Raw genomic sequence first — 61,039 nt, 5'->3', positions numbered from 1 at the left:
CCCAGACGCAGTCCTCAGGAGAGGACCCTAAGAAGGAAAAGCCTGAGCCTCAGACCACAGGAGAGGACCCTAAGAAGGAAAAGCCCGAGCCTCAGACCACCGGAGAGGACCCTAACAAGAAGAAAACCCAGACACAGCCCACAGGAGAGGACCCTAACACTGAAAAGTCTGAGCCGCAGTCCACAGGAGATGGCCCTAAAGAGGAGAAGCCTGAGCCACAGTCCAAAGGAGACAGCCCTGATAAGCTGGTCTCTAACCCATCCTCTGCTAACAAGGAGCCTACCAAGCTTGACCTAAACATACCAGCTGGCAAAGATACCTCTCTGCATGCTTTTAGAAGTGAATCTGGGGAGAGAGAATTACTAGACTCTGACTCCACTTCTCCACAGCAGGAGAAAGATGGCAAGTCTTCAGAGCTTACAGATGTGGAGGCCAAGAAGGCTGAGGAAGGGGAGACAGAACCTGAAAATTCACCACCCGAAGGAGAGAAAGAAATGCCTGGCCTTGCCTCCAGTGAGAACCATGAGGGGACACTTTCAGATTCCATGAATAGGGAGAATGATGACCTTTTTAAGGACAATCTTGGAAGTGCTAGTGCAGAGAGCAGCCACTTCTTTGCCTATCTGGTGACTGCAGCCATTCTTGTTGCTGTGCTCTACATTGCCTATCACAACAAACGGAAGGTAAGTCAAGAATTGCCTTAAGAAGAGGAATGGGATTTCCTCCATCCTGAATTCTTGGTGCGTGCGCAAATATCTATCACTCATCAGCCTGTGAGCACTGGGGGTTTTAAGACAAACTGCAGTTTTTCCTCAGATTCTCCTAGGGCGTTTACTCTCATTTTATAGATCATCTTCTTTCATGTCAGATTCCTTTGAGTACCCTCTGCTGCTGTCCTAGGTGCCAAGTGAGGACCTTAATTGGGTTCTCCTCCCGAAATTGTAAACTTAGATCGTTTACTGCCTCAGAGAACCTGAGTACCTGACAGTCTGTAAGTAGAGTACTTACTTTCCTGTTTCCACTCTGAAGATGGTGCATCGTTTCTGGTTTCCTTACCCGAGCTTTTATCTTCCATCTGCAGTCGCAGAAAGAGTGGTTACCTAGTCTTTGACAGCCACAGCAGAGAGCCCAGGACTATCTTCTACAGTCAGTTGAATTTCTGATTAGAAGAATGGCCAGAAATTGCATGGTTACACTCGTCTTCTACTGTGATAGCAGGGTTTGGTGTGGAGTAATATCTGTTGTTTAGCAACCACTCTGATGACGAAATGACGGCATTTCTCATTGAGCCCTAAGAACTCAGTAGTTTCTATAGCCTGGTTGAAATTGGAGAGTTCAGTTCATGATGTCAGTTTGCCTGTGGGTGTGAGGAATGAGGAAAGACGTTTAATAATATGGTGTGTTTCTTAGGCTACATCCAAATGCTTATCACACAGAAACCTCAGATGTGAAAATGGTAAGGTTAAAATGAAACAAGGAGAAAAAGCAGATAAGAAATAATTATTGCTTGTGGGGAAAAAAGGAATGTCTTATCCTAGAGCTGTCTGGGGCACAGTTGGCAGATCTTTGTGCTTTTGAGTAAATCATACAGACTCCCACAAGCTAAAGCCCAGCACAGTCTTCCTTCATCTGTCATTTCCTGTTTGACAGTATAATAGATTCTGATGTAACTGGAGGCCCTGTCCTCCTGAAAACTTATAATTTAAAGAGGCCTCTTTGTGGTTGTACTGCTCTTTCACTGTCAGGGTCATTAACAAATGTACTACCAGGTGATGACCTCTGATTTTAGAGACTGAAATATGCCATTGTAGAGTCACCTGTTAATTTCTTTTTCCTTTCCCCAGATTATTGCTTTTGTCCTAGAAGGAAAAAGATCTAAAGTCACTCGGCGCCCAAAGGCCAGTGATTACCAGCGTTTGGACCAGAAGGTAAGGGAAGGGAGCCCCAAGCGTGTGGGAGGCAAATGCAGCCTCAGATAGGCCCAGCAGTGCACTTGCGTTTGACATGGAGGCAGCAGCTGATTCTGGGGTGCTGCCGCCATTGCCTGTCCCTTTGCAGACCACAGAGCAGGGACATCCATTATATACATGTCTGCAACATGAGAGCTAGATATGTTTTACATCAGCTCCCTCCCTCTTATGTTCTACATCAGCCTCCTCCCTCAACAGATGAGGAAAGTCAGGCCCAGAAACATGATTTTTCCCCCCAAAGTTCATACTGCAAGTTTGTGGCAAAATTAACATTTGATGGCAAGTCTGTAGACACCTGTCCTGTGCTTTTGGCACTGAATCAGCACTTCGCAGATTTTAACCACCTTGGGAATTATGATGGAAAAGCAAAATCTGAATCCTTACCTATTGGGTGGAAGCTATGTTTTTACATTTCTAGGAGTTTCTAGGTGATGCCAAATGCTGGGGAACCATGCATTAGGTAGCAAAGCATTAGACTACACTCCCTGAATACAAATGGGTCCAGAAACAAAAAGACCTGCAACTCCCCAGATCAGCCCTACTAAGCACCGTGGACTAGGTTTCCTGAGTGTGGCCATCCCAGGCCTGTCAGAAAACAGGCTTCCTTCCACCCCACAATGCAGGAGCTGAGCAATACTCTCCCCAGAGGCAGCCTGTCTGAGTGGGAGCAGGATACTTCCACTGCCTTTTGCTGCCAGCACTCACCCTTCCTTTCCCCTTTTGTGTAGGGACAGTCGGGACATTGGTAAAAAGTGGTTGGTGGCCTGACTTCCTAAAGGAAACACAGTTTACATGTATGGCTCATACCAGCACCAGAATAAGCCACTCAGCTCAGAACACCTTTAAACTAGCCTAGTAGGTCAGCTTCAATTTAGCCCTGGCCTAGTACTGTTCCAGATAATTGACTTTAAGAATTTATTTCCCTTTCATTTTTTTCTAACTAAAAAAATGCACATATAAACAATTCAGAACAACACAGAATGGCACAAAGCAGAAGCCAGGATTCCCATATTCCTTCCACCAAATGTGCATCTTTCTGGTATATGTTTGATTTCAAACTGACTTCTAAGGTTTTATTTATTTGAGAGAGCATGAGCAGGGGGAAGGGGACAAAGGGAGAAGCAAGCTTCCCACTGAGCAGGGAGTCTGATGCTGGACTTAGTCCCAGGGCCCTGGGATCATGACCTGAGCCAAAGGCAGATGTTTGACTGAGCCACCCAGGTTCCCCAATAAGATCTTTTTCCCCCTAAAATCATAGTGAGGTATATTCCTTCTGGAAAGAGATTAATGTTACCAATGAATTGTGTTGCTCTTGTTTCAGATTTGATTTTCCATTCTTGAGAACTTTGTCCTCCCTGCTGATTTGTTTTTAAATGGAGAGAAATGAAGAAAAAAGTACTGTGACCTAAGAGACACCCCCTCCTCTAGGATTTGGTGGCAAGTCTGGGCTGGCAGAGGCAAGGGGATTGCTTTGATTTTTGCACCTGCACTTTGGTGACCTTGTACTCCTGTGTCCCCATTATCTCTGCTCGTGTCTTCCATCCTTTCCTCCTCTGAGTTTGAGTAGAGGGAGTATGTGGGAAGCCAACTGTGACCAAAGGGAGCTCAGCCCCAGGCAGGCTACTGCTGCTGACTGCGTTCCCTTGGGTCTTGGCCATTTAGTAGTTATCCCTTGAAAATAGCATTGTGCCCACTACTATCTTTGTAGACCTAGGAAAACTCTCTGCAGGATGAGATGCTCTTGTACCAAGGCCACTTACTTGGGGGGGTTGTGCCCTTTACAAAAGATGAAGAGGTGAATGATGACAGGCAAAGGGCGACTTTAACACATAACTCTCTTGAGAGGCTCCAGCAGCAAACCAAAACAGCTTTTAAAAAGTGCTTTATTGCCTGTTAAGTCCAACATGTCTAGAGTAAGTTCTTCACGTTTTTCCAATATTTTCGTATTAAGACAAAGTCAACTTCCATTTGGTTGTACTGACTGAACTTGGGGATTCTGGAAGTAAGGCTGTAAAGCCATGGTTCCCGTTATAGATTTTTAAAAATATAGTTATGATTATTGAAATGCTTTGTTCTTCTATACTCACAATAGTAACAAATTTTTTAAAATAGGGTGAGCTCAGGCTTTGCATAAGAAGATGTGCAGGAGGGTTTCGGTTTTGATCTGCATTATTTCAAAGGGCTTTTATGAAAGGTTTCCCATAAACTCTGCTTTGCCTTTGTTGCCTAAACTAGACAAAACAGACCTGTAATCAGAAACTAACTGTACTGTCTTTTACCTTAATCTAGTTAATGGTTCTCTGATTGATACAAAATGCCAAGGGTAATTCGTAAAATTTCTCCTTCTAGCCCATATCAGACATTACTAAAATTTAAGAAATTCAGGGGTAACTGAGGTAGTGTCTTGGATCCTGCTGTGGTTTGAAGTTTTCCTTAAATCTGCTCTAGTTGTGCTACCCCATAGTAGCCTAGAGAGAGTTGTTTCTGCAGAGAAAAATTGGAAATAGAATAGCTGATCTCAGGGAAATACAAAGAATGTGGAAAGTGATGGCAGTAGGATGAATTCTATGCTGTCGAGGAAGCCGGTCTGCAGAAGGGACCAGCCTGTTGTCACATTATCTTGCACCTTGCTTAAAACAGAGCATGGCTTTGACTTGAGATTTATGGAGATAAGGAAGGAATGAATGCTCTTGCATCATTCTCTCTGCCTGTGCACCAACCTTAAAATGCTTTCCTCTCTCTAGGGAATCTTCTGTCAGGTTCTCCTAGCATTCCATAAAACCATGGATCCCCCTGTCTACCTCTCATGGCTTAGAGAAGCAAGCTTTTATGACTCTGGTGTTCAGGACTGTGTAGATCTGCATACTCTCCAGGCCAAAGGCTCCTCTGGGAAGTCCCATGTAGGCTTCTGTGCCTTTTTGTTCTTGCTGTGTCCTCCATTCCCTGGCTTCCCCTGGCTGTTCTTTGCTTAGGGTGCACTCCCTTCTATTCTTCCGCTTGTCTCCCCCAACTCTTCCTTCAGGGCCCAGGTCAGATTTTCCCACGCACCTTCCTCACTGCCCCCACTACAGAGGATTGGCTCTTTCCATTCTACTCTAAGAACTCTTAATAATGCCAGTCACAAATTTTGCAACTCCGACAAAAAAGGGCAGACATTATCTGATGTCTCTATCTGGTCTCTTCCCCCCAAAACTAAGCTGTTTGCAGGAGTGCTTGTGGCACCGTCTGCATATCTGCCTACAGGATAATGACGTTCCCTGGTATTTCAGTTCAGTGTCTCCTTGCAAAGGACACATTTTCTTTGTTTAGGACATATGAATGTAACTTAAGTAAGGTCTCACACAGCTCTTCCTGGCTACTGGTTGCTGTCCCTTTTTGATGGATTTTGCTTGTAAGGAGAACAGAAAGGTTGGTTTCAGGAACCAAGAGGGTTGGCACCAAGTGGATGCAAAATAAGTATTCTGTGGAGTCTTCATAGTTCCATTTTTTGAGCATCCAAGAAGTATTGTTTCTCGTGCTAAGAGTACGATTGAATTTAAGTTTCACTTTAGAAATTACACTGAAGGAACTCTCTCACCCCGGTGGAAAACTTGTTTCCTCAGGAGTTGTCCTTTTGAAGATGAACTCTTGGAAGCATGTTTTTCTAGGGATGATGTGGAGGAGGATGAACTGGCTAAGGCAGGTCTTTCAAGCTGGTGAGGGGAGGGGAGGCACATGGAGCCTTGAGAGGCACCCCTATCCAGACAGCTACGTGCTTGCTATCCTGCCCCAGGTTTTGGTTGCAGGGTGATTTCTATGAGGAGGAGTCTATGCTTTAGTCATGGATGTCAATAGACGGATTTGTTTTCCTGCTACAGATTACTGAGAGGAATTAAAGAATCCACTTCCGGACTCGGGGGGAGTGAAGGCCTGTCCATGTAGAAAGGCTGTAACAACTCGGAAAGACTGGACAACTAGCTATATAAATGCTGACATTTCTTTTCCCGTGATGGCTTTTAATGAAACATTTGGTGATAGAATTATAAACCTCTTTAATTCCCCTGATGGTGATTCTTATATTTTTCCTCTACTTCATGTCATTTAAATCAAAAAAAGGAAGCCTGCTCCTTGTTTTTACAGGGTAACTTGATATATAATGCTGTTATGTGTATGTGATGAAAGCTAGCACGCTTTGCACATGTTCTGAATCATTTGAACAGGGAGGAGAGTATTTTAGACACCAGACACCAGACCCTTTAGTTCTACCAGCTGTTTTCTGAAAACTCTTGCTGGGAAGGTTGTCTTTGACACTGCCTTGCTAAAGGAAGAATCCTGGGAAGAGATTTTTCAGGTTTCATTTAACTGCTTATCCAGAGAAAGACTGAATCTTAGCTCAGCTAGTCCCACAAGTAACTGTGTGAATTTCCTAAATGTCCCTGTTGAGAAACTCCTCTGTAAAGGTGTTAGATCTGAGCTGTGTAGTTTCAAGCTGCCAAAAAGCCAGCTTCCTCACATTCATAGATACTCCTTTAGTTCAGAATTTTCTCATGTTAAATAAATGACTGAAGTTGTTTCCCTTTTTGTTTACCTGATTAGTACAGTGCCACTGTTTTTGCAATGTTTTATATTTTCAGCTTTAACTTAACTATATAATTACTTTTATTTTTTTAAAAGCTTATTTGGTCTAATGATAAGTATTTTTCAGTACATAATGTTTTACTGAGCTCCTCTGAATGCCATTTCAATGTAGCTTTGTATCATTGCACAGAAACCAAAATAAACTTCAAATATTAAAGCTATAAAATCATTACATTTATTAAAATGGTAATAAAATTGACAGAAATAAGGCTAATATAAGTGAAAGGTAATTTTTTTTTAAAGCCTTGTTAATCTTCCTATCTAATCCCCATGTGTGTACCAGTAAACAGGAACACCATCCCAGGCCTTTGCACACATTCTGTAGCTTTCCACATTCTGATCCTGACTGATTTCCAGCCGCACTGCTCCCTAACAGGCAGCCCATGTTCTGGGTCTAGTAGGTAGCTGGCTAATGTGTCTTACAGTTACCTCTGTGATTGTCCTCTGCTATATGCTCGGCGGGAATGCTCTTTCAGCCTGCTTCAACCCCGGTAAAGTCATCTTTCCACTCCTCTGCCCCCACTGCTAATGTTACCCTTTGCTGTGGATTTTTGGAAGATAAACCTTAAGGCTCAGGTACTGAGCTCCGTAAACATATCTTGGTGCAGACCCAATGAAGACCCAGTGTCACCTTGGAAGTAAGACGAACCTAGGGCCTGTTGTGTACGAATTGGATATGCTAACATATACCTTGCTGACAAATGTCTTTACCTCCACACCCACACCGAGCCCATCATAGGCATTTCCTCGACCCTCTGAAAGAGCCATTGGAACCAATAAAAATGGGGTCTGGGGGCCTCTGAACCTATGGAACTACAACCAAAACCATGCCCAGGTTTGGACAAAAGCCTGTTCAGGCCCTCTTTACCCTCAGTTGTGTGGAGCTCCTGCAGCGCAGCGTGGAGAATGGGAGAGGAGAAGCCTCGGGACAGCTGGCCCAAGCTGCTTCAGCTGGCCCATGCTTTTGAAGGTTCTCTCCACCTGACCAAAAGAATACTTGACTCTTGACAGCTTGGAGCTGGGAGGTATGAGAGTGTGGTATGCAAAGCACTGCTTGACAAGAGGAGCTCTGCAAGGCACTGACCCACCCACACCAGGTGTTTCAGCAGGGACATGTTGGAGGCATGAGAGCTCATCATTGGCCAACTGGAAGAGCCGCAGCTTGAGAACTATGATCTAAGGACTGTGACCTGTGTGTCAGACCTCTAGTCAGAAATAAAACAAATTAGAGTGCTTTATGTGAGGAAGGAACAGGACAGAAGGACACCATGGCTAATCAAGGGCTGAGCCATAGCGCTGGTGGGACTCCTCAGACCCACTGCTTACTGAACTAATGCTGCTTCTTCTGTGCGTGGATCCTTGAGTGAAGCTTCTTAAGGTCTAAGTACAAGTTCCGCTTCAGGATGGCACTGCAGCACAGCAGAGCCCCTTGCAAGGCCCCCATCAACCCACAGGTGAAGATATCCTGGCCTAGGGGACAAGAGCAAAGGCCCATGAGCACCTTCCCACAAGGAGGATGGGGAGCAAGGGCTGTCATGGTCATCCCTCCCAGCTAGGCCACCCCAGGTCCACAGCCTGCTGGGGCAGCCCATCCACGTGTGGAAGGCTGTAGGGAACAGTAGGACCTAAGGACAGAACAAAGTACTTGGGGTGACAGGGACGCCCAGGGTCTCAGGCCCTGGAGAAATGGGGCAGTCCACGTACCTGTCAGGTAGAGGTTGGGAATGGGGGTTTGGGCCCTCATGGAAGCTATCACGTGAGGATGTAGGCGATCCAGGTCACGGTCCGCCCCGTAGCAGGCACCTCGGGGAGCAGCCAGATAGAACTGGTAGGTCAGTGGGGACCCTCCGGCCACACTGTCCACCTGAGGAGACAAAAAAGGTGGGAGCGGGGCCTAATAAGGCCCTCCCCTCCTCCCTTTTCTGCTCTCCCTGACAGAGCTGTCTGTCGGCGTGGGTTCCCTTCCCTTCCCCGAGCTTGGCTGTCTCCGGGCTTTACTGCCCTCCCCAAAAGAAAAGGCAGAATTGTCACCAATTTGTTGCCATGAGCATACAGTATACCGTCCTACCTTCCCCTCTAGCTGTGGGAACAGCCTCATGACAACCGACAGGGAGGCTTCGACAAAGGAGTTTTTGAGGGTCTCATAGTCACTGCTCCGCCGACCCTTTGCTTCCTCCCGCCATTCTTCAAACCACTCATAGCAGGTGGGCATCAGCACGATCATCGTGGACCGTTCTGGGGACACAGAGCCGGGCTTATTAACCCCAGGCCCCTTCCCTGTTCCAGCCCCCACCCCCACCCCCAGGGCCCAAAGCCCCACCTGGGAACCGGTCCTCCCAAGTGGGGTCCTTGGCTGACGAGGAAGAGATGAAGAAGATGGGCACGTGTGCCGCAGCCTTTTCCCTGGGCGCCGAGAGGTAGTGCTCCATTCTGCAGGGGAGGAGTGTGGCTGCCAATCCCCAGGCCTCGCTCACTGCCACTGCACTGCCCAGAGGGTACGTCACCCCCAAGGACACCCCTCCCCAGGGACGAAGCTGAGTCTTAGTCCACATCCTGTTGCGGATTCTCCCAGCATGAAGGGGAGGAAGCAAGAGCCCTGTGGGCCACAGGCCCCTGCTGACCCCCTCTCCCCCCATGTGCACACACGCCTTACGCCTTGTCGAGATCTGTGTCGAAGCAGACAAAGTAGTTGGTGGACTGTAGCCCTAAGTCCTCCTTGGTGCCTCGAAGGCTGATGAAAACAGAGAAGGCACCCAAGCCAGGCCGCACCATTTCCAGCTGCTGCTTCACACCTGCCAAAGTGTCAGGGCTGCGTGACCTGGGGCTGTGGTGGCCGCTTCCTGCCCTGACCTTGCAGATGCCTGCTCACTTTACCCGCGGCCACCAGCCTAGCACCTGGGCCATTTTCACAGCTGTTACTTCAACACTGACTTGGCGGGGGGAGGGAGCTGCTCTTTCGTCTCCTGCCTGTAAAGAGCCCAACCCCAGGCTCCCACTCTTCTGCCTTCTCCCACCTCTGCTCGAAACACCCCTAGAAGCCCAGGAGGCTCAGCTTCCCTAAGCTGGCCCAGGGTCACAGGACAGTCTCAGGCCTACTGCCTCCAGCCTCCCCCTGATGGCTTTAAGTCATGAGCGGACTACTGTGCTCCACACTATACAGACCACACATATGCACAGCACTTTGTTACAAGCCTTGATTTCCATATAACATTTAATACAAGCCATCTAATGAATGACTATGCATAATTCCTCATGATCCGTTCAGGCAGTACGAGACCTCAACGTGGTAAGCGATGCATGTGAACAAATGCAAACAGCATTACTGACACCTAATGTTTAGAATTCAGGTAGGGGAGGAGGGAAGAGCACCCTGGAGGAGGGTGACAGACTCTTCTGAGGGCCATCTGATGTCCCCTGGACCTAAGCAGCTGGGCTTCCCCACCTCTCAACAAATGACCCCAGACCAATTTTCTGGAAGTGGCTCCCACAAAGTCTTCTTCGTTCCCATTCCCAGGACCATCACCTGCCTGAAGGGTAACTCGCCCACTGGCTGCTCTGCTTAACTTGTTGAACAAGTATTTGTTGAGGACCTAAAATGTGCCAGGTCCTCTCCTAGGCCTTGGGGATGCTACAGGGTATCAGATACAATGCCTGTCTACTGGAACAGCAACTGTTCCTGAAAGAAGTTGGCTTTTCCCACAGAGGCCACAAAGAACTGAGCAATCTGTGTAGGGTGCACATAGAAAAACAGGCCACTTCTGAGCCTATGGCATGCTAACGAAGGCAGCGGGACTGTAGGTGCACGCTGATGGGGGAAGGGGAACGCGGGCTTCCAGAGCCACAGGAGGGCGCCTGGGGCTGCTCTGGAGCTGCAGGGGCACCGGTGACCTGCATCCCAGCATCTAGGGCTGACTGCACTGCCAGCTCCCCCCTCACCAGGTGCAGTGGGGATGGTCATGGGGAAAATGGGGGGCCCAGGGAATGAGACAGTCTAGGTCTCATAGGCCCTTAAGAATAGCCACCACCTCCAGCCAGACCCTCCTTTCCTTTTTCTCCAACTAGAAGGATGTGATCCACGAACCACATACCTGGCAGAAAACAAGATCCTAGAGTTCCAAATCAGGCACACAAGGATGACATCAAGGCTGTTTTTCCCAGGCCAGCCTCCCTACTGGTACTGTCAGACCAGTCTTCCCCACTCAGACAACTTCCCCTCCAAACCATCCCCAGAAACCTCCTCAAGGCTCAGCAGTGGAATTAAGAAAAGTGCTCCCATTTACACAGGCTCCCTCTGCCTAACCGCCCCTCCTCCACACTTGATGGCAACTGGCACTTCCTGCCCCAGAGGAAGACAGACCCATGAGAATCCCCAGCCCAGAGCAGCTGGAAACAAAGGAGTCCCAGCACCTGGGGTGTGCTGAGTTAGGCATCCTCACTGCCACTGCCTGAAATGTTCTCAGACTGGATTCATCTGAGGCCGCATTTAACTCCCCACCCAAGTAGGACAATTGGTTTTTTTTTGCCAGGTGGGCCTGGTGCCATTAGATAAGACACATAAAGCAGCAAATGTTGTAACTGTAACCAGATAGTGAAGGGAGAGCAACATGGCTGCTAGGGGAGGAGGTGTGGGAGAGAGGGGAGGGTACAGGGACCCATCTGAGGACAGGGCCAGGGTTCAGAGTTTCTGAGAGACTGCCAGGCAGCAAGTACCAAAGGCAAAGTCCATCAGTCCACAGAGCCCTGCCCAGCTGCCCTGCCACTGGCCAGTCTGCCTCAGCCCACTCAGCCCATGTGGTGTGAGGGAAGGGAGGCCTTTGCTGGCACAGATGCTGGCTGAAGCCCAGCTAAGTGAGGCCAAGAGATGAGAAGGCTGGATTTTGGTCATACACATCTCATGCCTCAGAGACCATCATGGCTGCCACCTGTCCTCTCCCCTGGAAGGACCCAGAACATCACTTTTCTACTGAACCCACTGTGCTGCCCACCTTCCCTGGCTCCTCCAGAGCAGCCACAGGCCCACCCTCTGGAGGGGAGAGCTCCTTCCCACTGCTCTCTGGGCACCCCCATGTACCAGTGAAGGCCATGGTTTCCACCCCAACCACATCTGGAGCTCTTCCTCACTCTCACCTCCCACCCCAGCCAGAGGCCTTTATCTAGGACTGTCTCTTACCCTCCTGGACTACAGATCCCCTCCCCGCCAACTGGCCTCCTATCCTCAGATCATACCAGTAGCTTTTAGTTACGTGACATTCTAAAGTCCAATTCAAAATCATAACATCTCACTCAACTCTGGCTTGGCTACTCTGTTCCCTGTAGGCTGGCTGCTCTCCTGCCCCTTTCCTTTTGTCTGGAAGCTCCACATTCCTTGGTCCAGAGTGGGCCAAGAGCCAGTCAGACACACCAGTGTTCTCATCTCAACTTGGCTACTTTCACCTGGGTGGCCTCAGGAAGTCACTTCACCTCACTTCTCCACATGCTGCGTAAACATTAGGATGATGACATCTCCCAGGTGGCAATGAGGATCATGTCATGTCAATGACAAAGGGAAAGCCTCTCACACAGACTTACCAAAGGAGGGCTCACCTGTGGCTATGCCTATTGACCCCTCGCCCCTAAAATCAGGCTTCTTGATTTTTGGACACAGTCTATCAGAAGAGATGATCACATTGAGTATTATTTCTGTCTGGGTCCCAGATTTCAAGCACAAGCCCAGAGCTCAAGGGACAGAAGAAAGCCAGAAGGATACTCCTCCTGCAGCCTCAGCCCCAATAAGAAGCTGGTTCCTGGAAGAGGCAAAAAATATAACTTTGGATCCCCAATAAAACACACAATAGTTATAGCAAGACCTTCTTCTCCATGCCGGCCTTAGCTTCCCTTACTGATACTGTCAGACGAGGCTTTCCCATTCAAAATAAGTGAGAAATTAAGGAGAAAAGTAGGATTCATACCACAAACTTACTGAAAACCCAAGAAATGTTCCTTTAGGATGCCACCCACCCTCACCAACTGTGAGAGAGATGATTTAAGATCTGGAGAAGTTAGAAATGGGCAATCTGGAATGGAGCCTTGAAAGAGGAGAGGGCAAAGTAAGTGAGGTTATAAGGGAGAGAGGGTAAATATGCCAAGAATGGAATGAGAGAGAAGGACCAAGGGCTCTTTAGGGGGTGACACAATACAAGGGAAGCTGCTTCCCAACCCCTACGCACAGTGGCCATGCTGGGAAGAGATGCTGGAGACGGCATGCTCGTGCTCACCTGTTCTGCTCAAGGACGGTCACAGGGCAGTCAGGAAGAGCAAGAGCACCAGCCGGGCTGGGCAGGCTAGCCCCAGAGGGGTGCTGGTGGGAGCTCGGAAGAGCAACGCAGCCCAGTCTTTACCTGGCAGGCAGCGGGCGTTCTCAGGTAGCAGGTACTTATAGGTATTGAAGAGTCCTGCGTCGGAGATCACGATGGGGCAACAGATGTTCACCAGCTCCTGACCATTCTTCACAGTGACGCCTACAGGCACAAGAGCTTGGCTGAGGTTCTGCGCACTCCAAGAAAGGTCCAGATCTTGCACACATCTCTCCCAGCCTACATTGCATGTTCTCAGACCTGGGCATCCAGCCCACCCAGGTCCAGGTGGGCAGGCTCTGGGCCAAACTGCAAAGTGAGTACATCTTCACCTAGCCCAAGTCACTCCTGCCCTTACTTTCCCTGGCTCTCTCCCCATGTAGGTACCCTTTTCTTTAGCCAAACCCAACCACCTGCACACTGACCCCAACAAAGCTCATGCGCTGAAGTTCTTCCACTGGAATCCCAGGCCCTTCTTCACTGCTACCAGAGTTCTATCTCCAAAATACTCTGAAAACCTCTGGTGTCACCACAACCTCTGTAAGATAAACTCCAAAGTCTTATACTGGCCTTCCAAGGTCTGGGCGCTTCTATGTCTCCAGTCCCATCTCTGGCCGTACGCACTAACCTATTGGGGACAGCATATGAAGCAGCTGATATTCAACCATATTTGACCTATAAAAATGGCAGTTTCTGGGGCACCTGGGTGGCTTAGTTGGTTAAGCATCTATTGGATCTTGATCTCAGGATTGTGAGTTCGAACCCCACGTTGGGCTCCACTCTGGGCATGGAGCCTACTTAAAAAATAAAAGGCAGTTTCTTAGGGTTCAAGCTACTACGTCCAGATGTCTAAAAATACTCAGCTCTTTCATACATCTGTTCTTTTGCACATGCTGTTCCCCTTGCCTGGAATAACATCCCAAAACCTCGGGCTAGCTTCTTCTCACACTTTACAAGCTGGCTCAGGCACCGTTCCACTCCTTCCTCCATCCTTAGTATGTGTCTCTATCTGACACTTTAAGTTATGTCTCAGTGATCTCCCCTATGAGGCTGGAAACTTCTTGAGTTACAGATTTTCTTTATAGCCATCTTATGTTTTTATCTCCATCTTTTATCACCTTGTACCTGAAAAATACAAGTAATATTCTGAACCGAATCTAATTAAACCCATCAACCCTTGCTTCATGAACCTCTTTCGGCTGGAAGAACTTGCTCTGGACATCAGAGAAAATCTCACACAGCTGACAGCCACCTCTTCTTTATCCCGGCAATTCCTGGTCTCTTCTACACATGTGTTCCCAGAGACTGCTCATGGCTTTTTCTCCCTGATGTATGTGGGGTGTGTGTGTGTGTGTGTGTGTGTGTGTGTGTGTGTGTATGTATGTATGTATGTATGTATGTATGTACTAGGCCATCCACTCCCCTACTCCTCCTTGCAAGATTCCTCTGGTGAGTTCACTGTCACATCAGCCCTATTCTCTCAGGCCTCTCTCTGTCTCCTTCCCAGCTGCTTCAGGCAGCCCCTAGTCAGGGATGGCCTGTTCGTTCTCTGAGTCCTTCCCTGCATACACCCTCCCCTCACAGAATTAATCCACAGTGCAATTTTGACTCTCTGTGCAGGCACCAGGAAAGACCTGAGCCAGGCTAACGAGATTCTTGGCTCTACCTGCCATTTACAGACCGAGGCCAGGGCATCTGGCTGGCCTCCACACTGCCCTTTGGAGTGCACACGTTACTTATTCATTCCGTCACTGAATAGGAACCTGTTGAGCCTCCATTATGTGCTAAGATCTACAAAGATAACAGAGATACAGCCCCTATATTCAAGGAGGTTATGGATTACCAGATAACTATTTTACCTATTGAATAAATGATTATATACTGTCCTTTGGGGGAACAGTCAACCCTTTATTCTTCCTGCCTCCTTTTTTCACCTCCAGACTAATCCCTCTCCTCAAGCCCCTGCTCTGGGCAGTTTCAGCCTTGAACTCCCCTTGTGATCAGTTCTTCTCCACCTTGTGACCACAGTTTTGATTCTCTCAGGACCCCAGTCCTGTCCCACCCTAGCCCGGGGACCAGGAAGCAGGATGTAGGGCTCTCACCACAGGCTTTCCCAGCTGAGTCCAGCAACACGCTCTGCACAGTGGCATGGGTCAGGACAGCGCCCCCGGCCCGCTGAATAACAGGGATGGTGTGGAAAGCGATCTCACTGGTACCCCCTCGGGGATAAAAGGCTCCTTCTATGTAGTGGTCAACCACCAGAGCATGCATGGAAAAGGCACTGTGGTTGGGGGTCACACCTACAGAAGCAAGGAAGGGGTGATGAAGTGAGAGCCGGCGGCAGCACCATTTAGAAAGGAACACAGTTTCCTGTCAAAAATCACATAGCCTGAGTCGACCCATCCCAGGATCCAAATGATTCCCAGGGTTAGGGCAGGCAGACAGCCTATTTCCATCCAAATAGAGGGCAACTGACAGATCCTGGGGCTGGTGGGAATGTCCTCCCTGCAAAGTGCCATGTTGTCAAGACGAGGGAGGACATCGTCGGTTGGAAAGGAAAACCATCCAGGGCACGGATGACAGAATCTTTTACCAGGGAGTCCAGAAGGTAGGTGGCCAGACTTGTTATCTGGAAGCTCCAGAGGGCCTTGGGTATATACTGCTCCATCTCAGTTAGTCAAGCAGGCTCAGGAAGAAAGACTGAGAGCCAAGAGGGCAGCACCTCCTCCTCCAGGAGCTGCCCAGGACCCAAGGCCAATACCCACCATAAGTGGGGAAGATATAGCTCAGCACCGCCCGGAGCTCCGGGGAGGCAGGCAGCTGCCACAGGACGTCAGCCAGGCTCTGGGTGGACGCACGAAGGAATGGAAAGAAACGGGTGAGCGGCCCACATTTGCTGATGAGCTGAGCTAAGCGCAAGGGGAGCATCTTCAACAGGACGGCATGGATAGCTCCACGGGACACCACCTGAGGGAAAACATGAGCCCTGAGAACAGGTCCCATATCTAGAACACTGTCAGGAAGTCACCATTCCAAGCAGGGCCCAGCACCACTTAGACCTGGCTGAACTTGGGTTTTTTAAATTCTGTCCTCCGTGAATTGTTCCCATTCCACATTCAGATAAGACCTTCTCTGCTTTTCAGGTTTCTGACCAAATTTCTTTTGAAAAATCCCATCTAATCTCAGAGGAAGTAAAAAAGCCTGTGATCTGACCAAGTAGAAGCTAGCCTTGTCAAAAAGGAGACCAGGGTGCCCCCCAGAGGCAAGAGTGAGAATGGCAGCCGCCAAGCCCAGAGTCCAGAGACTGGACCCAACTGGGCACTGAGGCCAACTAGGGATAGTGGCTGAGTTCAGGGCAGACTTGACTGTTTCTCCCTTCTTGCCAGGGAGTCGCTCCACTCATGAAGAAGGTCAGCCTTGTCAGGAATAAACAGGGGTCCTCATTATGGCCATGTTACCTTAACCAGCTTTACATATTTGTCAATGGCAGCTTCTTCCTGGGGAAACTTCTCCTTGAGGCCCTGAATGTAAGCTTTCTCCCCACTGTACATGGGGAACTCCTTTCGGCCATTGGGCCCTTCTAGTACCAGGATGTCAAAGGGAGAGGACAAGGCAGCCCAGTCCAGCTGCCCCTCCGTGATCTGGTCCAAGGCCAAACGGCAAATCCCGTCCTCTTGCATGGACCCAACATAATGGATTCCTATTGGGAGACAGAAAAAAAAGGTGTCATGAGATAAGAGGACTGACCCCTGGAAAGGTGGATAAGGAAGCAAGGTGAAAGGGGTAGTCCTGCCTGGCTGAGTCCCCCGCCCGGAGGGTACCACCGACCCTTTCCGTGGGGAGGAGTTGCAACAGAAACCACCAAATCTCTGCCCAGTTCCATACCCAGTGGTTATGGCTATCAGGCAAAGCGGTGCCTCCGAAACATCAGAGAAGTCCAGGATCCTCCCATAATGGCTTCCCCCAGCCTCCTGAAGACAGAGCCATGCTCCCAGCCCCTTCCCACATAAACCTTACCTGTGTCAAACTCAACACCTTTCTGTCCAAAAGTATGACAGCAGCCTCCAGCCTTGCTGTGTTGTTCCAGCACCAGAACTCGCTTGCCAGCTTTGGCCAGAATCGCAGCTGCAGCCAGGCCCCCAAAGCCACTGCCAATCACCACTGCATCCAGATTCTCTGGCACTTGGCTGGCTGAGAAAGCTACCGCAGAGGGAAGAGTCAGAGGGTGAGCTTCTCAGGCAGGGGCAGCGAGAGAGCAAAGAGATGGAAACCAAGGAAGACTCCACTCGCTTATACAATGCAAGTAAACTCTAGGGAGTTCGGCATAGAGTGACTGACTAAAATAACTCCACCCGTTCACCTGGGAAATTCTCAGGGACCACCCAGGCAGATTAAAGACAGTGATTTGGTTTGAGTTGGATTGATGTAATCAAAACCCATATGTACCTGGGAAGTCTCCCTACTATCAAAGAAAGTAGGAATCAGTAAACCACAACACAAACAAAACCAGAAAGCTGACAGTAATACAGGCTGAGAAACTTCAGTGCAGATAGAGAGCTGAGAAAGAAAGAAAACGAGGAGATGGGGGACAGAAGAGAGTGTTGTGGGCAGGCTGCTGGCTCACAGAACTGTCCATTCACAAGCTGGTTATCTTTGGCAAACACAGGGTCTGTTGGCACCAGTGGAGCAGCCTGGTCCTATGATGATTCTTCATGATCCCCAAGCAGAGGCTTGAGCGGGACAGAGCTGAGAAATCATAGCACCACCCCCTTAATATCAGAGAAGGCTAGAGGCAGAACTAAGGGGTCACACAAGATCTGTTCTTTAAAGATCACTCCTGAAGAATTGAGATTTGGAATTTTTCAGACTGCACAAGAACTTGGAAAACTTGGGCACCTGGGTGGCTCAGTGAGCTAAGCTTCTGCCTTCGGCTCAGGTCATGATCCCAGGGTCCTGGGATAGAGCCCCACATTAGGGCTCTCTGCTCAGCAAGGAGCCTGCTTCCTCCTCCTCTCTCTCTCTCTCTGCCTGCCTCTCTGCCTACTTATGATCTCTCTGTCAAATAAATAAATAAAATCTTTAAAAAAACAACTTGGAAAACTTTTCAAACATTTTTAGAGAAACAAGCACATTTTATATCACAACCCAGGTTATAAATAAGTATATAATATAAATACCTGAAACAGGAGTTTCACAATTCAACAATTCCCAGAACTATGTATGATGACTCTGATAGTTTCTATTCTATCACATTTTGAAATCCAAACCACAAAATCGAATTCATGACCCACTGATAGATGACAACCTAGTGTGAAAAAGTTATACTAGTCACCTAATTTTTAGATTAACCCAAGATTAGTGGAGTGACTTGTGAATGGTTATGCAGTAAATTAATGACAGAGTTCAAGCTAAAACCCTGATCTCAGAAGTTCAGACTAATAGTCTTTCCACTTAAAAGAGTATTGTGGCCGCCTGTATCACAAGATGTGTCACACAGAATTCTAAAATTTACAAGTGGTAGGGGCCTTGGAGATCAAAGAGGAGATCTATTTTTTTTTTTTTTTAAGGCAGAACTCCTTCTTTAAAGCTTTTGAGGAACCCCAAAATATGTCCTAAAGATGAGAGTGGAGATACTCTGGTTGACCAAGGAGCAGCTCTGAGCTTGAGGCATCCTGTTGAGGTTCTTCCAAAGTTTTAGAACCAGAGTTCGACCATATAATTTGGGAGGAGGCATAACCAGTCAAATCACTTGATGGGCAAAATACAACTTCCCACACAGGTTGTAAGAAACATGCAGCTCCTCCACGCCTCTGAACCATCGAGGTAGTGTAGGTGAAAAAAGTTAAGGTCCTATAAACTAAATGGGGGGAAGGTCTCTTGTCTATCCTGTAGATCGTGGACCTGTTCTTGGGTATACCATGACCTTGGGATGCTGAGACCGGACCGCGCCCATGGAGCCACTAAGGCCTAGGGCCTGCCAGGGCTAAGGCTCCCAGCGGTAGCAGATACTAAGGCGGGACGCTTCCCCGTGCAAGGAAGCCCTCCTAACGCTTTACATTTGGGAAACTGAGGCCCAAGTAGACAGCGGCTTGCCCTGTCGGAATGGGAATGCAAGCCACCCAAGTGCAGCCCTGGAGCTCAGGGTCCCTTCCCGCTGACCTCGCTTGAGAACCTTCTTCCTGGCCTTCTTGTCGGTCACCAGCGGCGCGGGGGTACGCCTGACGTCCTCGGAGAAGGGGTTCGGGGAGCCACCTGCGGACAGGCGCAGGTGCCCTTTGCGGAAGACCGCCAGCAGCAGCAGGGCCAGCAGCAGCAGCAGCGAAAGCCACATGGCGCTGGCGGGGTCCGACGACGGGGTCCGCAGCCTCCGCGCCCAGCTTCTGCGTCGGGGACTCTGCCGCGCCTCTGTGTCCTTCTGGGCTGGGCGGGGAGACCGGGATTGGGAGGAGGCGGAGGCAGTCTCGACCACTGATACGCCAGACCTTTCTGGCAGGGAGCTTTGAGTCCGGCGCAGACTGACCCTCCCCGCGGCTCGTAAGGCTCTCGCGGTGCCAAGCGTCCTTGGCAGCCGGGAGGTGGGGAGCTTGCGGTGGAGAGGCGGCGCGGGGACGCGGTGCGCACGCGCGGGAAGGCGGGGCCGGCGTCTAGACTCTGACGCGGCGGCACCGGACTTCTGGGCCGCGGTCGGCAAACCCAGAGCGCGCGTGGGGAGGAGATGGTCTCCCCGGGCCGAGACGAGGCTGGGAGCTGCAAGCCTGAGAGAGAATCCCTCCCGGGACCCAGGAGACCTGGGTTCTGCCCTGCGCGGTGCCGTGGGCTCGCCCATTGACCCGAGGCAAGTTGCTTACCTGTTTTCCGCACCAGCTGGTGAGGAGGTTTCCGTCCGGAATCCACACAGCCCCAGTCTGGCGGGGTACCTTGGTAGAGTGAGATTCCCGCCGGGATCCGCGCGTCACAGCCGGCGAGCACCCGGCCCTGTGTCCCCCAGGTGGCCAGTCGTTTTGCCGGGGGCCGCGGCGTCCGCCTGGGATGGCGTTGGCTGCGGCGGGGGCCGGGCGGCGCCCCCAAGCCTCTACCTGGGCCCCATGGTACCTGCCTTCCGTGGAGGGGAGTGAGGGGCCGGGGAGCCGCCCAGGTACAAGCCTGATGAAAGGATCAGAGAAGGACTGTCAGACCTATTGGGCATTTGTATTTGAAGTTGTAGATCCAGTGTCGCGATTAATTACCTGTTCAGAGAGTTGAAGCTCCAACAAGAAGTTACCTCTTAATGTGTAGCTCCTTGCCTAAAGTGGGTGTACCATACTTAGTTTGGAAAGGACCTGGGGCGCCTGGGCGGCTCAGTCGTTAAGCGTCTGCCTTCAGCTCAGGTCATGATCCCAGGGTTCTGGGATGGAGCCCCGCATCAGGCTTCCTGCCCTGCGGGAAGCCTGCTTCTCCTCCCACTCCCCCTGCTTGTGTTCCCTCTCTTGCTGTGTCTCCCTCTGTCAAATAAATAAATAAAATCTTTAAAAAAAAAAAATACAGAAAAGGACCCATACTTATGGAAGACCATTTCTTTGGGCCCCAGCTATAAAGAATTTGCCTACTGTTGGTGGGAGTGACCTCATAACTTGCATTACTGGCTTATTTGGTGGAGTTTTGCCCTTTTCTTCTCTGGTACAGATAGTAACTGTCCCTGTTGAAGTCCTCAGAGCTCCAGCCAGAACTGAGGCACTAGCAGGTGTGTACAGCTGCTCATGCTTCTGTGCTGCCTGATTCACGTCATACGCAGAAACAGAAGAGGCTTTCTGAAATCACTAGTACCATCCCTGCCTGTCACCTTCCCAAGGTTGGCTGTGTGAGCTTTTTGTTACATGGTGTGATGGAGGTCAAGGAGGAGGGAAGGGAAAGGGATGAGGGAAGGGAAAGATGCTGAGGGCCCAGAGGACACAGTGAGAGAGAGCTAGTTACTGAGGAACCATGACCAGGGAGCACTGTCCTTCCCACTAAATTACAGTGACCCAAATGTCCAGCACAATAGCCAGGAAGTATTCCCATTCTAGGTGCTAGGAATCAGTGCATTCTAGCGCCTGACAGATTCCAGTTTGTTACTGGCAGCCAATTCTTAGGGAATCCAAGTCATGTTCCCAAGGTCAGGAGCTGACCTCAAAAAGAGGCCACCCTCCTTCCTAAGTTCTCCAAGTCTGAAATGTGATCGTCAGTTGTTTATGGGCTATCTGCCGACTTACGATCCAGATTGTTGTCGTAACAGGCATCCAGGTTGTACAATTCCTGCATGATAAATTATGGGCCTGTCTAGCCCACTTCCCAAGATGAGCTTGTGGGATGACTGTCAGAGTTGGCCAAACTGGCTAAACGGCTGCAACATGGGCAATACTAGTGTTCACCGAGGAAGGCTAGGCAATGTGTTGCATTTTGATTTTCTATCACCATAGATATCGGGTCTAGTATTCTAAGCTCCCAGACCCAACCTGTGTCTGAGACCTAAGCAAAGCCTGAGCACTTCAGCTAAGACCACTTACAGGATGCCACACATTAGCATCATCCCTTTGATAAGCTGTTCCCATATCGAATGACTTCATTGTCAGAACCAGACCTCACCACTTAACAGCGGTGCTGCTGCCTTCTGGACACTGAGAATCCAGCCCTCAGACTCTATAGCATCCCCTTCTTTCCATCCAGTGGCATGGAAAGTAAGAGGCATTTTTTAAAAGATTCTATTTATTTATGCAACACACAGAGTGCGCACAAGCTGGGGGAGAAACAGGAAGAGGGAGAATCAGGCTTCCTGCTGAGCAGCGACCCTGATGCGGCTTGATCCCAGGACCCTGGAATCATGACCTCAGCCAAAGACAGATGCTTAGCTGACTGAACCACCCACGCATCCCAAGAGTTAGGCATTTGACTAAAGCAGCTAATTTATTCAGAAAAAATCCACAGCTGCTTAAAGATTTTTATTTATTTTTAAGATTCATTTATTTATTTTGACAGAGCATGCGAGCAGGGGCAGAGGCAGAGGGAGGGAGAGAAGCAGACTCCCCACTAAACACAGAGCCCTACTGTACTGGGAACATGATCTCACGAACCTGAGATCATGTCCTGAGCCGAAATTAAGAGCGGGATGCTCAACCTCCTGGGCTACCAGCTGCTCCTGCTTGAAGATTTTTAAAGTTAAGTGTTCAGGGTGCCTGGGTGGCTCAGTAGGTTAAAGCCTCTGCCTTCGGCTCGGGTTATGATCCCAGGGTCCTGGGATCCAGCCCCACATCGGGCTCTGTGCTCAGCAGGGATCCTGCTTCCTCCTCTCTCTCTGCCTGCCTCTCTGCCTGCTTGTGATCTCTGTCTGCCAAATAAATAAATAAATTAAAAAAAAAAAAAGTCAGGTTTTCTTAACAGCAGCTTAACTGAATGATGAAACTAGTTTTATTTTGTAATTTTTTTTTTCTTCAGAGCTGAGACTTCAGAGACTCCAGAGACTTCTTTCAGTACTCACAGAAACCTAGCCTTGGTGATGGCACATGGGGACTGTTTACTTGCTCTTAGTCTGAATGACTGCCAAGAAGGAAGACAAAGGTAGAGCGGTCGGAGCCAAGGTAGAGCGGTCGGATCTCTGGCTCCCCCCGTACTTCTAATCTCAGACCTTATTAAACTCTTTTTTGAGCCAAGGATAAAGCTCACTTGAACAAATGACTTTGAGTCATGAATGAAAACTCTTGCTCTTTCCACAGTGAGAAAGAATTAAGAGATGGACAGGTAAGCAAGCACTTCTATTTGAGAAAAAAGGTATTCATTTGGGATATATTGTTATTAGTAATAACAACTAAAGTTCTACTTTAGTAATTTCTAAAGTTACTAATAACAATTTCTAATTGTTATTAGTAATAACAACTAAAGTTCTACTTTAGTAATTTCTAAAGTAGAACTTTAGAAATGCTTTGGGAAAACCCTCATTATAATGCTCTTTGTTCTATTAAGAGGAGCTTCTGTTCATTCACCTCTAAGTCAATTGCCTTTGCTAGTGGCGTCTTTTCTTTTCTTTTTAAAAGAGTTTATTTATTTATTTGTGAGAGAGAAAGAGTGTGTGTGCACAGGAGCAGGGAGGGGCAGATGGAGAGGGAGAAGCAGACTCGCCATTGAGCAGGGGCCCTGACTCCGGGCTTGATCCCAGGATCATGCGAGTTTCCTCTTCTGTCAGCTGTCCATATCCATGCCCATTTTTCTTTTCTTTTCTTTTCTTTTTTTTTTTTTAAGGATTGTATATATTTATTTGACAGAGACATAGGGAGAGCAGGAATACAAGCAGGGGGAGTGGGAGAGAGAGAAGCAGGCTTCCCGCTGAGCAGGGATCCTGATGTGGGGCTTGATCCTGGGACCCAGGATCATGACCTGGGCTGAAAGCAGACGCTTAACTACTGAGCCACCCAGGCGCCCCCATGCCCATTTTTCTACTGGGTTTGGTTTCTTTTCCTAACTGATTTATAGGATTTTTTTCAACATATTGGGAAAATTCGTTCTGTATTTGATAATCTGAGTTGCAGAAGTTGGTTAAGTGGTTTTGTTTTGTTTGTTTGTTTTTTGAAGTTGGCCAAGTGGGTTTTTTTTTTTTTTAAGATTTTATTTATTTATTTGACAGAGATCACAAGTAGGCAGAGAGGCAGGCAGAGAGAGGGGGAAGCAGGCTCCCCGCTGAACAGAGAGCCCGATGCCAGGCTTGATTCCAGGACCCTGAGATCATGACCCGAACCGAAGGCAGAGGCTTTAACCCACTGAGCCACCCAGGCACCCGGTCAAGTGTTTTTTTAAGCTCTACTGGGCAAAGGTTTAGCTGAACAAAAAGGCCAAAAGTAAGGAAACTGCTGCACTAAACTCAGAACCCTGAGACCTTTCACATGAGACCTTTCACAGAGCCAAGAAATCTGCCATAACATTAAGCCTTTTGTAGTTTTTCTTAAGACGAGGTTAAGCAGAAGTTTTCCCTTCCAGGATTCCTTACAGTTGAGTTCTCAGGAGTTGATCTGTCTTTGTGTGGGTGGTATTGGGAAAATGTGTGACATTTAAGCTGTCAGCTTCAGAGGACTGATATGTTCCCAAGAAGCTGACCCTTCTTTGTCTTACAGGTTGAAAGTGTGTGTGCTGCGTATCCTTTACCATATGACAAGGACACCGGTGTTCTTCGGGCTCTCAGAGGAATTCCTGTATGTGTCACCCACACCCCAGGACTTCCTGCCCATACCACCTTTTTTTGCATGCCGCTCTGTGGGGCCAGAAACCAGGGACTCAGGACGGCAGAGACCCCAATCACACTTGGGGGTGGAGTTGTTGGGCCACAAACATGCAAAACAACCTCTAGCTAGTAAGATAATTGCTCTAGGGAAGCAGAATGTAAAGTGCAGTGGGAATACCAAAGGCACCTCATAGTCTCAATTGAGTTGTGTGAATTTTTGTTTATTCTTTAAGGAGAGCATATGCTTATCTCCAGGTCACCCAACTTGTACATCAGAGTTAAGAGTTTTCCATGTGTCTCTCTTTAAGATTGGCTTTAATCAAGCCATCCTTCTGACCTCCAGTTCCAAGGACATTCTGTACCGTGGGTCGGGTACGTTTGTGTGCTTGGGAGGGTATGGTCTCACTCTCATACCGAAGGTCATCTGCCCCTGCAGATCTCAGAGTTGAAGAATCATGGCATCCTCCGGGCCCTGACAGCAGAAGCCAACGGATGGCAGCCAGGTGGTAAGGTCCCCTTCAGGGCCCTTGGAGCCTGGGTGGGGCCCAAGTCAGAGCTCCCCTTTGTCTACTTTTCATCATTGGAATTTCTCTCACTACATGTCCTATAGAATTTGACAAATTTATCATTCTTCAAGGAAAATTAGAATCAACACTGGATTAGAAGTCAAAAGATTCGAGTCCTGATTTAGTGCTGCAAGCAGCTTATTATGTGCCTTGGGCAAATCAGATGTCTGCCTTGAAGACATCAGTGCCTTCTCTGTCCCCAGAGAGATATTGTAACAATGAAATGAGAGTGTATGTGAAGAGGCTTTGAAAAAGTATCCTATTTTATCTGCTTTACATGATTCTTTCATATACTCTATTTAAAACTCATTTCACTTGCTGATTTATGACACAGAAAGGTCCACTCACCAGGTGAGAAATAACCAGTTCTGGAGTCCCACATCTCTGGTTTAAGTCCTGCATCTCTCACCCACCAACTATAGGACCCTGAGCAAGTTTCTTAACCTTCTAACCTTTACTGCACTTAGTTCATCTCTAAAACAAATTGGTCAGAACCTGAGTGATGGGAATTGCATAAGGATTACATGAGCTAAGGTGAAGTATGTAGTGCACAGACTGTAAATCTGTAGTGATGCTCAGTGCTATGTATTATTATCTTGAAGTTCTATAAACTGAAAATGTAATCTCTTTGAATATGGGGCTTATAGAAAAGTTATCTGGAGATCTATGAAGTTTCTTCTTAAGTCTTTTTTTTAAATTAATTAACTTATTTATTTATTTGACAGAAAGAGACACAGCGAGAGAGGGAACACAAGCAGGGGGAGTGGGAGGGGGAGAAGCAGGCTTCCTGCCTAGCAGAGAGCCCAATGTGGGGCCCGATCCCCGGACCCTGGGATCATGACCTGAGCCACCCAGGTGCCCCATATGAAGTTTCTTCTAATAAAATTTTATTTTGCTGTGTAGTGACAAACCTAACATTTATTAGAGATTTTGCCTTAAATGCCAAAATATTTTATATTTCAGTACAAGTAACATTTGTGTACCAGGTATTTTTTTTTTTAAGATTTTATTTATTTATTTATTTGACAGAAAGAAATCACAAGTAGATGGAGAGGCAGGCAGAGAGAGAGAGGGAAGCAGGCTCTCTGCTGAGCAGAGAGCCCGATGCGGAACTCGATCCCAGGACTCTGAGATCATGACCTGAGCCGAAGGCAGCGGCTTAACCCACTGAGCCACCCAGGCGCCCCAGTGTACCAGGTATTTTTTAAAGATTTTTTACTTATTTGAGAGAGAGAGCATGTGCACGAGCAAGCATGGTGAACAGGCACGGTGAGAAGGAGAGTCTCTAGCAGACTCTAAGATGAGCACGCCCTGAGCTGAAGTCAGACTCGAGGCTCCTCTGTCCCACATATTTTTAGTTGTATTGAACAACAGTCTTTGAGGCACCTGGGTGGCTCAGTTGTTAAGCATCTGCCTTCGGCTTGAGTCATGATCCTAGAGTCCTGGGATCAGGCCCCCATGTCCGACTCCCTGCTCGGAGGGGAGCTTGCTTCTCCCTCTCTCCCTCTGCCACTCCCCCTGCTTGTGTTTTCGCACTGTCAAACGGATATATAAAATCTTTAAAAAAAAAAAAATTGCAGTTTTCTTCCAGATTGCTCTCAGCTTATTTAAATTGATAGGCTTATGAGGCACCTGGCTGGCTCAATGGGTGGAGCATACAACTCTTGATCTTGGGTTGGGAGTTCGAGCACCATGTTGGAGATTACTTCAAAAAAATAAATCTTTAAAATGGGCGCCTGGGTGGCTTGGTCAATTAATCACCTGCCTTTGGCTCAGATCAGGATCTCAGGGTCCTGGGATCGAGCCCTGTGCCAGGTTCCTGGCTCAATAGGGAATCTGCTTCTCTCTCTGCATCTCTCCCCACCACCACTTGAGGTCTCCTTCTCTCTCTCTCTCTCTCTCTCTCAAATAAATAAATAAAATCTTTAAAAATAAATAAATAAATGGGGCTCCTGGGTGGCACAGTGGGTTGAGCGTTGGACTCTTGGTTTCCACTCAGGTTGTGATCTCAGGGTCATGAGATCTGGCCCACGTTGGGCTCTGTGCTCTGTACAGAGGTCTGCTTAATACTGTCTTTCCCTCTCCCCCCAAAATAAATAAATGTTTAAAAATAAAATAAATAGGTAGGTAGGTAGATAGGTGGAGAGACTTGCTAACTCAGTGATACTGTTTCCCGTATGGATAAGTAGAAGAGAGCCCAAATCAAGAAGGCAGTTGAAAAAGGAAGAAAAGTAGAGAACTGTGCTGATGCGAGCTGCATTCGCTATCCTGAAGATTCGTGTTTTGCCTCTATTTTTTTTCTGTTGGGGGAAATTAGTATTTATGTTAGGATCATCTTCAGATGAAGAAGAGTCTCCCTAGTTCCAAGAGGAAAGGGAGGAGGTGCTCTTGCTATGCCTTGGACATTTGTCTCCAGTTTTTAGACACTAGATTGCAACTCCTAGTTGAGACCTTGTACTTTGTGTCAGCAGATTCCCAGGTGCTGGTGAGGTTTCTGCTCTGAGCTCACAACCTTCTGCCAAGTTGTTTGTAGGTGAAAGGTTGAAGGGCATCTGGCTGGCCAGCTCTTGATTTTGGCCCAGGTCATGATCTCAGGGTCATGAGATGGAGCCCCTCTTTGGGCTTTGCACTCAGTGGGGCGTCTGCTTGAAATTCCTCTCTCTCTCTCTCCCCCTCTACTTCTCCCCCTTCTTGGGCTCTCATTCTTTCTCTCTAATAAACAAGTAAATCTTTAATAAAGAAAAGAGGGGCACTTGAGTGGCTCATTCGGTTAGACATCTGACTTCAGCTCAGGTCATAAGCTCAGGGTCCTGGGATCAAGTCCTGCAAGGGACTCTGTGCTCAGCAGGGAGCCTGCTTCTCTCTCTCTCTCTCTCTCTCCTCCTTTCCCTCTGCCCCTCGCCCACTCATGCTCGCTCGCTCTCTCTCTCAAATAACATCTTAAAAAAAAAAAAAGTTTGACCAAGTTGCTTGAAACAAAGAGGTGCAGGGTGAAGAGTCTGAAGCCAGGTGCCAGCGAGGGTGAGGGGTGACGCAGCCCTCGTCAGCGCCCTCCCCAGCAGTCCCTGCTGCTGCCCCTCTCTCTCTTTTTTTTTTTGTTTGTTTGTTTGTTTGTTTTGTTTTTTGTTCAGCTGCTTTCTCCCTCCTTTTCATCATCCAGGGTCCAGTATGCTGGAAGGAAATTTTATTTTCTTCATATAGTTTGTATTCTGATGAAGTTACCTACCTTGGAAGCCCCAAGGCTCAGGGTCCCCGTCCACCCCAGGTTGGGGCTTGCATGACTGAATTCAGAAGTCCAGACCCATGTCATCCGCTTCCACAGCCCCTGCACTGCTGGACCTGAACCCAGGCTGGTGTCAGTGACACGAGCTAACACGTCCTGAGTACTGACCTTTGCATCGTATACCCACTCCCCCACCCCTGGAAGCTGAAGAGATACACCATCCTCCAGCAGGTCCAGGAGTGATGGCCGGGGGTTAAGTACTTGTCCACAGAAGTGCAGCTGGGGAGCGCAGACAGGAAGTGCTTGCCAGCAGTCTGGCTCCTGAATTGCTCTCAGCAGCAGCCCTTTAGGGCTTCCCAGCAACTTTCTCTGCCTCCATTTCTGTTAGTGTTTTGAGTTTCTGGGGGTATTTTATTTTATTTTCAAGTATTCTTTGGAAACAGTTCATTGCCCTGTGATATCCTCCATCAAGATGGGCATGGCCAAGAGGAGCTGCCCTCTCACTCTTAGCACTGGGGCTGGAGGCTGAAGGGGTCACGATTTGGGGCTTTGGACTGAAGGGTCTCCGTTTTCTCCATGTTGTATTGACTTCCTGTCTAGCAAATGGGGAAGGCCACAACAGGACGCGCGAGCAGTCTGGGTTAGAGTGACAGTTGCGTTTTGGAGAAAGGGCTATGCGGGGACTACAGAGAACCTGTTTTGCTGCTTTTTCTCTCTTGCTTTTCCCCCCATTCCTGGTGCTTTTATTCATTCAGCAGACCTTTGTTGAACCCTTATCCTGTGTGGGGCACTGCCCTGGGTTCTGGAAAACGTGTCCTCGTGTAGCGCCCCGTGTGGTGGGAGAGACAGTCACCATGCTGAGGAGCCTGGGTGTCAGGGGCTCGAAGAAGCTCACGGGCTCCCTCTGCAGACTTAATGGAGTCAGGCCAGGTGGCTGGCTGAGGGAGATGTCAGAGTTCACCGAGGGTTGAGGAGGAATAACAAACAGCACAAGGGTTGGGACCGGAGATGCAGGTGCCTGGGGTGACTGCAGGGGGAGAGCCGTCTGAGCAAGGGCATTGAAGGTGCAAGGGGCTGAGGAAGTTGAGGAGTTCTGGATACCCTTAGCGCACAGCTGTGGGTGGAAGAAATAGCCAAATGGTGGGATTTGGATGCTGTGCTGAAGACTTTGGGTTTTATCTAGAGAGTCATGATGGAGAACCCCTGGAGGTTTTCAAGCAGGGGATTGGCATTAGATCTGCCTTTTCGAACGCTCACTCTGGCCCCCGTGTGGAGAGGGTATCTGAGGGCACTGGGACCCAAGGACAAGGCTGAGGCTGCAGCAGCGATCCAGACTTCCCCAGGTCTCAGAGGGTCTCCTTTTCTTTTGACTACAGTTGTGAATGCGGAGGTGCTCAGAGCCCAAGAAGAATGGGAAGCTGTGGACAACATCCAGACAGAGTCAGGTAACCGCAGGAATGGCATTCCACTGCTAATGAAGGCCCCATCCACGTGTGGCTAGCGTTTCTGTGGCCCTGGGGTTAGGACACCGAATTCCTGAGAGTTCCCATTTTAGCTCCCTGACTTAGGATACAGTACCTTTCTAATCCAAAGATCATGACATTCCACCTCTGGAGGAAATGGGAGTGAATGCCACGGGAAAAGGGCTGCCATCTACTCAGACCTGAGAGAAGACAGGGAGTACCTTGGTCAGGGTCGCTTCTGCAGGGTGATGAGGTTGGACAGAAGGATGGAGGCAGGCAGCCAGGGTCCCGGCCCAAGGGTAAGCAGGTTGTTCACTATACAAGGAGGTCTCTGGAGATAGGGACTAAAGCCATCTGCTGGAAGGCTTTGAGGGCTGGGTAAATATTGTTTCACTTCGTGTTCTGACAGGTTTGGATGAAGCTGCAGGAGGGTAGAGCTTGGGCCCATATCTAGCTCGAGCTATACCTGGGCTCCTAGAAAGTCGTTATAGTGGACTATGTCAGTCATCCCCGACATTGCTAACAGATACGTTCATTCCCTGTGGACTGTACCAGAGGCTGGAGAGGGGGTCATTCATATACAGGGTGTGAAAAGGGGCAAAGTGGAAGCGAGGAAAGTTCCCGAAACAGACCTTGGCATGCTCCTCTGTGGGTACCTACTCTGGGCAGTGACTTGCCTCCTCACAGATGAATGGATTGGGACCCCCTGCAGGGCAGATCTGTCCCTACTCACTTCAGAGGTCAGTCTAGCAAGCTCCTGAACAGCCTGGTCTAAAAAGGGACCTGGCCCAGCAGAGAATGCCAGCCCCTTAAAAGAAGGTCGGTTTTAGCTGTAGATATCTGATGTCTGTCCCTGAAAGCCAGTGTTTGGCTTAGAGGTGATGATCAGAAGGCCCCCAGTGAATGTGCACAGACAGAATGACAACCGTTATAAATCTGAGAATGTCTTCCGTTTTGCCACAGGGAGTCAGGCCAGTGTAGACCAGCCTGGGCAGCTGATCTCCTTCAGTGAGGCTCTGCAGCATTTCCAGACTGTGGACCTCTCTTCCTTCAAGGTATGAAAGTAGGGAGTTTGGGGTCGCAGGCAAAGCATCTTCCCAGAAGCCAGGTTTCTATCCCACCAACCTAGGGCACTAGGCAAGCAAGATGGAAACTTCCAGCTGAGGACCCTACCTCACCTAAGAAATCTTGGAGCACAGAATCAGGGGCGGCCAAGGACCCAAGGTTCATGCAGGAACCCAGTGACCTTTTTGGGACTGTGTCCCCAGAGCTCTTGTGGCCCTGCTATACACAGAGCTCCCTGCTCTTCCCTCTTAGGGATGGGGAGATCTAGAATCAAATGTTAGATAGTTACTTAGGGAAGCAAGGCATGCTGTCTAGAAAGCTGAGTAATTCATGACTATTGTAGGAAAATCTATCATTCCCTGAACCTATCAGGGAGCCAGAAGTTATCTGGGAATTTTTAAAAATATGTGAGGTTGGAAAAAGAAACATTGAGGAAAATAAAAGCTGGTGGACTTTCTGGGGCATCTTGAATGACTAAGAGTAGTTTTAGAAGATTGTGATTTCAGAGGCACCTGGGTGGACTCAGTGGGTTAAAGCCTCTGCCTTCGGCTCAGGTCATGATCCCGGGGTCCTGGGATGGAGCCCTGTGTCGGGCTCTCTGCTCGGCGGGGAGCCTGCTTCCCTTCCTCTCTCTCTGCCTGCCTCTCTGCCTGATTGTGAGCTCTGTCAGTCAGGTAAATAAAATCTTTAAAAAAAAAAAATTGTGATTTCAGGGGTACCTGGGTGGCTCAGTTGGTTAAATGTCTGCCTTCCACTCAGGTCGTGATTCCAGAGTCCTGGAATCAAGCCCCGCATGAGGCTCCTTGCTCAGCGGAGAGTCTGCTTCTCCCTCTCCTTCCCACTCATGCTCTCTCTCACTATCTCTGTTTCTCTCAAATAAATAAATAAAATGTTTCAAAAAAGAAGATTCTGGTTTCAGATCTTCAACCTAAAACCTCAGAGCTTCAAGAGAGGCTGAAAAGTCAAGAATCAGATTGGTTCATGGGATGCAGAGGGTCAGAAGCTACCAAAATCAGAATATTCTAAGGCCTGCAGCAGTGGCCCTTGAGCAATAAGTCAGCATAACCTGATTTAGGAGGTGCCCCTGTGGAATGGACAGAATGCTCCAGCAATCCCTCAGGTATCCAGCTCCAAAAGTCCCCACTAGACTCCCATCCTCACTGGCTCCCTTGTCCTGGAGGTTGAGAGGACTGCTAGGCTGTGTAATTTATGCCCTTTGCAGAAAGAGATGGACCTATAGAAGGGAAAGCAGCCCTGCTGGGAAGCCTGGCCTGGCTTGATTGGACCAAAGCGGGGTCCCCGTGCCAGCTATCTCTGGCCATCAATGGAAAAATAGCTCTAGACAAACCCAAAGGAACAAATGCAGACAATGGGCTAATAATGCCTATACTTGGGGACATTTCTTTTCTTTTATTTCTCTTTTCTTTAAGATTTTATTTATTTATTAGAGAGCAGGAGCAAGGTGAGGGGCAGAGGAAGAGGGAGAAGCAGGCTCCCTGCTGAGTAGGGAGCCAGACACAGGGCTCCATCCCGGGATCCCAAGATCATGACCTGAGCCAAAGGCAGACGCTTAACCAATGGAGTCACCAGGTGGCCCAGGGACATCTCTTTTCTACTAATAAAAATCCTGGGAGCCAGCAGAGCCTGTGTCTGGAGATGGAGCCTGTGCTTCATAGCCCCTACCCCGTTTCCCTGGCCCAGAGACTAGCCAGTTAGTTGAGGAAGCTACTTTCTTCTACAAGTCCCTGTACCGATCCTGATGGTAAGTTAGAGCAGGTGAACCCAGCCCTTTGCTCATTACCTGCAACTTCCTCCCCAGAAAAGAATCCAGCCAACTATTCGAAGGACGGGGCTCGCTGCCATCCGGCACTGCCTCTTTGGGCCTCCAAAACTCCACCAGGGCCTCCGAGAAGAAAGGGACTTGGTCCTGACCATTGCTCAGTGTGAGTGCACGGGTGCTGCCACGAGCGGGGGCTGCGTATGTGGTCAAGCAGAGAGCACTGTTTGCACACCTGTTGCTGAGGTCTTGCATGCACCATGTTGGCAGGGAGAGCAGGAGCTATGGGGTGAAAACGTGGGAGAACACAGTCTCTTGGTACATTCCAGCTCGATCTTATCTTGGTACAGTCCAGTTCGAATGGTACATTACCATTCTCTGAGAAATAGTCCTCTCCTGAGGGGCAGGCAGTCCGACAAAGACTGGGGGTGTATTTTCGGGCAGGTGGCCTGGATAATCAGGACCCAATGCATGGCCGAGTCCTCCAGACCATCTACAAGAAGCTGACTGGCTCCAAGTTTGACTGCGCCCTCCACGGAGACCACTGGGAAGATCTGGGCTTTCAGGGTAAGAGACAGGAATGGATCATCCTCTTTTCCTTGACTCCTGAATCCAGAACTAGAGTGAGAGCCCAGATAGTCCCCTTCCTGTCATGCCAGCGCCCTGAGGCAGGGTATCTGGGGGAAGAGGGTAGTCCCCTTCCTGTCATGCCAGCGCCCTGAGGCAGGGTATCTGGGGGAAGAGGGTGCGAAATACAAAGGCCCGAGGTAAGCATGTTTACTGCGCTTTAGAAATAGTAAGAAGTGTGGCTGAAGTGGAAAGGTCCCTTGTGGCCTAACAGGCCATTGTCAGACATTTACTCTAAGAGAGATGGAAAGCATCAAAGTGTTGGATTTGCAATCTGTTTTTTTTTCTTTTTCCTCTTTCCTTTTAACACAGATGAAAATTTTGCTTTATACTATTTTATTTTTTGAGTGAAACAAATTGATTTCAGCTGTTTTTTGGATTATGCTACTCTTTTTTGAAAATTTATCAAGTTACATTTATATGGAATAGGAAAATGTCCTCATTTATTTTTTTTTTTTAAAGATTTTATTTATTAATTTGACAGAGAGAAATCACAAGTAGACAGAGAGGCAGCCAGAGAGAGAGAGAGGGAAGCAGGCTCTCTGCCGAGCAGAGAGCCCGATGCGGGACTCGATCCCAGGACTCTGAGATCATGACCTGAGCCGAAGGCAGCGGCTCAACCCACTGAGCCACCCAGGCGCCCCTTATTTTTTTTTTTAATAAGGCTCCAGCTTGCCTTTCTTTCTTTCTTTTTTTTTTTTTTAAAGATTTATTTATTTATTTGACAGATCACAAGTAGACAGAAAGGCAGGCAGGGCTGGGGAGGGGAAGCAGGCTCCCCGCTGAGCAGAGAGCACGATGTGGGGCTCAATCCCAGGACCCCGGGATCATGACCTGAGCTGAAAGCAGAGGCTTTAACCCACTGAGCCACCCAGGTGCCCCAGAAAATGTCCTCACTTAAAAAGGAAATTTTATGTACCCATAATTATGTCAATTGGTATTGACACGTTAAAATCCCTCTATCTTCCCTGATCTGTAATACAATTATATTATTTCCCTCCATATGCAATGAGAATCATGTCGGTGTTACAGTTTTTATTTCAACCATCAAACAATTTAGAAAACTCAAGAGGAGGAGCTAAGTCTGCTGTATATCCCCAGATGCTTACTCTTTCCACTGCTCTGTTTTTGTTCTTAGATATTCCAAGATTTCTTCTTTTATCATTTCCTTTCATTTTGAAGAACTTCCTTTAACCATTTTTTAAAGGAGGTCTGCTGGTGATAAATTCTCTTAGTTTCCCTTCCTCTGAGAATGTCTTGATTGCCCCTTCACTCCTCAAGGATCGTTTCTCTGGACAAAGAATTCCAGGCTGACAATTCTTTTCTTGTAGCACTTGTACACTGTGCTTCTTGCTTCTGGCCTCCATGAGAAAGCTACTGTCATTTGAATTCTTTCTCCATGAGAGGTAAGGAGTTGTTTCTCTCTGCTTTCAAGATCTTTTAGAGTTTGCAGGAGTTTATGTTGTGTCTTAGTGTGGATTTCTTTGGGCTTTAACCCTATTGGGTTTGCTCAGCTTCTTGAACCTATAGGTTTATGTCTTTTGCCAAATATGGTCCATTTTCAGCCATTATTACTTCAAGTACCTTTTTTCCTTAATTTCAGTGTTGTTCACATACAATGTTATATTAGTTTCAGGCGAATAATACAGTGATCCGACAATTCCATACAACACCTAGTACTCATCAAGATAAGTGTACTCTCATCCCTTCACCTATTCACCCATCCCCTCACCCGCCTCCACTCTGGTAACCATCTGTTCCCTACAGTTAAGAATCTGTTCTTTTGGGGTGCATGGGTGGCTCAGTGGGTTAAGCCTCTGCCTTCAGCTCAGGTCAGGATCCCAGGGTCCTGGGATCGAGCCCCACATCAGGCTCTCTGCTCAGCAGGGAGCCTGCCTTCACCTCTCTCTCTGCCTGCCTCTCTGCCTACTTGTGATCTCTGTCTGTCAAATAAATAAATAAGTAAAATCTTAAAAAAAAAAAAAAAGAATTGTTCTTTTGTTTGACTCTTTTTCTTTGTTCATTTGTTTTGTTTCTTAAATTCTACATAAATGAATACTTCAAGTACTTTGCTCAGCCCCATACTTTCTCTTCTCTTGTGGGACTCTGATGACACAGGTGCTAGTTCTTCTGTGCTGTTCATTCCTTTGGATCTCTGTTCTGTAATTCACAGATCTCCAAGGCTCTGCTCATTTTGTTTTGTTTTGTTTTGCTTTGTTTCTCTCTGATGTTCATCAGACTGGATAATTTCAATTGTTCCATCTTCAATTTCACCGATTCTTTCCTCTGTTGTCTCTATTCTGCTGTTGAGCCCATCAAGTGAGTTTTTAATTTTAGTTATATTTTTCAGTTGTAAGGGTTTTTTGTTTGGTTCTTTATACCTAATAATTCTTTACTGAGACTTTCTACTTTTTAAATTTTTTTCAAACTGTGTAATTATTTATTAAAGGCATTTTTGTGATAACTGCTATAGTAGTTTTCTGTTTTTGCTGTAACAAATTACCACAAATTTAGTAGCTTGAAACTAGATAAACTTATTAAAATTAATTAATTAATTTAAGTACTCTCTACACCCAGCATGGGGCTCAAGCTCACAACTCTGAGATCACGAGTCCCATGCTCTTCCTGTGGAGCCAGCCAGCCCCTCACCACACAAACTCATTACCTTATAGCTCTGTAGCTCAGGTGTCCGAAACAGGTCTCACTGGGGTAAGATCACTGTGGCTGCAGGACTGCATTTCTTTTTGGAGACTCTTGGAAAGACTCTGTTTCCTGGCCTTTCTCACCTTCTAGAGGCTGCCTCCACTCCTCCTTCTTCACAGCCAGGAACTTAGCATCTCCCTGAGCCTTGCATCTCTTTCCCTGATTCTGTGCTTCTGCCTTCTTCTCTCACTTTTAAGGACTCTTCTGATTACAGTGGGACCACCCAGAGAATCCAGGATAATTTCCCTATCTGCTGATCGGCAACCTTAATTCTGCCTATGATCTTAGTTTCCCCTTGCCATGCAACAAAATATACTCCTTGGTTCTAGGGATTCAGACAAGGATGTCTTTGGAGGGACCATTATTTTGCCTGTAACTGCTGCTTTAAAATCCTTGTCAGGTAATTCCAACAGCTGTGTTATCTCAGTGTTGCTATCTATTAAGTATCTTTCTCATTCAAATTAAGATTTTCCTAGTTCTTAATGTAACAAGTGATTTTTTTTTTTTTTTTTTTTGTATCCTGGATATTTGGGGTATTATGTAATGACACTCTGGATCTGCTGTAAATCTTTTATTTTAGCAGGCTTCCTCTGATGCTGAGCCAGTGGGGGAAGGAGGATGTCACTCGTTATTGCGGGGCAGGGGTAGAAATTTAGGTACCCCATTTGGGCTCTGCTGGTTCCACTGGCTAAGAGGGACACCAGTGCTTCATTACATGACTCATTACAGACGTGGACTCCACTGACGACACAAAGTTATGGGCTCAGTCCCGGCTCCCCAGTTTGCCGACACCCTAGTGAAGCTAAGGGGCACCTCGTTACAGTCAGGCAGGAGTGGGAGTCCAGGTTCCCCACTTGGCCTAACAAAGGTAGCCAAGCCCTTGAAGCTCAAGGGAGGGGGGACTTCATTTGGCATTGGGTCGCCCTTCAGTTCTTCCTCTCGGTTACAGGAGCGAATCCAGCCACAGACCTGAGAGGAGCAGGCTTCCTTGCCCTCCTACACCTGCTCTACCTGGTGATGGACTCCAAGACCTTGCTGATGGCCCAGGAGATTTTCCGCCTATCTCGTCACCATATCCAGGTGGGGCTTTGCTGGGCAGTTAGAGAAGAGGGCTGTGGAGCCATTGTTAGTACAGAATGCTCTTGAACAACCAGGAGAACCTCACAGGGGGGCTGTCTCTAGTTGCTCAGGGCTCTCAGGACAACTGATGCAGGACCAGGTTTCCCCCATTAGCCTGACCTGTACTAGAATCTGAGCTCCACCACTCAGTGTGTGTCTCAGGCAAGTGCTTCAACTCCTCAAAGCCTTGTTTTTTTTTTTATCTGTAGAATGGAAATCAGGAACTCTTCAGCTGGACAATTAGAAAGATTAAATGAGATGTGTACCAGAGCACTAGGCACAGCTATGATGTTAATGTGTCAACTCACTGTCATCCCTGAGGACATCTCTTGAGCAGCAGTAGGTTCTCTTAACCCTGAAGGAGGAGAGTTCGCTTGTTTGTGCCCCAGAGGAGGAGATCTACCTATGAGGGGCAAGGGACACATGGTCTTACTGACAGACCAGATGTGGCTTCTGTAGCTTTCGGTCTGTCCAAGCCTTCTTTGGGGTTGGGCTTAATGATTTTGCCAGGTAGTAAAGGGTAGTAGTCCCACCATTTTAGAAAACAAATCTGACCTGTTCCCTGCCATTCACCTATGCCACATTCATGGGACCTGGAATTCATCCAGTAAATAAGCTTCTCTTCAGTATTCCCTATGCTTGTTACTGTGCTTAGTGCTTGGGACACATCTATGTACAAAGATCCTTCTAGCAGAGACGACAGGGCAGTGAGCCCAACACATAAATAAATGATAGAGTATGTTCAAAGGTGGCAAGCACTAAGGAGAAAAAACAAGTAGGTTAGGAAAATATGAGGAGTGCCTTTTTTTAAGATTTAATTTATTTATTTGAGAGAGAGCACAAGCAGGGAGAGCAGCAGACAGAGGGAGAGGGAGAGGAGGCTCCCTCTCTCAATCCCAGGGTCCTGGGATCATGACCTGAGCCGAAGGCAGACGCTTAACCAACTAAGCCACCCAGGCACCTCCGTGGGGAGTATTTTACAGGGTGCTCAGGCTAACTCTCACAAGAGGGTGGGAATTAAACCTGACCTTGAAGGAGGTGAAGATGTTGGCCTAGTTGGTGTTTGGGGGAGAACATTCCATGCAGAGGGAGCACTAGAGCAAAGCTCCTAAGGAAGGATCATATCTGGCACGTGAAGGGGTAGCAGGGAACAAGCTGGAACAGAAGGAGCCCAGGAGAGCAATTGGAAGGGAGGTCCTATGGCGAACAGCGAACAGATGGCAGAGGGCCTGGTAGGCTGTGGTAAGGACTTTCAGTTTTACTCCAAATAAAGTGAGAGTTTTCGCAGCCTGGAGTATGTGATCCAATCTAACTTTTTAAATGTATCCTATCAGCTGCTAGGTTGAGAATAGTCTATAGTGAGGGCTTTTATAATCAAGTCAGAGATGATGGGTATTTTCAGAGGTGGTGGTGTGTAGTGGTCAGATTCTGGATGTATAATTTTTTTTTTTAAAGATTTTATTTATTGGGGCGCCTGGGTGGCTCAGTGGTTTGGGCTGCTGCAGGAAGCTTGCTTCCCTCTCTCTCTCTCTCTATCTCTCTGCCTGCCTCTCTGCCTACTTGTGATCTCTGTCTGTCAAATAATTAAATAAAATCTTTAAAAATAAAAAAATTAAAAAAAAGATTTTATTTATTTATTTGACAAGTAGAGATCACAAGTAGGCAGAGAGAGAGGGGAGGAAGCGGGCTTCTTGCTGACCAGAGAGCCCGATGTGGGGCTCAATCCCAGGACCCCGAGATCATGACCTCAGCTGAAGGCAGAGGCTTAACCCACTGAGCCACCCAGGCACCCCCTGGATATAGAATCTTGAGCTCATGGGCTTAAGAAAGTAGAGCCAAGGTATGCCTGGGTGTCTTGATTGCCCCTTTACTCCTCGAGGATCATTTCTCTAGACAGAGAATTTAATTATTTATTTGAGAGAGAGAGAGAGCCTGAGCATGAATGGCGGGGAGGGACAGAGGAGGGAGAGAGCAAGAAGCAGACTCCCCACTGAGCACAAAACCCTGTGTGGGGCTTGATCCCAGAGCCCTGAGATCATGACCAGAGCTGAAGTCAGACACTTACCCAACTGAGCCACCCAGGCGCCCCCAGCCTCTCATTTTAGATAGAGGCCCAGAGAAGGGAAATGACTTGCCAAAGGTCCCACAGCTAATCAGTATTTCCTATAGGTCATCTCTGATCTCAGTGTCTTCCTTCTTGTGATTCATGAAGGTTCTCTTATAAGTGCTTCCTGCAGAAATACGGAAAAACGGAAGCCAGGATAGAGAGTTTTTGCCAGCTCAGAATTCCTCAGTTGAATGAGGGGAGGGAGCAGGCCATTCAGATATCTGTGGGAGGAGCATCACAGACAGAGGGAGCAACAGGATGAGAGGGGAAATGCTGGGAACTTGATCAGCAGGGATGGCAGGGACAGGCAGGGACCCAGACTGACCAGTGTGACCAATGTGTTTCTCATCCCTTCACCTGCTAGCTTCTGGGATTTATGTTTACTCCTCCACAGTATGCCTGTCGGACAATAAGACGGAATTGCAGCTTAACCTAATAAAACAAGAGGCCTGGTGCAGACGTCGGGAAGCTAGACGCTCATTCTATCTGTGGTATTATTATGGAGCTATGATTTGAGACAAATCACTTCACCTCTCTGGGCCTTACTCTGGCCTAAAAAATTCCAAGGTCCCTTCCAGATTTATTGTATAATTCCTTGAACTATAAGCAATTCCGAGGTTTTATAAGTCTTTTTTTTTTTTAAGATTTTATTTATTTATTTGACAGAGAGAGAGATCACAAGTAGGCAGAGAGAGAGAGAAGCAGGCTCCCTGCCAAGCAAAGAGCCGGATGCGGGCCTCGATCCCAGGACACTGAGATCATGACCTGAGCCGAAGGCAGCGGCTTAATCCACTGAGCCACCCAGGCACCCCCATCAATTCCGAGGTTTTAAAGTAAAACTTGACCTCAAGCCCTTATGAATCTTGAAAACACCGTTTTCCAGGAGGCATGGTGAGGTCAGAGGAGCAGTTGGTGACACAGCCCTGCCCATAACCAGTCCTGTTCTCTCCTAAGGGAAGAACTCAAGTTCAAGGTACCTGTGGTTCATCCTGCTGGAAGGGAGCTGACCAAAAATATAAGTGCTGGGCGGGAAGGGGGCAGGCTTCCACGGAATCCCAGCAGGGTGGGTGTGCTTAGCCTACGCCGCTCTGAGAAGCGGAGAGCTTACAATACAGAGACACGGCACAATGAGCTGCTTGCTCAGGGCAGGCGGGGAAGCGGCTTATAATCGCGCTTAGTCACACACACACTCCCCTAGCCTTCTGTGCAGTTTCCACCCATCGTTTCATTCCACCAACATGACTGGCTGATGAAGAGGTAGGGCAGCAGTGATCCTTGCAAACTGTTTTCCAGCAAAGGAATGTGAGGGTCAGAGAAGTAAAGCTAGCAAAGGGTAAAGCTGGGCCTGGGACCTGCCTCCTGACAGCAGGCCTAGCAGCAGGCTCCTTAGGGCAGCTGTGGTCAGCCAGCAACCCACTTGAGAGTCCCAGGCCCCTCCCCAGAACTACTGGCTTGAATCTCCAGGGGCAGGGCCATGTCAGCAGCCCCCACAAAAGATGACCTGGTCTTCCTTGCTTCAGGATTCCAAGGTGGTTAAGCCCCAGTGTGAGGGATGAGGAGAAGTGAAATCTTAAATGGAAACTCAAAACAGTCCAGGTCTGGTGTCCCCTGCTGTCCCTCAGTCAGTTCCCTAAACTCAGCCTCCTGGTGGTATTTCGCTGCAGGCAACACTTTCCAAGGCCAACAGAACTGCTGGAGAAAAGGAGACAGTTAGATCTGAATCCCAGTTTTTCTCTGCTTTTTAATAAGTGGGCTTGATTAGAATGTTCCCAAGAGTGAGTGAACACGAGGTATAGATCCTCTGTTAATTATGTTGCTGCCATATTCTTATTCCCTTATTAATTTTTAGACTGAGAAAAGGCAAAGGAGAGGTCAATCTCATACAAGGATGTGGTAGATAGGCGGTTCGTGAAGGCGTATAGGTGTTGCCACTGACCTCAGCCGCTCATGTTGAGGCAAGGATGACGATCATGAACCGTTGTTAGCACCTCCTCGGACTGGCACCGTGCTTAGTGTTTTGCATATGTGATCTAGATTACTTCTGACAGTAACTCTGGGAGTAGGTCCTGGGATAGATGGTAGAAACTGAACTGTAGGTAATAAAACCTATCTCGGGGAGTGTGATGTTAGTGACTTGACTCCATCCAGCATGGCACGCGTGGCAGGGTCCCCGGGACCACCCTCAGGGTCGAGGATGTGCTGGGAGGACCCACGGGACTTGGTCTGTAGTTGTACACACAGCTCTCATCTAGTCCAGCAAAAGCAAAACCAGCAGAGGGAAGGAGTGCATGGGACTAAACTGTAGGAAGTCGGCTGGGCTTCCTTCCCAGAGTCCTCTCCTGGTGGAGTCTCACGGGACACACTTAATTCCTCCAGCATTGAATTGTGTGGCACAGGAAATGTTGCCAGCCAGGGAGCTCACTATGGAGAGACTCAGTCCCCAAGGTTTTAAGGGGGGGGGGGCACTTGTGCAGATACCATCTGTGTGGCACATACCCAAATGCTGGAATCACAGAGAAAAAGCAGATATTCATAAATCGCATTGTTTGCACAAACAGCTTAGGTGCATGAGTCATCCTGAGGGAATGGTGGGACCCCTTCCCAAATCCAGGTTCCCAGATGCCAGCCAGGGGCCACCCCTGCAAGCAGGACTTTCTAAGGACAGCAGTCTCGGGCCTGGTGTGTTAACTCTTCTAGCACGTCACTCAAAGGTACTTCCTTTTTGGTTTTAAGACATGGGAAAGCTAAGTCTCACAGAGTTCAGGTGGCCTTTCTAAGGACACAAAGCCAGTAGGTGGCCAGGCCAAGATCTGGAACCCAGATGTCACAGAAGACCCTGAGAAAATTCTTTGTGGAGGCAGAAGGCCCTCGACAGTTCAGTGCTGTCAGACAGAACTTTCTGCAATGAAGAGAATGTCATATATCAGCACTGTCTGATACAGAAACTACTGAGCGCACATGGCTATGGGGCACTTGAAATAGGACTAATAGGACTGAAAACTTGAGTTTTTTTCAACTAAGGAATTGAATGTTTAAGTTTGTTTAACTTTTTTAAAGAGATTTTGTTTATTTATTTGAAAGAGAGAGCACAAACAGGGTGGTGTGGGGAGAGGCAGAGGGAGAGGGAGAAGCAGACTCCCCACTAAACAAGGAGCCTGAGCCTGAGGCAAAGGCAGATACTTCACCAACTGAGCCACCCAGGTACCCGAATGTTAATTTTTTAATTAATTTTAAAAATTAAATTAATTAAATTTAATTTAATCAGGGCATGATCCCAGGGTCTTGGGATCGAGCACTTCATTGGGCTCCCTGCTCAGTGGGAATCCTGCTTCTCTCTCTTCCACTCCCCTGCTTGTATTCCCTCTCTCACTGTCTCTCTCTCTCTCTCTCTGTCAAATAAATAAATAAAATCTTTGAAAAAGATAATAAACTTAAATAGTTCTGTGTTGCTACTTACTATCATAGTGGACAGCACAGTTTTGCATCATAATGTAATGGCTTTTTCTTCTCAGGGGAAGCAGATGGGATAGACTTTGGCTCTTGTTCTAAACTAATGAGTGCACTGATCTGTGGGGCCCTCTCAGTGGGTGTCCTTGAGTATGTGCAACGGTGGAAACTAACATATAATATATGGAAATGTCCTGGGAAAAGCCTCTCTTCATTTTCTTAGTTTTTTGGTTATGAAAGAATGGGAGGGATGGGGCACCTGAATGTTTTGATGGGTTTAGCATCTGACCCTTGGTCTAGCTCAGGTCTTGATCTCTGGGTCATGAGTTCAAGCCCTGCATTGGGCTCCACACAGGGTATGGAGCCTACTTTAAAAAAATAAAAAAGAAAGGAGCATGCCCCTCCAAAAAATAAAGCATTAAAGTGGACCCCACAGGGAATTCTGAGGCCCCCCCTCCGGGGCAGCAGCCCTGCTGAACCCCATGCTGCCCCCTCTCTGACCTGCACAGCTAGTTCTCAGGCCTCTGTTACTGACAAATGGGGTGTGACAGCAAGTCAGGCTGACTTTCTACCTGCGCTGTCTACTTTTGAATGAAGTGCTTATGAGCAGTCAAATAAAAAGACGCCTAGAAAAAGGGGGAAGAGATTGTAGGAACCCGTACAGTTAGATAACCAAGCCCCACCCCTCCTGTGTTCACCCTGCCCCCAAGGGGTGGTGCAGTGCTTGGGCAGCACCACGGTGGGTCTGGTGAATGAAGGTCAAGGAGAGCCCATGGGTCAGGATGGCGAAGAGGCTGGAGAGCTAGCATGGGGGTTCTGCTTGCCGGGAGTGAATTATCCTCAGTTGGGATCCTGGTTGCAGCCCCTCAGGAAAATGACTTCAGGTTGCTGAGTCCCAACCTCCTTATCTGGGAAATGGGATGATTATTGCAAAAATCAAGTGTGGCATCAGCAATGTCAGCTGTCGCCTCCGGGCCGTGGCTGCCCCTGCTTACAGCCGGCCTTGCTGGGCTGTGGATGGCGGCTCCAGAAGGCAAGAGCCGGGGCTGCTGCTGACCTTTGCCCACTCCATTCCAGCAATTCCCCTTCTGTCTGATGTCTGTGAACATCACCCGCATCACAATCCAGGCCTTAAGGGAGGACAGCCTCTCCAGGTGAGTCCCCACTGCTCAGTCCTGGCTGCTGGCTGGCTGACGACAGGGACCCAGCAGAGCCTGCTTCCCTCCCATCCCCACGCCATTCTCCCTGCTCTCTCTGGGGAGCCCGTGCCCATCTCCCAACCCTGCCCTGGGGTCGAAGGCTGTGTGGGGAATGGCTCACTGGGGGAATGGGGCTGGCCGAGGCACCCAGCTGTTAGCCGTTGTCTGTCGGCTGCTGAGCGCACCACCCCGCTTGCGCCATAGGGAGTGTAACCGGCAGCAGAAAGTGATCCCCGTGGTGAACAGCTTCTATGCCGCCACCTTCCTCCGCCTCGCACATGTCTGGAGGACGCAGCAGAAGACCATCGCTGACTCTGGCTTTGTCCTCAAAGGTGTGCTCTTTCTTTCTTGGAGAGGCCTGAACTCCCTAGCATCCCCCTCCCCAGATTCAGGGACCCCAGGGTGGTGGCTAACCTGGTTTGGACTGTGCTTCCCTTCCCCCCAGCCCCCCACTCACACCTTCTCGAGCTCCAGCTTCTCAAAGTCTCCATTAGCCCACCCTCTGGAGCCTGCTAGCTCTCCTTTCTCTGCCACCTGTCCTCCCTTTCTGGCCTCAGACTTAGGGTGGTCATGGTTTCTGAATCAAAAGCTGGGCCCAAGAGTTGGACTAACCATTCCAAGTTGAGACTGTCCTGGTCAAGCTAGGAGGTGTGGTTGCTGTGGCCTTTTTTGGTCCGTCATCCTCCCTCTCTGGTGACCCTCCATCTTAGAACACTCCTTCACCCTTCTCCCCGCGGGGTCTGGGATGAGAGAGCTGCCTAGAGCTGCTGGGCCCGGACTAGTGTGCAGTCCAGAACCCCGTCAAGCCTTTTGTTCTCCAATCCTCTGTTCCAGACTTGGAGGTGTTGGCCAAGAAGAGCCCCAGGCGGCTGCTCAAGACTCTGGAAATCTACCTGGCTGGAGTGTCAAAGGGACAGGCCTCGTTGTTGGGAGCACCGAAGTGCTATGGGCCACAAGCCCCTCACTCCAAGGATCTCACCTTCACAGGCGTGTGTGACCTGCCACCACATTCATCCGAAGGCACGTGGCTGATTTGACCAGCCCAAGGCCGACAGAGACACTTAAAGGCTGGGCCAGAGGGGCTTGGGAGGGTGCGTGGTGCATTGTGCCAGGCGTACCCTGGCTGGGCCTGGTTGGGGAGGCCAAGGACCCTCACCCAGTGAGACTTTCAGGTTAGTTAGACCCATCCCACTCCCCACAGACCCGCCTCCAGAGCAAGAATTTGCCGTAATTGGAACTGAGTTAGTTGAGAATTGGTTTCCAGGTGAACAAGCGGATGGATCATGAGGTGGGAAGGCCCTGCGTGGATGTTCCCTGTATCCCACTGGGAGATATTCCCACACAGAGGGGCCAGAATTCTGAGTCGCTGGGCAGCAGGGCTCTCAGGCTGTGGGTGTCCCCAGGACAGGGACCTGCAGCTAGAATTTGAAGGGAGAAGGTAGCCATCGTAGCAGCCAATGGGGCAGCATGAACCAGGGCAAGAGGCCTTCACTCCATCCTCTCCCGAGCTGGTAGCCAGGCCCCTGGGGGTTTCTGGTCTGGACTTACCCCACCCTCCCCTCTCCCTATCCCTTAGTTTATGTCACAGAACCAGCTTTCTGGTGGGTGTCTCCATTGCTGCCCACCCTGCCCATCCTGGCTGTCTGCCAGCTGGGCACCCCCCTGCTGCACGCCCCCTACCCCGTGGAGGTGTGCACTTCCCATCAAGGGTGGTTTTCTGGCCTGGTTGAAGGAAGGAGGAGATTCACACACCAGCAGTTTTTGAATAAAAGAATTGTTCTAGGTCAGGTGCCCCAAGTGTTTTCCTCCAAGACAAGCCACATACCTTGCTATGGTCCTGTTCCAGGGCCTGGTGAGAGCCAGGGGCTCCAGGAGAGAAGGCTGCTCTGCCCTGGCCAGGCTCCCACTGAGGGCATGTGGTGTCTATCCTGCACCTAGAGGCCCAGACTCCTTGCACACTCTAGCTAGGGGGAAGAGTGGCCCTGGCTCTGGTTAAGATTGCTGTGCGGCCCCCACGTGTTTTTCCTACATTGGCTTCTGGGGAAGCTAGTAGCTCCATTGCTCCATTGCTCCGGGTCAGGGTGTCCTGAGCTGGGGAGACCCCACTACACCGCTCTGTCCTCTGTACCCCTTCAAGTAGACCCATGGAAGATCACAGTCTCACCCCTGCACACTTCTCCACGTCCAACCCTCTGGAGCTGGGGTGCATTGCTGAGGTGAGACAACATAGCCCCCCAGTTCAGCAGAGAACTCCGCACCATTGTTAGCAGGATGCCTCAAGGCCTGGGCTGGTAATGGACTGCAGTTTGCATCATGCCATCCTGGCCCAACCTGAACTAATCCTTCGTCCCCTTTAATTCCTCCAATCTGGGCTCTTAGTGGGCCTGCAGGGGTAGCCAACAGCGTCCTGAGCTTGGTGGGGCAGGGGCGCAGAAAGGCTATGACCCAACCTCCACTTGAGAGTGTCTGTTCAGCAGCTCCTCCCCTGCAGATTCCTTCCACTTGCTCTGCAGAAGGCTAATTCTGCAGACGGGACAGACAATACCCAGTAGCCCGCAGCATGGCTGGGGACCAGTCCACGTGGGCTTCTAGCTGGAGGGGAGGCCAGAGGCCTCTGCGAGAGTCCTTTCTAACTAAGTCACTCCCCATGTAATGCCTCCAGAGTGCTCAGCTTCAGACCTTGGTACATTAGCAACAGCACAGTCCAAGGATTAAGTTGTGGTTCTCTTGGGGAAGGGGGAGGGGGGCCGAAACCCTTTGGAAGTAGATGCAAACATCTTAACCTGTGCATTTTTCTTAGGAAGGGCCTATCTGGGCCTTCCACAGGAGATGTAAAATGCTTCACAACCCTAGAAAGGTCGGAACCACGGATCTGGTGCCCCTCCTTGCTCTCCTTTGCGAATCATCCCTGGCACATGCTGTCTCCGTAGGCTGTCGGGTGGACCCCCACACAGCTCCCCAGAGAGAAGATGGGGAGATACGTAGAGGAGCTGAGCTGATTTCCCTGTGCTACTTTGCACGAAATCAAGATGAACTTGGTTAGAATTTGTTGGGGATGGAAGAATCCAGCCGATCAGAGTTCAGAAGCCACATAACCCTTGGGGCCCAGGGGTGGGAGTGGGTCAGGACAGCCGCAGCTCGGCCTGGCCTCCTGAACTCCAGTTCAGACTTACCCAGCCTTGCTCCTGCCCCCAGATTGAACACTCTGGCCTACTCCGTTCTCCCATTTGGCTCTCTAGCCTGGTTTTCCAGCCACCACCCCATGATACGAAAGAATGGCCTAGACCAGGAAAAGCAGCTTGGCCAGGACGACCAAGAAGCATGGTAACATGCAAACCAGACTCCGTGATTCTCCACACTAACCTGGGGATTCCCTGGCCCTCCAGTGCCCTGTTCCCATCGGCCTAATGTGATGCGATGTGCCCCCGAGGTGACAAGCCAGACTTGTGTGCAGTGGCAATAAGCTGTCCTCTTGGTCAGCAAGCATGTTGTTCAGGTGCCACCTCACAGTGGTTTCTCAGGGCAGCTGAGGAAATCGCAGCCCAAACAGAACTGCGTCCCCAGCCTGCTGCCCCAGCCTCATCCCAGCTGGGGACGTGTGATGCAACTGAACCCCAGTGGCAAGCAGTGCCCAGGCCCGGGGCTGTGCCTCCTCCCCACCAGGCTCCCCGAAGTCCCCACCAGCTGTCTGGAGCTCTGGGCCCCACTGCTTCGAAAGTCTGTCCCAGCCCCTGAGTGGGACAACGGGGGACTGCCGGGCCCTCCTCTGCCCCAGCCCCTGGATGAGCCCTGATGGCAAGCGGGGGAGTGAGGATTAGCTCAGGGCAGGTGGTGAGGGCAGAGGGTCAGAAAAGCACTCATCTTTATTGGACAGCCTCGGGGCCACCTCTGCACTGACCAGGCAGCCAGAAGAGGAGAAAGCAGGCAGGAGGCGGGGGTCAGGGAGGCGCACACCCTCATTTCCAGTCCTTGAAGAATTGCTTGAAGATGGGGCTCTCGCGGCCCTGGGGCAGAATCTCCACCTGCAGGAAGACCGGGGGAGAAGTCTAGCCCACGGTTCCACCAGGCAAGGCCCTAGCGGAGCTGTGGAGCAGGGTACTGGGTGCCAGGCCTGAGTCCACATGGCTGCCCAGGTCACGGATGCTCCTGGCCAAGAAATAAGCCAAGAGAGGGGACACAGCTGAGAAAACAGATGGCTTCAAGCCCTTGGGTGCATAGTCCAAGAGATGCAGCTGTCATCTCTGAGCCTTATCAGCTCCCCTTGGAATGACTCATGGAGTCACTGTGCTGGGGCAACGGGGGCAGGACAAGCCGGAGACCAGGGCCCAGAGGAGGCACACACGCTGCCTGCACCAGGCTCTCTGGGCTGCCAGAGGAGGGCTGCCCAACGTCCCCTCAGAAAATGTGTACTTTTGGGATGCCTGGGTGTCTCAGCTGAGCATCCGACTCTTGGTTTCGGCTCAAGTCATGGTCTCAGGGTCGTGAGATAGAGTCCGCATTGAGCAGAGTCCGGTGCGCTCCTTCCCTCTCTCCCTCTGCCCCTCCCCCATCATGCTCGTGTGCGAGCTCGCTCTCACTCAGATAAATAAATCTTTTAAAAAGGAGGAGAAAACACTATGTACTTTTAAATGTTGAAGGATTATCGCTTCTCAGCCTTTTGGCTAAGATCAAGTGTAAATGTTGAAGGATTAAAAGGGCTTTCAACCTGGAGGGGCCCATAGGGAGGCCTGACTGTTCCTGACTGTGCCCGAGGATTTCCAGCCCTTCTTGTCCACTCTGCAGGTTAGGGGGCCACAGGAAGAGCCCCAGGAGGGGGAGGGGGGCACCAGGTGTCTCCTCACCTGAGTGTTGGGGGCATATCGCATGCGGGAGATGAAGTCCTCGGCCACTTGGAGAGCCGCCTGCCGCTCCTTCTCGTTAGCTTTTCGCCCTGGGTCAATGGGAAGGGGAATTTTTAAAAAAGAGCGGGGACCCTCTCTAGCGTACATCCCATTTTTTCAAGGAAAGCGATCGGGGGAGGGCGGTCCATAGATAGCTGGCAGCTTCTCAAATAAATGGACCAGGAGGTGCTAAGATGCTGAGGAGTCTGGAGGTGTGAAGTCAGGCCTGGAGACTTCTCCTAATCTGGCAGCTCCAAATGGGATGGAAACTCTTCTTTCTGCCTGCTCTAATGGAAACCTTCTGCTCAGACCAGGGCCCCATGGATGCTCAGTTAGTGTTCCCCCATGGCATGAGACTCTACATCGAGAGCCCCATCCAGGACCCCTTACTGCTGGAATCTGTCAACTGTACTGTTGACGAGTATCAGCAAGTATCAAGCCTTTTGTGTAAACCTAAATAGGACAAAAGGGTGTGATTTATTATTACCTTACTCCCATGATGCCAGAGCTTATAAAAAGCAAGACCATACAGTTATTCATCCCCTCCTGTGGGCAATCCTGTTAGTGCAAGATGTGCTCTGGGTAAGGCAAGATACTTCTCTTGCTAGCTCCAAGTTTTCTTGGTTTTTTTTGTTTGTTTTGTTTTTTAGATTTTATTTATTTGAGGGAGAATGAGTGAGAGAGAGCATGAGAGAGGAGAAGGTCAGAGGGAGAAGCAGACTCCCCAAGGAGCTGGGAGCCCAATGCGGGACTCGATCCTGGAAGTCCGGGATCATGACCTGAGCCGAAGGCAGTTGCTCAACCAACTGAGCCACCCAGGCGCCCCAGTTTTCTTGTTTTTATTTGTTTTTCTTCTCTGGTTTTTCTTTCCAAAATGATTCAGTTCTTTGCTTGGGGTTAAATTCCCTTCCGTGGGCATGTGGGAACCCCTCAAGCTCGGAACTGGTTCCATGGGAAAGGTACCTTGTGGCAAGAGGGGAAAAGGCAGCCCCAGTGCCCGGTCTCCTACCATCCCCGCCCCAGCTCACAGAAAGCAAGGAGAGCAGCTCCTTGCTGCTCTGGCTCTTACCCGAGCCCGGAGTATTACTGGCCAGTAGCAGCTACCCTGGGACCACCTAATCCCTCCCCATCTTCCTCCCCAGGCTAGGCTGCGGGTTTCTCTGGGCTTTGGTTGCCCCCACAAATATTTATTGAGCAAATGCTATTTCGCCACAACACTGGAGATGATATTGTTCCTGCTCTCAGGAAGATTATAATCTGGTCAGGGAGGTAAGACACGCTCGAGAAAAGAGAAGCATGGAGAAAGAAGTTCCCAGGGTCAGTCGGAGACTCAGGGATTTGTTTCAACATTTTTGGAGTTAAACCAAGCGAACAAGCTTGTACACAACAGTGTTTCTATCTCCAGCCAATGTAATTTCTTGGGAAAAACAAGTTCTACTAGTTCATTTCCCAGGGCACCAAGTGAGATCTAAGTTATCAAAAGTTTCTGTCATACCCCACGGCAGAATGGCAAGACTGGGGTCCCAACAGCCCTGAAGACCTAGGGGTGCTCTAGGACAGCAGGCCCCAAAATGTGATCCTGGACCAGCAGCAAGGCCTGGGAACCAGTTAGATATGCAAATTCTTTGGAGGGGGGGTGTCCAGCCACCCATTCTAATAGGCCCTCCGGTGATTCTAAGGCTTGCTGATACTTCAGAACCCCTGCCTGGAATTTAGGGGTGGGAACAGCAGAGAGAAAAGGCTCAGCAGCAACCTGGTGCTGTTTTTGAAAGCAATCAGGCAGGCTGAGCCCCAGAATGGGAAGCATGCCCAGGTCTGAGCAGCTGCAGGGGCCTCAGGCTAGAATGGAGAAGCCACGTGTACCTTTCCAGATGTAGATCTTGCCACAGAGCCCGTTGTCCAGCACAAAGCAGTCATCAGACAGCAGCAGCTCAAGGGCAAAGGGACTGGAGTCGGCCACCTTGGTCAGGTTCATCTGTCCGGTGGCATCGGAGACCTGGGGGAGGACGGGCAGTGCCAGATCCTACCCGCTGCCCCCAGCACACAGCCCTAACCTCCGCCCCTAGACCACAGCCCCCAAGGTCCCCACTCATGGCCCCAGCCCAAGGAGCAGAGAGGAGACTGGGCACACCGACCCTCATGTCACCTCAGTCACTGCAGCGCCAAGGAAATTAAGTGGACTCCAAATCACAAATGAATGGAACAAACCCCAAAAAGTAAAGCTCAGCATTGGTTTCATACTTCCTTTTCCAAGAATGGGGGAGAAGTGAAGTGGTCTTTATCTCCTCAGAAGGGTCAGGCATCCATCTGTTTCCCATCGTCACCCCGCTCGGAGTCCCAGATAAGCCACCCTGCTGCATGGCCCAACCTTCTCTGGGCTTCCCCCTCTCCCTTCAGCACACCCTGCCCCGGCCCAGGGCAGGCCCAGAGTGCCCACCTTATACAGAGCTGCGGCCTGGGCATTTGTCCGGTCAGCTGTGAGGTCTTCCTCGGGGTTGCCCTCCTTCAGAGCTGGCTTGGGGCCCAGGACCTAGAGGGGCCACAGCAGGCCAGGTTTCCAGGGACTCCTGGGCATCTGCCCCAGACCTTCCCAACCCATCATGCCTGAGGCTACCGCGTCTGGGGGAGGCAAACCGTGTCCTGCACAAGGGCACCCAGCAGAGGCGAGTGAGGGCTGGGTCTAGACCAGTCCACCTGCCAGGGCACTGGTCCATCCACCCAGAGGGGCACTCTATTCTAAATCGCACAAGGCACCCTGTAAGAAGCCACAGCCCTAAGCAGTACCCCCAGACCACCCATCCCCACCCCCACCCCCACCCTCCTCTCCTGACCACCCTCCTCCCCACAGCTTCTCCCAGCTGCCCACCCCAATGTCCCCCAACCTGGATCATCTCAGCGGGCTCTTCCCCATCCGTGACGATCTCCACCTGGGCCTTGCCCTGCCGCTCACTGTCCCGGATGGCCAGAGCCAGGTCCCGTGCCTTGTTGCGCTCCAGGATGTTGGACTTGCCACCACACCAAGCGAAGATGTTCTGGAGGGAAGTGGGGAGGCTCAACTGCCTGTATCCAGCCTGTTGTGCGCATGTGTGTGTGTGTGGGGGGGGGGGGTCCTGAAGACCTGCCCCTGGGGGCAAGACCATCTAAGACGACACGACACTTTTTGCGAGAGTGTTTCTGTGGCCAGCCTATGTCCCTCCTGCTTTCCTTTTCTCCCCAAGGCTCACCCGCAAATACATAAAGTCTTGATCTTGTCTGTAATCTATCTCCCCTGACTAGAAAGTAAGCTTCACTAGGCCAGGAGTGTTTTGCTTTGCTTTGCTTTGTTCACAGCCGTGTGCCCAATACTTAAACAGAGACTGGCACATATCCAGACACATATTAAATATGAATGAATGAATGAATGAACGAATGAGTGAGGGAAGGGGTGACTGGCACCCTGGAGCCCCATATCTCACACCACCACCTGCACCCTGCTGCACTGGTCTCCTCCCTCCACTCACTACTGCTCACCCTCCTCACACACTGCCCGAGGTGGGCTGCCTGCCTGGAGCCTTCAGTACAAGGTGCAGTCCAGACTCCTCCAACAGTCTCAGGACCTGGGTCTCAGGCTCCGCAACAATTTTCGCTTCCACAGCTCCTGTCCCCACTCAGGGTCTCAGCCCAGCTAGTCCCCTCCCTGCCGTCAGCATGTGTTTCTGCACCTCTCCCCCTTCAGTGCCTCAGCCTCCCTTGGCCTGTCCCTTCACCGGGAAAGGCAAGTCCCCCTTCGAGAGGGTCTAGTCAGATGGCTCCTGCCTGGGACAGTGGCGTCAGCGCCCGCTAGAGGGAGCCCTCCCGGCCCCAAGCACCCCTCAGCACAGGTCCTGCTCGGAGTCCTCATGGCATCCCAGGGAGCATTACAGCAGGTGACAGGCCTGTGGGGGCTGCCTTCCCAGGGCAAGCCATTTGTGGTCCCCCGGCAGGCTCTGAGTAGGCATCAGAGACTCCCTGAGTGAAGGGCTGAGTGGACAAATGAATGGGAGGTCTGGCTGGCACGACCTCAGAGTTACAAAGGCTCCAAGAGGAGGAGACGGTGGGCTGCCGTGTTAGAGACACTGGCTAGACGGCAGAGGGAGGTTTCTGCCTTTCTGAATGTTTTTAAGATGTTTTCTAAAGGCTGGAGCGGCTTCTCTCCCGCTCTCTGGCACTCTTAAAAGCCGGGTGCCCACATGGCGCTCAGCCCTGCCAGCCTGCTCACCTGGCCCAGGTCCAGGATGAAGCAGTCCCCGGTGTTGAAGCTGTCCCAGCTCAGTGCCCGCTCGGTGGCCCGGATGTTCTTCTTCCCCTTCACCTGGTACAGTTTCTTGATGGCAGCTGGAGCGGCCCCAGGGGAGGTCTTGTGAAATGCTGAGTCCACTCCGCCCTCCTGCAGCCCAGACCAGCCAACCTTAGCGGGCTGATGGGAGCCCCCCAATCCTCCACAGCCCCTGCCAGCGGGGGATGGGTGGAAAGTGGGGAGGACCCAGGCCTGAGGGTGCCTGGGCCTCCTGCAGGGTGAGAACTGGCTGGAAGGAGGAGTGGCTTGGAGAGAGGCCGCAGGCTAAGGGTGCCAGAAGGTGGGCTCTGACCTGGTACTTGAGGCCACGTGGGAAGTAGCTCATGAAGAGGTCGGACTCATTGCCCTGCACCTCTCGGTGCTGCACGGGCCGCTCCCCAAGCAGGGTGTTGAGATGCACGGCCAGCATAGCGCAGGCCCCCTGCTCGTCCCGGGAGGACTGCTGGCCTGCAGGGGCGGGGAGGGGCAGGCAAGGCCCGTGAGACCCATGCCAGCCCCAGCTCCCGCCGGGGCCACACCCCCAGCTTGGCCCGCAGCCTCCTTACCTATCCACAGGTGCAGGTGGGACAGCTCTTCCGGGCCATTGTGCAGCACGAGGTAGGAGTCCCCCGAGAAGAAGACGCCCTGGCTCTCACGTGCTACAGGCACTGGCTTCAGTTTCTCCACCCGCCATACATGCAGGCCAGGATCCTGCACTGAGGCTGGGAACGGAGAGCCGCTGCAGGAGGGAAGCAGGGGGGTGGTGGTGGCCAGGGCCCAGGAGGAGTGGGCCCAAGCAGACACCGGGGAGGACCGGGGTGGGCGGGGGACTGTGGTGTGGGCATGAGGGAAGCTGTGAGGAGGGCAGTCCTTGAGGAGGAAGGGGAGAAGGGAAAGGGGATGGGGCATATAGCCTACCTCTGGGGGAGGCGTGTGTACATGCTGTTTCCGGTTCTAGAAAGACAGAAGAAGCCGTTATGATTACAAATGTTATCACAACCACCCTTCACTTTGGTCTGGGGAGGCCTTTCCAGGTGTCAAATGCTATCATATTCATTAACAATTTCATCACAAGAGCCCAAGAGATTACCCTGGCTCCATTATGCAGGCAAAGGCACTGAGGCTCAGAAAATCAAAGTACAAAGCTTGTGAGTGGCTAGTGAAAACTAGGTTTCTGACTCCTGTGCCAATGTCTTTCTCTTGCTGTGACTTCTCAGCCATACCTCTCCTCTGCTTCCAGAACCCTAACTCTGGTCCTTACACGAGACTGACTGACACACAGCTCTTTAAGCAATAACTGCTTATATTAGAAAAGTAAAAAATCAATAACTTAAGTTCCCACCATAACAATGCCAGAGAAGGAAAAGAAAATTAAACCCAGAATAATCAGAAGAAATGAAATAATAAAAATAAGAGCAGAAATCAATAGAAATAAAAATATACATATGGAGAGAAAATCAATGAAACTGGGTTTTTTAAAGATTTTATTTATTTATTTGACAGAGATCACAAGTAGGCAGAGAGAGGGGAAGCTGACTCCCTGCTGAGCAGAGAGCCCGATGTGGGGCTCGATTCCAGGACCCTGGCATCATGACCTGAGCCGAAGGCAGAGGCTTTAACCCACTGAGCCACCCAGGTACCCCAAGAAGCTGGTTTTTGAAAAAAAATCAATAAAACTGATGAGCCTTTAGATAAACTGATTAGGAAAAAGAAAAGACATAAATTTCCAATTCAGAAATAAGAGAATGATTCACTACAGATTCTACAAATATTAAAAGGACAAAGAGAATATTACAAAAACTTATGCCAATATATTCAACAACATATATGAAATGGGAAAATTCCTTGAAGGATATAAATTATGAAAGTTCAATCAAGAAAAAAATAGACTACCTGAATAGTTTTCATATTTATTAAAGAAACTGAATTTGTACTTAACCCTCTGCCTCTAATTCCAAGTCATGGTACATTCTTTTTTTTTTTTTTTTTTTTCATTCTTCCTTTCTTTCTTTGAGAGAGAGGGAAAGGGAGAAGCAGACTCCCTGCTGGGCAGAGTTCGATCCCAAGATCCTGGGATCATGATCTGAACTGAAACCAAGAGTTGGATGCTCAAACTGAGCCATCCAAGGGACCCCCAAGACATGGTACATTCTACCAAAACTTTAAAGAAGACAAAGTACCAATTCCATTTTCCAGAAAATAGGAGAGAGAACTTTCCCAATTCATTCTATGCCCCCAGCATTATCCTGATATAAAAAACAAGATAAATATATTATAGAAAAGAAAATTAGCGTGTACCTGATTCTAGAAGGACCTTGAGGGACTGAGGAAATTTTTCCTCCCCCACACCTCAAATGTCATGTTATTCTATAGGTCAGTGAAAGCAATCTTTTTTGGACAAGTTACTCAAGAGGGAAATGGTAAAGGCAAATATTTCAAAAATATATATTATTATTATTTTAAATCAGCAAATGCAATAGCTACAGCTTCGCTTACCATCTGTTTCCTATGTTCCTATTACTACACAGCTTCTTTTTTTCTTTCTTGGCTTAAAATGCACAGCCCACACTAGCCAGCACTGTAACACAATTCATGCTGGGCAGGTGAACAGCATCTGTTACTCAGGGTAAGGGCCTGGGGAATTTCAGGATGAAGAGACAAATGGGCACCATGGGGAGCTTTTTGGGGCCTGGAGAAGCAGGAAGGGCAAAGAGCCATCCTTAGGGGATAAGCAGGAGAGGAGAGGGTGTTGGGTCTGAGCAGAAAACGGAGGGAAAACAGGAGCGGTGGTAATGGCTGTCAAAAACCACGGGAATCATGACTTCTTTTCCATTCCTAACTCACAGCAGAGCTGAAGGCATTGTTTGGACTCACTCTTTCCCAAAGCAGGAGGCAATGAGGGGAAATTTGGGGAGGGAACCTTTAATGTTCCTCCATTCCACAAAAGGTCACATGCTTGCCCACATCCCTTGCCACAGGCCGCTCAGCCTGTGACTCAGGTCTGAAATGGTGGGGCGGCTGTCCCACGCCCCAGCCAGCAGGGAGAGATAGTGTGAACAAGAGGGCCAATTGTGAGCTTTACTATTTTTCCTTTTATGTCCCTGACCGGGGAGCTCAGGCCATACCTCCGAAGCAGGCAGCCCCCCATCGGAACTGCGGGTCTCCGGGACCCACTTGGCCACCTGCTTCTTCATCATCCTCCCTGCCTGTTCAAATTAGCTTGGGATCTTATAAAAACACAGCTGCCCCAGCCCCAGGCCTGGAGATTTTGATCACAGAGGTGTGGAGTGGGGCCTGTGCATCTGCATTTTGAACATACGTTCCAGGTGATTTTCTGCTGCCTGTTAACTGGCCAGAAAGGCATCTCACACCTGCCTGTACATTAAAATCATCGAGTTCAAAAAAATATCCCAGTGTCCAGGCCACACACCAGAACAGTTGAAATCATAGTTCCCGGGGTGGAGTCGGGATGGAGGGCAGGTGTGAGAAGTCCCAGGGAGACTCTAAAGTTCAGGTCGAGGCAGGAACACCTGCCATCCCGTCAGATCCCTGCTGCTTGGCCTTCTGCTCTAGGGGCCATCAGACACCTCTCCCTTCCAGCGACTCTGCCCAAGCCCACAGCAGCTTGAGCTTGCCCAGTGTGCACACACCTACCCTCAAGTCCAGTGAAGCCCCACCACCCTCCAGGCCCAGACCAAACCCCAGCTGTCCAATGAGCCTGCCAGGACGTTCGGCAGTCTTTTCCGGGAGCACTCCCAGCCCTCTCACTCAGGAGCAGATACTCCAGTCTCTACCTGCAGGTTGTCTATTAGGATGATCTGGCAGCTTCACATCTCAGCCAGAGCCGCAGACTCAACTGACACGCCTGTGTTCCTCCAACAGCCCAAGACAGGCTCCGTGCAATTCCATACAAAGTCTACACTGGGAGCTTGGCACTGGGCAGAGTGATGGTGGGGGCACCATGAGAAAGAACAACCCATGTCTCATGGTCTACCTGGAGGAGACAGAGAGCAGTCGGGAGCCATCACACCCAGTGGCGCCACAAACTTCCCCTAAGTGGGCAATGTCATAGAATCACAGATGTCAGCGTTAGAAAGGGCCTAAATACTTATCTAATCCTGTTCCGCATCTGCCTCCCAACACATGCCCATGCGTACACAGTGCAGGAATCTCTTCTACAGCATCCCTCACCATCCTCCTCTTGCACACTTCTGGTGATGGGGAACTTACCACCTCACAGGATAGCCTCTTCCACAAATACCTTTTACCTTAAAACCTTTGCTTCTTCCCACTCTCGGAGTACTCTCAGTTATGGATCTGCCTACCTCCCCTACTAGGCTATAAAGGCCCTTTGGGCGGAGACAGTATTTTGCTCTCTGAACATAGCTAGAACCTGATGGGAGCAAAATATACCATCCCAAAATAAGCCTCTTTGGCATATTTTAAACCGGCTATTTTTAAGAAGCAGCAGACACAGGTAACATTCTGAAAACGAAGTAGAAGTTGTCCTTGGTAAGAGACATTTACTCTTATAAGGGAAATCTCCCTTGGTAAGGGTGTCTCCCCACAGCATCAGGAAGGGAGGGGGGATGACTGTAGCAACTTATCAAAGGGGGAAGCAGCCACTTAAATCTTCGTAACAATCTTTCCCTTGTTCATTATGCCTTTCCTGGTAACCTCCTGTAACTGACCCCCAACATCTTTTTTCTTTAACATAAGATGGTATTTAATGGTATTTCTAATGGCTTCAATCATTTCAGGGTGTTTTCCAAGTATACAGGAGGTATACACGTGATTAAACTGTTTTTCTCCTGTTAATCTGTCTTGTATCAATGTACTAGACCAGAATCTAGAAGGGAAGAGGGAAAACTTTTCTGCCGCTATAAACCCCACCCTGTGCTGGGCACCCTGCGGGAGCTCAGAGGACATACAGGATACCTAGGACTTGTAGGGCTGTGATTCCGAGAGCAGCGCAGCGGGAGCCCAAGAGAGCACCGGATTTCACAGGCTGGGACAGGTTACAACAGCCCTAGAGCCAGAAAGCAGAGGCTGGGGAATCCAGAGAGACTGTCCTGAGGCCAGGAGTGGGGGAGGGTGCACACGGGCTTGGCCCTCAAACAGCCCTGACTTCCTTAGGATCCCGCCTTTGAGGACAGCCTGGGGAGCCTGGGGAGTGGGGGGGCTGCTGTGATGCAGACCTTTAAGGCAATGCTTGACACCTGTCGGACCAGCTGTCCCTGCCTGCCCTCCTGTGCTATCTCCGCCCTCCTCAAGACACTGATTTTTGATCCGAAAAGGTCTCTTCACCTCGTGGTCCATTTGCCTCTAGTTGTGAAATGAAACAGCCCTACCTCACTCCTCAAGTAAGGGAGGCAGAGTAAGCGTCAACACTAGAAATGACAGCAGGTCCCCCCAGCCTGGGACAGGGGCATTCCCGGGGGCAGGGGGGAGCTGGGTCCAGAGGCCTTGCCTGGGGAATCTCTAGCTAGTGCTCTTTTCCCTGACACCAAGTGGAGCTCCTACTCTTTCAAACCTCCTCCACCTTTCCCTCCCTACTTCCTCTCCTTCTTCTACCCCAGGCTCCGGAGCAGACCCTCGGCTGAGGTCTCACAGAATTTGCAAAATAATGGGCTATGCTACAATTTGAATTCAAATTCTCTGCCCTCTCCCGCAACCACTGCAGCCCACCCGTCTACAATCAGGCCAGTCCAGTCTCAGGGACTCGCATCCTCAAATCTGTCAGGGTATCTGCACCTCCTCTCCAGCCAGGCAGGACACGCCTGACCCAGCAGCGCGTCCTCAGTATCCTAGGCACAACCCGCCCACCTCCGGGGCATCCTTGGGGGCTCCAGACAGACCATAAATGTACCTGGAGCCTGGCACAAAGCTGCCAGGACAGCGGGCTGGGGGACACCGGTCCCGGACAAAGCGGCTTCCAGAAATGTGAGTCTCTGCTTCCAGACCCTGGTAGCCAACCCTCCCCTGCCCGCGTTAGAGGGTCCCAGGGAGAAGTCCCAGGGGCCGGCTCTCCCTCACCCACCCAGCCACTTTCACCTTTCCGCAGCGTTCCTTCCTGGCACTTCTGCTTTTCAGATTCTTCCTCCCAGCCCGCCCCACCCAACTTCTCACTTCCCGAGGTCCCGGGCGGGGCTGCCCCGCCCACCTACCCCGCCTGGCTCCGCCCCCGCCCCCGTGGAGCCTGGTCCCCTCCCGCCCGGGGAGTGGGGCCGTGCTGAGGGGCCAGCCCGCTTCAATGGAGAAGGGCGAGCACTGGGGCCCAGCAGGGAATGCTTCCAGCTTGGCTCCTTGCTGGCACCCGGCGGGGCATGGGGTGCTAACGTCCACACCGGATGCGGTGGTTTCCCCATAGTGGTCTCAGGCGGCTGCAGGCCAGGGTAGCCTCTGAGTCTGGGACCTGCGAGGAGAGCCCCAGGAGAGCTACCACACTCACCAGCCGCAGGCGGACCTCTCTACCAGCCCCAGCCTCAGCTGGGTTAGTCATATTTCCTGGGTGGGGTCACTGCCTCTGCAGTGACTTCTTCCTCCTCCCCCAGACTTGCCTTTCTCCTTGCCCTGAATGCATACATTTGATTTTTCTTTTTTTTTAAGCTCACTAATGAGGGAGTATCTGGGGTCTAGAAAAACATTCTTTGCTGTGTCCTGCATTCAAAACATCTCCCAAGTCTACCCTGGGTCATCTTCTCGTTCACCAGATGTTTGCTGACACACAGTCCTGGCACTGGGCACTCTGAGGGATGGCAATAAAAGGAAGGGTGGTTTGGGGCACTTGGCTGGCTCAATGGGTAGACTCATGATCTCGGGGCTGTGAGTTGGAGCCCCACACGGGTAAAGCCTACTTAAAAAAAAAAAAAAAAAAGGAGTGGTTCTGTCTCAACCCTGGAGCCATCTTGCCTTCATCACATCACAGGACCCTGGTGCTAGTCTGGCCAGCTTGCTTGCACACTTTCTAGAGGAGGAGACTGAGGCCCTGCGAGCACAAGTGGCTTGCCCACAGTCCTGTGCGACAAGACGCAGGTCACACAGGAATGGGAGGCAGGGGCAGTGTAAGGGGGGAAGCTGCCATTTCTTTCTGAATCCATGCAGAGGGATGCAGAGTCTGCGCGAGATCCAGGAGAAAGTGAGCACCCAGTTACTCAACCACACATGCGGCTCTAGGGACTCGGGCCTGCCTTGGCCCAGTGCTGGTCAACAGGCTCGTTAAAGATAAGGCTCAGCCTTTAGAGGCAAGGCCCCACCCAGGGGCAGCAGTTTAGGCAGAACGAAGTCAAATCCACGTGTTAAAATTTCAAGACCAGAGCAAGATGGTAAATACTATTTGGAGAATGCAGACTAGCTGACATCTGAGTGTCTTCATGGTCAAACTGCTGGTCTTTTTCATTTTTTTTTTTTAAAGCCCATGCTTTAAAAAAAGGGGAGCCCATACTCCCCTTTTCTTTTTTAAGAAAGAGAGATTTATTTGAAAGAGAAAGTGAGATCACTAGTAGGCAGAGAGGCAGGCAGAGAAAGAGGGGGGAGCAGGCTCCCCGCAGAGCAGGGAGCCCGATGTGGGGCTCCATCCCAATACCCTGAGATAATGATCAGAGCAAAAGGCAGAGGCTCAACCCACTGAGCCACCCAGGTGCCCCAAACTGCTGGCTTTAAATACAAGGTAATCTGAGCTGTAACACCCACAAGAACTTTGTCCCCACAAGAACCTGTGGCTGGGCAGATAGCCTGGCAGAGTAGAAAGAGCTGAAAAGTTTGACTACTTACTCGCTATGTTTAATCTGGAGCCTCACCGTACCCAGTCTGTAAGTGGGCAGAAAGATAAAGGCAAAGATTAAATGAGATCATAAAATTAACAAATAGATGCTTAATAAACTTAGACTTATTTTTCTTCCCGAAAAGAGAATTTAGTAGGGGGACCCCACTAGGTGTGCTGAGCACCTCAGGAAGTAATGCCCCTGACCCTCCCACCAGGAGCTTGGTGTAGCTGGCAAGTGGATGGGAAGTCACACCACCCCTCACCGCCTCTTGTCCCGGCCCCTTAGTCCTACCCTAGCAAGGGTTACAGATTCTGGTCTGCCCCGGGGCATAACAGGTAGCTCTTCGGTTCTGTACTGACTCTGTGCATTACGGAGGACGCGAAGGGGAGTCACTGTTCTCCACATTTGAGCCTCACTTGGCCAATGGTGGCCCCATTACCACAAACATGAAATGAGGTTTGCGAATTAAGGGCAAAACAAAAGAGCAGGTCGCTCAGCCTGGGGATCCAAGCCCCTTAGCACTCCATGAGCGACAAAAACATCTGGTAACCAGACTGGAAAGTGTGTGTGTGTGTGTGTGTGTGTGTGTGTGTGTGTGTGTGAACCAGACTGGAAAGTGTGTGTGTGTGTGTGTGTGTGTGTGTGTGTGTGGTTTGTTTGGTT

General features: G+C 50.0%; 4 protein-coding genes across 8 annotated transcripts in view; 2 read left to right on the top strand and 2 right to left on the bottom strand.

Annotated features, from left to right (window-relative positions):
- TGOLN2 (trans-golgi network protein 2) overlaps positions 1 to 6,541 on the top strand; it is a 7,328-nt gene extending 787 nt beyond the window's left edge. The window contains exons 3-5 of the mRNA XM_059407631.1: positions 2 to 683; positions 1,845 to 1,928; positions 3,292 to 6,541. Of these exons, the coding sequence (XP_059263614.1) occupies positions 2 to 683; positions 1,845 to 1,928; positions 3,292 to 3,297 (772 nt within the window). The 3' untranslated portion in view covers positions 3,298 to 6,541. The remainder of the gene's footprint in view (position 1; positions 684 to 1,844; positions 1,929 to 3,291) is intronic.
- A 198-nt stretch (positions 6,542 to 6,739) lies between these two features.
- Positions 6,740 to 19,472, bottom strand: RETSAT (retinol saturase). Its single transcript, XM_059405698.1, has 11 exons — positions 19,079 to 19,472; positions 16,937 to 17,119; positions 16,378 to 16,619; positions 15,685 to 15,886; positions 15,022 to 15,219; positions 12,965 to 13,084; positions 9,241 to 9,379; positions 8,908 to 9,017; positions 8,656 to 8,822; positions 8,292 to 8,451; positions 6,740 to 8,057 (listed from the first exon to the last, which is right to left on the bottom strand). Exons 1-11 carry the CDS (start codon positions 19,248 to 19,250, stop codon positions 7,918 to 7,920), a joined length of 1,833 nt encoding a protein of 610 aa, XP_059261681.1. The 5' UTR covers positions 19,251 to 19,472; the 3' UTR covers positions 6,740 to 7,917.
- A 2,898-nt stretch (positions 19,473 to 22,370) lies between these two features.
- On the top strand, positions 22,371 to 45,221 carry ELMOD3 (ELMO domain containing 3). 4 transcript variants are annotated; one of them, XM_059405700.1, is made up of 12 exons: positions 22,371 to 22,509; positions 24,034 to 24,111; positions 24,577 to 24,646; positions 29,306 to 29,374; positions 30,356 to 30,447; positions 32,277 to 32,400; positions 32,679 to 32,801; positions 36,514 to 36,644; positions 41,349 to 41,501; positions 43,315 to 43,391; positions 43,641 to 43,768; positions 44,271 to 45,221. In XM_059405700.1, the coding sequence occupies exons 1-12, from the start codon at positions 22,465 to 22,467 to the stop codon at positions 44,471 to 44,473; spliced, it is 1,293 nt and encodes a 430-aa protein (XP_059261683.1). In that variant the 5' UTR covers positions 22,371 to 22,464; the 3' UTR covers positions 44,474 to 45,221. The 4 variants fall into 4 exon arrangements, with proteins under 4 accessions (XP_059261683.1, XP_059261682.1, XP_059261684.1 ...); XM_059405699.1 differs by having other exon boundaries at positions 22,371 to 22,669; XM_059405701.1 differs by lacking the exon at positions 41,349 to 41,501 and having other exon boundaries at positions 22,371 to 22,669.
- A 2,060-nt stretch (positions 45,222 to 47,281) lies between these two features.
- On the bottom strand, positions 47,282 to 58,736 carry CAPG (capping actin protein, gelsolin like). Of its 2 annotated transcripts, none has more exons than XM_059405703.1 (10): positions 58,665 to 58,736; positions 53,529 to 53,564; positions 53,177 to 53,349; positions 52,924 to 53,078; positions 52,554 to 52,721; positions 51,199 to 51,348; positions 50,754 to 50,846; positions 50,180 to 50,312; positions 48,278 to 48,366; positions 47,282 to 47,458 (listed from the first exon to the last, which is right to left on the bottom strand). In XM_059405703.1, exons 2-10 carry the CDS (start codon positions 53,549 to 53,551, stop codon positions 47,393 to 47,395), a joined length of 1,050 nt encoding a protein of 349 aa, XP_059261686.1. In that variant the 5' UTR covers positions 53,552 to 53,564; positions 58,665 to 58,736; the 3' UTR covers positions 47,282 to 47,392. The 2 variants fall into 2 exon arrangements, with proteins under 2 accessions (XP_059261686.1, XP_059261687.1); XM_059405704.1 differs by lacking the exon at positions 58,665 to 58,736 and adding an exon at positions 58,480 to 58,644.
- Positions 58,737 to 61,039: the final 2,303 nt, after the last annotated feature.

Source organism: Mustela nigripes, chromosome 7 (genome assembly GCF_022355385.1).
Source record: "Mustela nigripes isolate SB6536 chromosome 7, MUSNIG.SB6536, whole genome shotgun sequence".
NCBI lineage: Eukaryota > Metazoa > Chordata > Mammalia > Carnivora > Mustelidae > Mustela > Mustela nigripes.
The sequence above is the reverse complement of the archived record's forward strand: the minus strand, read 5'-3'. Positions and strand labels throughout refer to the sequence as shown.

What these genes read in the sequence shown, in the direction of transcription:
- RETSAT (XM_059405698.1), bottom strand. Translation starts at nt 19,250, where the DNA reads ATGTGGCTTTCGCTGCTGCTGCTGCTGGCCCTGCTGCTGCTGGCGGTC. An exon ending in AATATGTAAAGCTGGTTAAG is followed by an intron (nt 15,887 to 16,377) that starts GTAACATGGCCA and finishes GTTTTCCCTCAG; the next exon opens with GTGGTGTCCCGTGGAGCTAT. An exon ending in GACACAGATCTCGACAAGGC is followed by an intron (nt 9,018 to 9,240) that starts GTAAGGCGTGTG and finishes CCTCCCCTGCAG; the next exon opens with AATGGAGCACTACCTCTCGG.
- ELMOD3 (XM_059405699.1), top strand. Translation starts at nt 22,616, where the DNA reads ATGAATGAAAACTCTTGCTCTTTCCACAGTGAGAAAGAATTAAGAGAT. An exon ending in CAACGGATGGCAGCCAGGTG is followed by an intron (nt 24,647 to 29,305) that starts GTAAGGTCCCCT and finishes TTTTGACTACAG; the next exon opens with TTGTGAATGCGGAGGTGCTC. An exon ending in GGAAGATCTGGGCTTTCAGG is followed by an intron (nt 32,802 to 36,513) that starts GTAAGAGACAGG and finishes TCTCGGTTACAG; the next exon opens with GAGCGAATCCAGCCACAGAC.
- CAPG (XM_059405703.1), bottom strand. Translation starts at nt 53,551, where the DNA reads ATGTACACACGCCTCCCCCAGAG. An exon ending in AGGCCGCAGCTCTGTATAAG is followed by an intron (nt 50,313 to 50,753) that starts GTGGGCACTCTG and finishes GTCCTCCCCCAG; the next exon opens with GTCTCCGATGCCACCGGACA. An exon ending in CAAGATCTACATCTGGAAAG is followed by an intron (nt 48,367 to 50,179) that starts GTACACGTGGCT and finishes CCATTGACCCAG; the next exon opens with GGCGAAAAGCTAACGAGAAG.